This window comes from Alligator mississippiensis, chromosome 7, assembly GCF_030867095.1.
Source record: "Alligator mississippiensis isolate rAllMis1 chromosome 7, rAllMis1, whole genome shotgun sequence".
NCBI classification, from domain to species: Eukaryota; Metazoa; Chordata; order Crocodylia; family Alligatoridae; genus Alligator; species Alligator mississippiensis.
This window is the reverse complement of record NC_081830.1, coordinates 58,513,462-58,585,550: the sequence shown is the minus strand read 5'-3', so window position 1 is coordinate 58,585,550 and position 72,089 is coordinate 58,513,462. Positions and strand designations below refer to the sequence as shown.

Sequence of the window (72,089 nt, the reverse complement as noted above, 5' to 3'; positions counted from 1 at the left end):
TTTAGTTTTAATCAGTTGCTGGAACCACATGTGAAACAAAGACAAATAATCTTAAAATGAAACTACTGTACTAGAGAGAGAGAGCTCAACCTCTATCTATATAGGGCCAGGTGTGGCCAGTTTAATACAGCTTTGTGACTGAAATAGTACAGGGGCACAGTGTAGCAACACAGGACTGAAAACAGCCACAGAGAGTCCCCCACTGTACTCTACGAGGTATAATGGTTAAGTACAGGCATACAAGAAGCCTGCAGCAGAAGTGCTCTAACTTTCAAGCTTTAAGAGCCCCCATTTAGTTTGGGAGGAAACAAAACATGTTAGCCCTTGTGCGGTGGTGGGGCTCGGAGCCTGTCTGCACAGCCAAAGTGCAATGGGTAGGGCTTTCACACACCAATGTGTCCTGTGGGCTCCCTGAGCTGCTGAAGACTTCCAAGTGGAACTGAACAGCTGAGCTGCCCCTGATCGACTGGCAGGGACATTATGCCCACACACCTGGACTTCACGCAGCAGCAACTTGTCATGGCATGTGCCACCCACATGCCCACTCAGCTTGCCTTGCACCTGCCGTGTGTGTGTGTGTGTGTGTGTGTGTGTGTGTGTGTGTGTGAGAGATGCCTGGGTTCTGTGTTTATGTCTGATCTATGTCTGCATGTGTGCATCTCAGACACCTGGGTTCTATGTGTAAGTGCACCATACACACACACACACACACACACACACACACACACAACGCAGGCATCCTGGACACTCACACACATGCAGACACACATACACAGAACCCAGGCATCAGGGCCTGACTGTGCCACCTACTTTTACATGGCCAATGACGATGATGCCTGCCTCTTGTGCAACTCTACATTTTTGGGGTGATGGAGAGCAGGCACTATGCTCCTGAGGTCCCTGATTTCAGTACTGGTGATTGCCATTGCCCCCACCCAATCCTTGTTGGGGGGCCTGGCCTACCCACTCCTGCCCTGGCTCATAAAGCCCTATGGGGGGCAGCTAGAGCACTGAAAGGAGCACTTCTTATATGGACTGGGCCTAACACCATAAGCACATGTGGTGCAAGCAAGGGGAAGAGAGCCAGTCCCCCAACCCCATGATGTATGTGGCCCTGGCCCCACACCACAGCAGGTTGCCCATATCTGCAAAGGCCTGCCTGACTGCATCTCCATCCTTATGGACTGGGAGCCTTCCCTGGATGAGTAGGGCCAGAGGGCTTTGAGCATAGACAATGCATAGAGGGTGCACTCTTGGCTTAGGCAATGGGTGGGGGAGGGCCAGGTGGAGCACTGGTGCCCTGCCCCAGAGAAGTGCCACCTGCACTTCCAGGATCAGTGTTCAGCCATAGGGGGACCACCCCCATTCAGCGATCAGCCACAAGGGGACCCCCCCACCAACACTGCTGCAGGCACCTGCAGACAGTCCCCACTTGGCCCACCCTTGCTGCCAACACCTATGTCATTGCCTGTGGGAATCGCTGTGCCCCCCTCCCCCCAGCCTCAGGAGGCACACATCACCTATGGCTTTGAGAGCCCATGTCCTGCTGCTGGCTCATAGGTCTCCTGTTACAGGATCTTCTGGCCCTGCATATCAGGCACTGCTGCCCACACCCCAGGCTGCCCAGGCAATGTCCCTCTTCCCCTCCCCTTCCCAATCACCCCCAAGGGCACACACCAGGATGTGGCAGAATGCGGCCTGAAGAAGAAACGTGCCTCAGTTTAAAATGTGGTTGCAAAACTACTCCTGTTTTTACTAAAGTAAACCTGTTGAACATTGCTCATTTCTCAGCCTGGTTTCTTTTCCCAATTAACACAAAATAGCAAATCTTTGGTGGCAGTAGTGGGGTGGGACTTTGAGAATGAGGCAATAGAACCTGGAAGGGGCATTTGGGGTCAAGGGGAATACAACAAGGCCTGAACTCAAGCAACATCAAATCTTAGAGGGGAGGCATACGAAAAGGGGCTTTTGAGCTTGCAGCCTACTTTTAGGGGTGCAGTCAAGACCAGGGACTTTTCCATGTAGGAGATGGACAGCTGAATTATTTTGGACCCAATGTCTCTCTAAAGAGAGCTGTGGGTTAGGAGGCATTACCAAAGTGGGTGCTGAACACTTCTGGCTCTCCCACACATGGCCTCCAACCCCTTAGCTTTAGAAGCCTGGTCATATGATTATGGCAATGCTACACACTCTGCCCAGACTATAAAATTCAAGGGTCCATGGCCCACGTGGTGCCTGAGGATCACAGGGTTTTTCTCAGCTCACTCTGGCTTGGATGTTCAGTACCCCCTCTAACTGCATCCCCCCACATACAAAAATACCTAGTAGGTCATCTACTAGCTATCTGATCAGTGAACAACATGGGGAATCAATCTTCACTGAATGAGAATGAATGACATGGCAGGAGCTTTCCCTCCAAAGAAAAAAACGAAAAAAAAAGGGATGGCAAATATTTAGGGCTCAGTTCAGCCACCCTTACTTACACTCTTATAATATGGAGGTATTTAATGTTGTGGATTCTATTAGTGGCATGTTATGGATTTCAACCCCAACTAGTATTTGCCACATTTATTAAATTTCCATTTTTCACTTTCACCTGTTCTTTTCCCATCCTATAACTGGCACGGTATAAAGTCCTTGTTTTGAGGAAATTTCAATATAAAGATCAATGTTACAAGTGAGAAGCAGGAATCCTCTGTTTAAAAATTGCAAATTCTGTGATAAAAATCCCAAATTCTCTGATTAAAACCCCCCAAATACACATTTTTTTGTGATTAAAATGAAATGCTATTCTCTATACAGATATCAGTTTGACACAAAATTGCTAATTAGCAGGGATCCTGGTTTTCACTGATAAACACTGAAACACCACTAAAATGTAGAGAGATAGAGATAGACCACATATATATGTCATCTTACAGATGTTACAGACCCCCACACAAAGGGGAAGAAATAGATGCGGGGCTCCTGAGGCAACTCTCGGAGACCATAAAAGCTAAAGAGGCGGTAGTCATGGGGGACCTAAACTACCCGGACATCTGCTGGGAGACGCAGACAGCAAGGTCCCATCGCTCACACAGGTTTCTAACCTGTATACAGGACCTCTACCTGACACAGGAGGTGCATGGTCCCACTAGGGGGAATGCCATACTGGATCTGGTATTGGCAACAGGGGATGACATGATAGGGGACCTCCAGATCGGTAGCTATCTGGGAGACAGTGATCACCTTATAATAGAATTGAACATAAGACGGCGAGTGGGTAAGGTAACTAGTAGGGTAAAAGTGCTAGACTTTAGGAAAGCTGATCTCATTGCATTCAGGCGATTAGTCAAGGAAGCACTGCAGAGTAGGAGTTTTGATGGGATGGGTGCCCAAGAAGGGTGGCTGTGCCTAAAGGAAACGATCCTTTGGGCACAAAGCAAGACGATCCCCGAGCGAGGCAAAAGAGGGAAAGGGGCCAGGAGGCTTCCATGGCTGACCAGAGAAATCCAGGGCAGCCTAAGGGCCAAAAGGGGAGCACATAAAAAGTGGAAACAGGGTGAGATCACTAAAGATGAATATACCTCCTCTGCTCGTGCTTGTAGGGAGGCAGTTAGGCGGGCCAAAGCTACCATGGAGCTGAGGATGGCAACCGAAGTAAAGGACAACAAGAAATTGTTTTTTAGATATATAGGGAGTAAAAGGAAGGCCCAGGGAGGAATAGGACCCCTGCTAAGTGGGCAGAAGCAATTGGTGACAGACAGGGGGGACAAGGCTGAACTCCTCAACGAGTTCTTTGCCTCAGTGTTCCTAAGCGAGGGGCACGACAAGTCTCTCACTGGGGTTGTAGAGAGGCAGCAGCAAGGCGCCAGACTTCCATGCGTAGATCCTGAGGTGGTGCAGAGTCACTTGGAAGAACTGGATGCCTTTAAGTCGGCAGGCCTGGATGGGCTCCATCCGAGGGTGCTGAAGGCACTGGCTGACGTCATTGCAGAGCCACTGGCGGGAATATTCGAATGCTCGTGGCGCACAGGCCAAGTCCCGGAGGACTGGAAAAGGGCTAACGTGGTCCCCATTTTCAAAAAGGGGAGGAAGGAGGACCCGGGCAACTATAGGCCGGTCAGTCTCACCTCCATCCTTGGTAAAGTATTTGAAAAAATTATCAAGGCTCACATTTGTGAGAGCCCGGCAGGACAAATTATGCTGAGGGGAAACCAGCATGGGTTTGTGGTGGGCAGATCGTGCCTGACCAACCTAGTCTCTTTCTATGACCAGGTTACGAAACGCCTGCACACAGGAGGAGGGGTGGATGTCGTATACTTGGACTTCAGGAAGGCCTTCGATACGGTATCCCACCCCATACTGGTGAACAAGTTAAGAGGCTGTGATGTGGATGACTGCACAGTCCGGTGGGTGGCGAATTGGCTAGAGGGTCGCACCCAAAGAGTCGTGGTAGATGGGTCGGTCTCGACCTGGAAGGGTGTGGGCAGTGGGGTCCCGCAGGGTTCGGTCCTTGGACCGATACTCTTTAATGTCTTCATCAGCGACTTGGACGTGGGAGTGAAATGTACTCTGTCCAAGTTTGCAGATGACACAAAGCTATGGGGAGAAGTGGACACGCCGGAGGGCAGGGAACAGCTGCAGGCAGACCTGGATAGGCTGGACAAGTGGGCAGAAAACAACAGGATGCAGTTCAACAAGGAGAAATGCAAAGTGCTGCACCTAGGGAGGAAAAATGTCCAGCACACCTACAGCCTAGGGAATGACCTGCTGGGTGGCACAGAGGTGGAAAGGGATCTTGGAGTCCTAGTGGACTCCAAGTTGAACATGAGCCGGCAGTGTGACGAAGCCATCAGAAAAGCCAATGGCACTTTATCGTGCATCAGCAGATGCATGACAAATAGGTCCAGGAAGGTGATACTTCCCCTCTATAGGGCGTTGGTCAGACCGCAGTTGGAGTACTGCGTGCAATTCTGGGCGCCACACTTCAAGAAGGATGCGGATAACCTGGAGAGGGTACAGCGAAGGGCAACTCGTATGGTCAAGGGCCTGCAGACCAAGCCCTACGAGGAGAGACTAGAGAAACTGGACCTTTTCAGCCTCCGCAAAAGAAGGTTGAGAGGCGACCTTGTAGCTGCCTATAAGTTCATCACGGGGGCACAGAAGGGAATTGGTGAGGATTTATTCACCAAGGCGCCCCCGGGGGTTACAAGAAACAATGGCCACAAGCTAGTAGAGAGCAGATTTAGACTGGACATAAGGAAGAACTTCTTCACAGTTCGAGTGGCCAAGGTCTGGAACGGGCTCCCAAGGGAGGTGGTGCTCTCCCCTACTCTAGGGGTCTTCAAGAGGAGGTTAGACGAGTATCTAGCTGGGGTCATATAGACCCAGCACTCTTTCCTGCTTATGCAGGGGGTCGGACTTGATGATCTATTGAGGTCCCTTCCGACCCTAACATCTATGAATCTATGAATCTATGAATCTCTCTCTAAGTGGTCTACCTCTATCTCTAGTGGCGTTTCAGTTTTCAGTTACTTTTTTAAATCTGAAAATCAGGGATTTTTCTTTTTAATCAGAGAAAACCAGGATCCCTGCTAATTAGGCTACTACAAAGCAAAGAACTGATGGAATATCAATACAGTGCCAAGTACCTGGTGATCCTAAGTCATTCTTTCTGGGGCATGAGCCAGCAACTGGGACTGTTGAGCCCCAGCTCAAGTCTGGGATTGTGCCCAGTATGCAAAGGCCAATAAAGATACCAGGGGTGAAAGTATAAAGAAGGTTTATTGCTAGCAATAAAAGGTGCGAGCGGAATAATTTCATGTAACAAGCACACTAGATTACTTTTTCTAAGCATCTTTTATACAGGAGTTTTTGAACCTTCATAAGCATCCTTGTTTGCTGATTGGTTATAAAGGAGTGACGCAAGGAGTTCTTTACTGAGCATGTCTCTGTACCTGTGTTTTAGCCATGTATCTCATTTACATACATGTATGTTTCATTAGCATACTTTTTCCCCACCTAGGGGCGTGATTTTTAGTATTTTAACGAGCTCTTTAACCCAGTACTCTGATTCTGCTTTTGTTTTCAAGCCCCCTTTATCTAGGACTGTCTCCTCTTTATCATCGCAGATGGGCATTCGTCTCATAACATTCTCTTTTGCTTTGTCTCCGAGTAGTGGTTTCTAGGTCACTCCTTACAGGACAGCCTGAATGCTTCCGCTCATTAGGACTTCTGGAGAGTGCCCCTGGTCATCTGGTGGCTTCCAAAATTCTGTACAGATTCTGGGTTCAGAACAGGGTATGGGGTGGGGTGTGGAGTCAAATAACTGCTTCTTTTGCAAGTGGAAGATTGAGAAGGCAGGGAAACAGTTTCCTCTCCTCCCACTGAAGAATATGAGTTTTTTATTAAGGGGATCATCATAGATACTGTATCCCAGAGGGTTTTTTGTGGGGTTTTTTGGGGGGGGGCAAGGAAAGTGTGGGGTTGCTCTACGAAGGGTAGACTACATTAAGGTTAGAAAGCCAATTGGATATTACTATTCATATTCAAATGACACAATTCAGAACAATCCCGGCCAGGTCATGAGTGATTACAGGGCTCTGGGGGCTGGGCTGAAGGGTCTGGGGACACAGATATTTTTTTCCTCCATCCTCCTGGTTACAGTTCATGGGCATTGGAGGGCAAGGTGCATCAAGGAAGACCCTGGTGATAGTGCCATCATGAGGGGTTCAGCTTCCTTGACCACGGTCCACATTTCATGGATGGAAGCAGGAGTTTGTTGGGAAGGGATGGCCTCCATCTCACCCTGAAAGGAAAGAAGCTCTTCTCTGCCAGAATGGCTGGCCTACTTGACAGGGCTTTCAACTAAGATTGCTGGGGGATGGGCTGTCAACTAACAGTTCAAGCCCAAGTCACACCAACCATAGTATTAACAGATTAGGTAGCCCAAAAGAATCTACTCTGATGACAGCCCAAGGAAAGGTCATGTCCTAGCATGCAGGGAAGCCCAGGGTTCAGCTGCCTGTACACAAATGCCAGGAGTTTGGAAAACAAGCAAGAAAAACTGGCCCTTCTGAGTGACAAAGATTGTGATCTCATAGGGATAACGGAGACCTGCTGGGACTCCACCTGTGACTGGTCCATAGGTATAGAAGGCTATACCTTGTACAGGAGAAACTGTGTTGCAAAGCAGGGTGGGGGTGTAACTCTCTATGTAAAGGAGCAATACGCTTCCCTTCAAACTGAGTTCAGCAACCAAGGAAGGAGTCTTGAGATCCTCTGGGTTAAAATATGGGGAGAACATGGGGAAGGGGATATAACTATAGGAGTCTATTACAGACCTCCCAACCAAGAGGTAGAGCTGGATTTCAAATTCAATAGGGAACTAGCTGAGGCTGCACGCTCCCGATGCAGCCTGTCTACCAGCACGTACAAACTCCATTGCCCTTCAGTCAGTATATTTTACCTGAATTTCATAGAATCAGGTGTACCCCAAAACAGGAATCAACAATTTTCCACAGTTTTGTGTACTCTAGAATATTCAGAGGATCCTGGGACACAATGCATCAGTACAAGAAGCTGTGTAGGTATGCACAAGTTATTTTGTTCAGTCAGCACTTTTCTGATAGAGCTTCCTAGGATGCAGCCAAAATTTCACTCTGGGCACAGGGAAGGTTCACTCAGCAAGAATGCATTTCCTCTTGAATTGAGTCACTTATCACCTACCAGATGAGTTAAGGCTCTGATTCAGCAAATCACACAAACATATTTATTTTCAAGTAATTCTTGCAGAATTTAGCTGCTCTGTTTCAGCATTGGAAGAGAAATTACTACTGTCACAAGTAATAGTAAAGGAGAAATCTTATCTCCTGAACCAGTTGAAAAATCAAACTTGCTCTAGCTAGTCTATCACTCCAGGTTGACCAGAACAAGTTGACAATCTTTGTCTATTATTCATTTTATCTGTTTTTATTTTTTATAGGTTACCCACCATTAAAACTTCTTAGGTTCATAAACTTAAAAAAGGATACATACATTTAAAAGAGTAAACAAACTAAAGCAATGTTTTTACTAAACTCTCCAGAGGCAGTTGCAACACGTAACTGATTCTTGGGCAAAGTATGAAAGACATGTATAGGGACAGGTGTACTGAAGAAAAAAAGTATATGCACTTGTGTTATTGTCATTAATAATTTTTTTTTTTACATTTGTCTCTGGAGGTTAGAACCCTTCTATCCATTTCACAGTTGTTTTAATGATTAAATATTGCAATAAATCAAGATTATTCATGTCTGTGGTCTATTCATATCTCAGTGCTGCTGTTTTGAAGTGGAATGACTGACAATGTCTAGCTTCTGTTTTAAAACAAACCATCTGCTTTATTTTTCTTGATTTTTGCCTGTCTGTTGAGATTCTTTCCCTTTCGTAATTCAGGTGCTTGGCATGCTCCCCAGTGACTAAAATAAGGGAATATACATTTGAGTACTTTGAAGATTTCACGTATTTCTTGTCTCTTCTGGGAATACAAAGTTTGCCTCTCTTGGTTCATCATTCTAGCAGTGAAGGAGCAAAGGTGTCACATTGTTGCTGCCTTTAAAACCAGAGCATTTCAACAGCAACTCCAAGAATCTCAGTTTTTTCCATAATACCACCAATAAAAATAGATGCTTATTTACAGTATTGTACAACGTGTATTTACAAAATGTATCTAAAAATCCATATGGCATGTACAGAAGGAGACGTAAATAAGACATCAATTTACAACAAACAAAACAGAATGTTTAACAATTAATAAATGGAAACAAATGTTACAGCAATAGACTTTTTTATATTTCAGAATGACTCTCTCAGTATTGCTCAGATTCAGAATTGCATTTTAGATGTATAAGGAATAGTTACTTGAGAAATATCACTTTCCAATTAACCACACAACCAGCACAAAAAATCTAGCACAGTATCCCCTGCAACTGAAGCCATTTAACTGATCTTGTGAATGAGGTGGAAGCAACACAGAGGATAGGTTTCAGGGAGACCACTCCAAAGCATTTGGAAATTCCAGACAGCACAACATATGGCCACCATGTTACTGAGAAATATATAGTGCAACCACTGTCGCATATTCCACAACTGCCCTGACTTCCTGGATTTCTGTTGAATTTTAAGGTGTTACATTAAATCTTTGGAGTCCTAATAGAGCCCTTCCAACTGTCAAGAGTTTTCCTATTCAATATCACACCCACTTCTGTACTTCATGTTATGACTTGTGTTTCAATTCTAAGTTAAACTTGAGGAGCTGGTAGGAAAGTGTCCTCAATGAACAGGGCCTTTGGTATGAAACAGATCACCTAAGGCTAAGTATAGACTTTTGAGGAGGGGAAGGGTTAGAGGGAGGTCAGATTAAATTAAAAATGGCCACCCAATCTCACTTAGGGTGCCCAGGTGTGGACTTGAGACTTGGATCCCTAGTTAGGTAAATTTAAATGTGAATTGCACAGAAGTTCCAGGAAGGTTAAATCTGTCTAAAAATGGCTGACCTGATCTAAGCTAACTCTACTCTGAGGTAGTCTATCTTGGCCAATGTTAGACTCATCTAACTTTCCCAAACTTTTGTACAGTTCCCAGCACAGTCCCAGGGTAGAGAAAGCTCAGCTACTGGCCCTAGTCCCAAGGCTGTGTTTTTCCTACCCAGCCCCTTGACCCTGGGCTATTTTTAGCTCCTTGAATCCCTGCTCCACCCCCCTCAGACCAGCCAGCCCCAGCCCTGCCCCCTGAGCCCACCGTTCTGCAAGGTGCTCCCAATGCTGGTTTCATCAGTGTTGACTGATGCAGAGGAAGTAAATCCCAGTGGAGGGAGGGATGGGAGGGAACGGGTGTATATGTTCAACAGGAGGGGTCCATGGACTAAAAACAGCCCCTGGTCCCCCACTGCTTGTACCCGTAATTCCCAGATACCATCTACCCCCCTAATCCCTCCATGGCTCCCTCCTGCTAGTTGGATGGCTATTTTTAACTTGATCTGACCTCCTGCTGATGTCCCCAAATATCTGTTCCTAACCCAAGAGGTATTTTATCTTCTTTAATCCAGAGGCAATTTGGAAGGCTAGTTGTGATAAAAAAATCAGTCAAAAGATCAAATAGATGGTGCAATTATGAATGAATTGCAACAATGAACTACAGACTGTTGAACAACAGATTTCTCTTTAACATTTTAACTAAGTCAGGAAAGAACAACAGAAAAAGCCAGAGATTTTGCCACTAGACCAGGGATGGGAAATTATTTCAGCTGGAGGGCTGCTTTATGACTTTTGGTGAGCAGTCACAGGCTGCAAGGGTATCCCCACACCTTGACAGGTGCTCTGCCACCTGGTCACCATCTTGGAAGTAGAAGTCCCAGCTCTGATCCCTGACCTTTGCCACTGGAAGTCCCTCCCTGGAAATATTTCTTGGGGGGTGGGGGGGCACTGCCATCTTGAAACTGGAAAAAACTCCAAAGCATATACTTAAAAAAAAAATCAATTGTTATGTTTTTATATTTTTATTTTAAAAATATTTTTCTCCTAATTTGTGTGTTCAAGTAGTGTATATAGAAGTAAATTCATAGTAGTTCAAAATAAAGTCTTACTCTTGTATGTTGTAAGTGTGTGTGTAGGGAGGGCTGTGAGGTGTGTGGCTGTATGTATGTGTGGGCGGTGTGTGAAAATTAAAGCCAAGAAATTACATAGAGCAAAACCTAGTGGTACTGATTTTGGACTTGCGCCTAACACCAGGAACCAAAGAAAGTGCTAAGAGTTTGTGAAGACTTTCAAACTCAGCATGTTTGGGAAGTCACTATCAAAGGCAGAAGAGAAAATTTGGGAAAGTTTTAAGAACCGCGATCTAAGAAACAGCTAAAGCTACATTTGGGGAAGAGAAACCATCCAATGTGGACTGATTTGAGAAAAATACGGAATAACTCTTATCAACATCAAGATCACAGCCCCAGGTCCCAAAATGGCTGCCCTAATCAGGAACCTAGCAGCTGCCAGCTCCAGGACCTTAAAGGGGCAGGCACAACCAGTGCCCTGCCACAGAGCTATTCTAACAAGAAAGAAACATCACCAGCAAATCAATGGACCAAATACCAACTCTACAGGTCATGCCAGAGTTAGATGTGGAGACCACTATAGAAGAGTCAAGCAAGGCCACTGATTCATTATCAAATGGCAAGATTCCTGGAAAAGATGGCATCCCAGGGAAAATTCTCCAGTGCAGAAAAGAAAGCCTATTACTATATCTTCATCAGCTGCTACTCAAATGCTGGAAAGTCGGTGAGGTACAACAAAACATGGGTGATAGGGATGTGAAAAATGGGCCATATTCGATTTGGACTGAATTGGGGATAGCGATTCGATTAGTTGATTTGGATCACTGTCCCTAATTTGATTTGGCTGAATCCGAATCTGAAGATTCAATGCTGATTTGGAGAATCAGCGATTCAGCCATAGACACAGCTTTAAATGTTTTTTTATACATACCTTGAGGTAGTAGGTGTGGCTCATGAACGCTGTAATGCTGGGACCAATGGAGTATCCCACAGAAGCATGGGGTGGGGGGGGGGAAGGGGTACGTGCTTGGCGGCGAACCTGGAAGCGAACTGGAAGTACTTCTGGTCCACTTCTGGGTCCACTGGAGAGTGCCCCCCACAACTCCCAGATCAGCAATTGGCCATGGGGGGACCCCAGGTGCCCCCCCCCCAGACCCAGAAGTCACCAGTATCTGAGCCAGGGAGGTGTGGGGGAACCCCCCAGTGCACTCCCAAGTGGACACAAAAATGGACCGAAAGTGTTTCTGGTCCACTTCCAGGTCGGCTGCTGAGCATGCTAGGAAGCCCCCCATGCTCCTGTGGAATGCTTCATCCGCCCCAGCATCTCAGCATTCATCAGTCGCCTGGTACCTTGAGGTATGTAGAAAAAACTTTTAAAGCTATGTCTATGGCCAATGTCAAATCTCTCCAAATTGATCCGGAGGGTTCCTATTAGATTCAGAGAGATTAAAGGGTCTCTGCACTCGATTCAAATTTGGAGATTTGGCCACCAAATCAGGTCGAATCTCCACTGAATTGAGTCAGGGACTGAAGCTTCGCACAGCCCTAATAGGTGATACAAGTATCATCGTTCTGTAAAAAAAAAATAAAGGAGATAAGGACAACTGCAACAATTACAGAGGTATTTTGCTACTAAGTACAGCAAGAAAAGCTTTTGCAAAGGTCATCTTGGTACATCTACAACAGCTGGCAAATTGTGTCTGCCCTGGCTGGAAAAATCAACCATAGAAATGATATTTTCCCTGTGGCAACTTCAAAAAAAACTGCAGAGAGCAAAAACAACCATTGTATATTGCCTTTGCTAATCAAGGTATCCATGTTGTAGCCATATTGATTGAGAGGAAAAAGCAATCATGGCTCATGGACAGAGGTGATATCTTTTATTAGACCAACAATATTTTTGAAAAAAAAAAATTCTTTAATTGCAAGCTTTCGGGCACAAACACCCTTCATCAAGCATCAGAGATAAGATTGTAAAAGTTCTCCTGCATAGAAATGAAAGTACATATTTCATAGGATTTCACTGAGGGGTCAATAAATAGAAAGATTTCATTTCAAAATGAAATGTTTGTGGTTGTTTTGGGGTGTTTGTGCCTTGAAATTATTTTTTTTTCCCAAAAATATTGTTGGTCTAATAAAAGATATCACCTCTGTGGAGGCATGAAGCCAGCCTGGCCCACCCTAGCGCAATGTCACACTGCTCCTCACTGGAGTGCCAGGAGCCATGCACCACTGGGTTTGGCAAGCTCCAGGCCACCATGTGGAGCTCCCGGCACTCCAGTGGGGAACTGCACATGAAAGAACAGAGCTTGCCTGGCCAGATGGTACACAGCTCTCACAAGTTCTGGTGGGAGTGTCAAATGATGTCACAGAGCCAGCTCGGCCTGGCCCAAACGTCACACAACTCCCAGCTGGAATGTCAGGAGCTGCATGTGATGTCACAGAGCTGACCCAGCCTGATGGCTCCCAGCACTCCAGCAGGGAGCTAGGGGGACCTGCATGCCATTGGTTTGGGCTGGCTCCATGCCTCCATGTGGGGCTCATGGCTCCAGTGCCCCCTAACTTGGGACTGGGGCCAGGGTGGGTCAAGCCAGACTGGTGTGGGTTTTATTGCTTAGCAGTCAGAGCCTGAGCTGCTGCTGCTGCTGCCGCCAGCACCTCCTGCTGCAGCCAGCACCTCTGAAAGCCCACACCTCCTGCTGGCTTTCAGAGAGGTAGCCACAGGGCTATAACATTGTTTTTTGAAGGGGCCCCATGGGCCGGATAGAATAGCCTGGTGGCCTGTACTGGCCTGCAGGATGTATTTTTTCCTACCCCCACACTAGGCCAATAGGACAAGAGCTTGTGGCTCAGAAAAACCTTTGCACTTCGTAATCATGGATTTCCTCCAGAAGAAATCTGAGGAACCAGGATAAGATAACACAATGATTGGTTGAATCCAGGCGTAGATTCGTCTTTGAGCGAGGAGGAAAGGAAAATTCTCTTGAGTGCTTGTAATAACAGCCAGGGGGAATACTTTGAGATCTTTTGATCTGTGATCTTACAAGTTCTTATCCAATTTTCACACTTAAGCATTATATATTCAGTCCAACTCAGTGATAAATTGCTTTGTAGTAACAAAGCAGAAATGAGGGAGTCACATAAGAGAAGGTGAAACCAGCTAGTTACTTACCCCTTTTCCTCTTGAATTTTCAGGCAGGGTTGCATATCAGTGAAATCTAGATGCTTAAACTGAGAAATCTTTCACATGTGCAAAGACATTACTACCATTATCATTGAAAGCAGATAAACAATTTGATAAGATGGTGGGTTTAAAGGCCTTGAAAGTCACAAGCTGAAAAAGCTTTTGATCCAGGAAATAAAAACATTCCAAATGTAGAATAACTATTTGTTTTTCTTTTAAAAATCTTAAAGGAAACAAGGAAAGTCCACATAATATTAAAGATGAGGAATCTGTATATGAATAAGTGAAGTGCATTCTTCATGCATTGACTCAACACAGAAAGGAAGAAGAAAAGAAATGAGCATGGCATAATTGAGGGTGTGCATAAAGAATGCAAGGATTACCTGCTATAAAGCAACTCAGTCAAGGTGGGGGAAGGGAAAGCATGCAAAAACATAATGACAAAGTACATATTGCTAGGAAGAGAACACGGGTAGATCTTCAAAGGCCTGTATGACAGCAAAGTACATAAATTACACTGAAATTCTATTAGAGTAAGGCCCCTTAAGAATTTGTATTTATTTATTTTTTTACTTAGAATCTCCCTGTATTCATGAACAAAGTAACAGGACATTGCAGGAAGAAAAAACTAATGGTATCCAGAAGACTGGGTTCTTATGGAGAAGGCAGGTATATAGTGCTCTTAATATGAGATGTTCAGGCTTCATATTGCATAAGGTTTGCAATATGCATACAGTGTAAGCCTCTTCCCATTCTTGCAGTGGAGAAAAAAATTTTGGTCAGTTTAACCTCGCAGTTCATAATGAAGCTTCATTCATAGTGATGCTTTTCTTTGAAAAAACCAGTGATGGACAAACATTAATAATCTTCTTGAACTGTATACTGTGATTCATCTTTAGGGGAAGTTGGTCAGAGACTTCTTCCAAAGTGTGAAATGGATTCCTCCGACAATAAAGCTAAAAACAAAACAAAACATTTTTTTCTTCCTATATAGCAATTTCTGTATTAAACTTCCATGCACAAGCTCTTCCAGCTCCTGACTGCAAAGTAACATGCAGTCTGAAGAAGCTAACCATTGAGTAAGATGTTGAATTTCTGTCAGTAACTTGCATCATCTTCCAGGGAACTAATAAGATGAAGATTATCTGGCCAATTTGAAGATGCATTTCAGAAAACTAAACAATGTTGCTGCTCTCTCAAAAGTCTAGCATATTCTATGTACTTCTTTCATTTAGGTTCTTGAGATATATATGATCTTTTAAGTGTATTTTGTTCACTCAGCTAAAATACACCCTTCTTTCTTAATAAAGCACAAAGAAACAAAGATAAGAGTTGTAAGTTGCATTAAACCACAGGACTGCCAACCCCAAGCATAAAAAATCATGAATCAAGCCATTCAAAACACATAATCGGTTCTGAAACCCTCCAAGAAGGTTTTCTTCTTTGCTTTTTTAACTTTAAGGGCTTGCTATTTTCAAATTCTTCTCCACAACACTGAGAAAAAAAACTTTATTTTTAAAATAAAGATTCTCAAAATAAGATGATTCTGGGAGTTGGGACTTAAAGACTTCCTGACTTATCCTTCTGGAAAAAATTATATACAATGAATTGAAAGTTATTTCCCAACCATAGAACACAACAGAAATATATAGCATTCTCTTTGTTTCCATACAGCCAAATTCCATTTCTACTGGAGCTAAGCAGACTTAATTGTTAAAAGCTTAATTGTTAAAAGCCTTTTCCAGAATGGTGCAAATGCTAATCATCAGCACAAGCCTTATTAGAGAGTGCATTGGGATTGTAGGAGGTATTCTACGAGATTCCATTTTGTGAGAGGAAACGGTGTAACTATGTGATGGTGCTTGCCACTTATTTATAAAAGCAAGCCAGTTGCAAACATGGTTAGAAAGTAAAAGGTCCAACTAACTCTAGTGATGGATTAGACTATCTTTTGCTAATGCATTGCAGTTTTCAAAGAGAGCAGTACACAAGAGCATGGCTAGCTACCCCAGCCCAAATGTCCATTACACAAGTACATGGTAAGTTGACTGCAGGGTGGCCTTTGGCACAAGTCTGGAACAAGATTCAAACTTACAACTGTGGTATCTTAAAAAAATGCCCTAACCCCTCAGCAACTGAACCCCACAACTGGTTAACACACTCCATATTGAAAACAAAAGGTTTAGAGTCCAGTCTTTTTCCCATTTAAAATGTACATGTGTTCCTCCTTTTACTTCAGTGGAAGCAAGAGCAGGAGTCAACGTTCCTAGACAAAATAGTTCAGTTTGTGGGGAGGACCTCTTTTTTCTGTTAATTTTTGCTACAGTATGACTGACCTGTTAGCATACTCACCATTATGTTCAGAAACAGAAATGAGACCATAAGAAATGTTATTCATGCTGAGATAAAAACCGGGGCCCCAATTCTTTGAGGAATATACAAAGAATAAAACAGCACTAAAATATGGCATGTGTAACAGGATGTGTGGAAAAGGCTTTCACAAAGCTTTCTGAAAGAACATAAGACCATGGATAGGGCACAAGATGAAGAAGGTCCATCAGTAGCTCTTAGCATTATTCAAACTTATAATGGATTCTTTGTGACAAGGATACAGATGCTTATGAGATAATTGACTGTGTCTGTGTTTGAAAGAGGGAAAATTAAGTGGAATCCAAGTCTGCAAGGTCAGTTTCATGCACTAGAGGCCCTAGCTTAAAACATAAGACCAGTCCTACTGAACTCTGTCAAACCTGTTATGCTTAGAGGACTTGATTCTGTCTGGAGCAAGACACTTTACCTTAAATTTAAACCAAGTGCTATTTCTCCTTCCCACACTTTTATTTAGTGATTATAACAGAATTAATGCTAACTAGACTTGTTTGAGGATTTCTTTCCCCCATATTCTTTTTTCATTAACCCTCACTTCCTTTTTTTTTAATCTCTTGTAACTTTCCAAAATTCCTCCAATATTAGAAAAAGTACAGAATCACAATGGGGGGAAAGAGTAAATTATAAAGCCAGCACTCTAGTTTCAAATTATGCTCAGTTTTCTATAAAAATGTTTTATGTTTTGAAACAAACACTTCCATTAAAAAAGAAATAAAATGCCTTTCATTTTGTTTTGAAGCTTCCCATAAACATTGAAATATGTACTAAGCATTGAAGTAATGACATTTCCCTGCAACAACTGTTGTAGATGAAGCCTTGTCTGGCACCCCCAGCTGGCGCTGTATTTTCCCGCCTCTGGCTTTCCTGCCACAACTTGATGGAATTGTAACTGAAAGGAGGGGTTCAGTGGTGTTCCTTTGGTGCGGGGGTGTAGGTCTCTATGTCAAGGAAAGCTATGCATCCCTGCAAGCCAACATGGGTGCCCAGAGTGGACGACTGGAGACCCTCTGGGTTAAAATTCATGGGGAACACGGCACAGGGGACACAATGGTGGAAATCTACTACAGACCTCCTACCCAGGATCAAGAGCTTGACCAGGAGTTCACCAGGGAATTGGCCAAGGCTGCACGCTCCCAGTCTATGGTTGTCATGGAAGACTTCATCTACCTGGACATCTCATGGGAAGAGCGCTCAGCCAAATCTGAATGATTGCAAAGCTTTTTCACGTACGTGGATGAATCCTACCTGATGCAAGAAGTCTACGGGCCAATGAGAGGCAAAGCACTGCCCCACCTGGTACTGGCAATGGGGGACAACCTTATCAGCAACCTAATGATCGAAGGGAAGCTGGGCGACAGTGACCACAAGCTGATCACCTTCACCATCTGCCGTAAAGCTTGCAAGTCAGTCAGCAATACAGAGGTCATTGGCTTCAGGAAAACTGACTTTGACAAGCTCAGGAAGCTCATCAGTGAGGCCCTAAGGGACCATGACCCAAAGGGGAGGGGAGTTCAGGAAGAGTGGTTGCTCCTCAAGGGAGAGATCCTGGATGCATAAGCAAAGTCTATCCCATCTCAGAGGAAAGGCAGAAAAAGGGCACAGCAGCCCCCTCTACAGGGAACTAATGGACCTCCTGCATCTAAAAAGAAAGGTCTATAAAAGATGGAGGACAAGATCCACCTCCAAGGAGGAATATTCTGCACTGGTCTGAAACTGCAGAGAGTGAACCAAGAAAACCAAGGCTGTGACTGAACTCCAACTGGCTACTAGTATCAAGGACAATAAAAAGTCCTTTTTTAGATATGTGGGGAGCTGGAGGAAAAGCAAGGGCAACACTGGACCCCTGCTAAACCAGATGGGACAACTGACAACTGACACCCAGGAAAAAGCCAACTTACTAAATGGGTACTTTGCATCAGTTTTTCACCAGTCTCAAGGGACATCCCTGCCTATTAAAGGATGGAAAGGCCTGGGTGAGGGAGATTCCTTACCTCCCATCAGTGCTGACCTTGTGAAGGAACACCTTGACGGGCTGGATACCTTCAAGTCAGCTGGTGCTGACAGCTTACACCCCAGGGTAGTTAAGGAGCTGGCCTGCATCATAGCCCAGCCCCTGTCATGGATCTTTGAGAACTCCTGGCACTCTGGTGAAGTGCCTGAAGACTGGAAGAAGGCCAATGTGGTGCCTATCTTCAAGAAAGGGAAGAAAGTGGATCCAGCAAACTACAGGCCCATCAGCCTGACCTCTATCCTGGGGAAGATCCTGGAAAAAAATGATCAAAAAGACCATTCTCAACAGACTGGTCGATGGCAAAATCTTGAGGGATAGCCAGCATGGGTTTGTAGTGGGAAGGTCTTGCTTGACTAGGTGACCTATCACCTGGACAAGGGGGAAGAAATTGATGTTATATATCTTGACTTTAAAAAAGCCTTCGATCTGGTATCTCATGATCACCTCTTAGCAAATCTGGCCAAATGCAGCCTTGGCTTCACCATGATCCATTGGCAGGGGAATTGGCTCTGTGTTCGGACCCAGAGGGTGCTGGTTGATGGAAGTTAATCATCATCGTGCACTGTGACTAGTGGTGTCCCTCAAGGCTCTGTCCTTGGACCCATACTATTCAACATCTTCATTAATTATGTGAACATTGGTGTCAGAAGTGAACTGGCCAAGTTCACCGATGACACCAAACTATGGGGTAAAGCATCCACACCTGAGGACAGGAGGGTGATCCAGGCTGGCCTTGACAGGCTCAAGAATGGGGCGGATGAGAACCTGATGGTGTTTAACACCAAAAAATGCAAGGTTCTCCACGTTGGGAAGAAAAACCTGCATCATGCTTATAGGTTCGGCAGTGCTACGCTGGCTAGCACTATGGACGAAAGGGATTTGGGGGTCATCATTGACCACAAGATGAACATGAGCCATCAGTGTGATGCTGCAGCTAGTAAAGCAAGCAAAACACTGGATTGCATCCATACATGCTTCTCAAGCAAATCCCAGGATGTCATTTGCCCATTGTCCTCGGCCTTCGTGGGGCCGCAGCTGGAGTACTGAGTCCATTTTTGGGCTCCACAATTCAAAAAAGATGTGGAGAAGCTTGAGAGAGTCCAGAGGAGAGCCACACATGTGATCAGAGGTCAGGAAAACAGACCATATAATGAGAGGCTGAGAGCTATGGGACTTTTCTGCCTGGAAAAGTGCCGGCTCAAGGGTGATCTGGTGGCCACCTATAAGTGTATCAGGGGTGCTCACCAGGATCTGGGGAAACAGCTGTTCACCAGAGCACCCCAAGAGATGACAAGATCGAATGGTCACAAACTCCTCCATGAACATTTCAGGCTGGACATAAGGAAGAACTTCTTTACTCTCTGAGTCCCCAAGGTTTGGAATAGACTGCCGCCGGAAGTGGTTCAAGCACCTACTTTGAACATCTTCAAGAGACATTTGGATGTTTATCTTGATGAGATCCTATGACCCCTGCTGACTTCCTACCCTTGGGGCAGGGGGCTGGTCTCAAAGATCTTCCAAGGTCCTTGCTGCCCTAATGTCTATGGAAGCCATGAAATCCTTCCCTAACCCAGAGACAGGAATGCTCACTGGCTCACCACGCTTGCTCCTGGGGCTCTGCCTCCCCTACACCCCTTATAATTGTCAACCATGAGGAGCGTAGTGCCGTCACACCAACTCCTGGCTTCAGCTCATCAAATGCCCCCAATGAGTCTCTGTCTCCTTGGCCACTGCTGGTAGTGCAGGCTTGGAATTTCTGCCTGCCCCCCTCCCCCCTCCCTCCTTGGCCAGACTTTGTCCCTACACTGCCCCTGGGTCTAAGGTGCCTACTGCAGGTCTGGAGTGGATTATGCCTGTCACATCCCCTATGAGGGCCAGTTTGCCACGAGCCTCCACCACCGGGGGTTAAGAGTTGTGAAGCCTCAGCTGGCTTTCTACTCTTGCCATCACTTGTTTACAGTGGGGCAGACTAGTGGGGGTTGTCTGCTTCAGTGAGCAACTCCACAGCATGCCCAGCATCCCACCTCCTGTCTTCCCCCCCATACCTGGCTTCTGCAGGGGGTTTTATATTTCCCATGGCAGTGGTCACAGCTGTCATCAGCTGGTCACCGCCCAGCTTGACAGCTGCTTAAAGAGCCAACCCAGTATCAGCTTGCACGGCTCCTTCCCCATCCTGGCCTGCCTCCTGGGTAAGTCTTCTGTGGTGCCGGGGTCCCTGAGCCCTCCTCTGGGAGCATCAGGGTCTGTCCCCAGTGCTTCCAGCCCCTGAGAGCGTACGCCACCACCACACTTTCCTTTTTGGGAAAAACTCTATTGCCATAACATATACCTGCGCTGGGGCTGCACTAATCTTCCCAATTCCTCTATGAATAAGGCAGTTAAGCATTGTTATGAATATTATTAGTAATGACTTTTTCCTATAGCAGATCCTTGTGTGTCAAGGGACTACTAATACTACTAATCTTAGGCTTCATTTGAATCAGATTATGCCTGTCTTTGATTATCTTCAAACTAGGAGCCTTTAGACTCAATTTCCTATTTAATCATCTATATATGGACAAAATTAATATGTTCATATACAGTAAGTCACAAAGTCAGAGAAAGGTAGTTCTGGATGGGACCTCATGCAGTCATTCAGTCCAGCCATCTGTTCAAGGCAAGATCATCTCTTTCTAAATCATCCTAGACAAGTGTTTCTCTAACCATCTCTTAAAAATCTGTGAAAACAAACTCTCATACAAACCCCCAACACTGTGGACAGACAACCCTCCTCAGCAGACCCTCCTCCTCCCCCAAGGCCTGGCTTACTTGCATTGAACTCCCAGCATGGGTCCCAGCATTGACAAGCGTATGCATAAGATGGAAACTGATCTATGATGCTATTTAAAGCAAGCCAGGCAATCATACAGGAGGCCCTACAAACATTTGCATGTGTCCATTGTACCTGCCTGTAACACACCGACAAGTGCCAAACAGTTCAGGACTGTGTTAACCAGGCTGATGTTAAAATCAGGAATGGCCTATAATCAATCCTCTGGACCACACTGGTCCTCAGTGGGTCATCAGGCACTCTTAATCTAGCTGTGCCCTAATCTAGAGGAAAACAGCCCTTCTGGCCGTGTGCCTTCCTAATAATTCTGCCTACAAAGTGTTGAACCTATCCTTGGCACTTCTTAGCCAGTTCAATCAAAAGACAAAAATAAAAATAAAAATGAGGAAACAAAGAAAAGGCCAAAAGAAAACAAAAAAAGAGGCTGCAAAGCTCAGCCTCACTCCTGCATCCCTCTAGTTGTGTCCAAGTATTGGGAACCTACATCCTTCTCCTGCTGGGCAGTCCCAACACTAGGAAGATGGAGATACCTCCAGGTATTCTTCTGTGAAACTGGCTGAGTGCTTTGTCAGTCGCACTGAACGGTAGCTCGTGGCAGCAGTGCTGTTTCCATGCTCTTCCAGCATGCTGCTCTGTGCAGGCTTTTGTAGCCGGTTCCTCGTGTGGGCACCTGATGTCATGCCTCTGCACCTCTCCAGCTTTAATAAGCATGTACTTAAGAACTGCATGGGCAGTGCCACTCACCGCTCTGTGACTTCTGTTGCTGCACCTATATTAGGTAAGTATTCCCCAGTTCCAACCCTTACCAGACATTTCATCCAGATGTTGTGCGTCCTTCCAACACCACTCAAACCCCTCCCCTGGGGGTTCCAGTCCCTGGAATGAGTCACACCATGACACCCACAGAGTATTTGGTGTCTACAAGCACGTAGGGATAAGCCATATCTAATTTTGTTATTGGTTTGTTTGCATGGGTTATTATGGATGTAGTTCTATACCCTTGTATGATAGATAGAGGGCAGATGAGACTTCAGGAGCGACAAAGGCTATTCACACTTAGAGGATCATAACCCAAATGGTTAGGAGAAATAAACATTGAGATTTACATTTGAATAGTTATGCATGTTGGATTCTGAGATGAGGCACCAAGGCCTGACCCTGGCAGGGAAAGTACTTTTTAAGGAATATAATCTTTTACTCTAGTAGCATTTGATTAGAACTAAAAGTCTGGACTGCTAATCTACTTCTGAAATCATGTAAACATTCCTCCAGTCACAAGTGGGTCAGTAAAGATCTCTGACTGGTCAAATGGATGTATGTTAAATGAACAGGAGGTTATATGCACAATAGTTGATTTTCAAGACTTCTATAGAAGAATAGAATTGGCCAGATAAGGACAGGCACTTCAGCCTGACCATGGGAGCCAGTGTTTGTCTAAAGCTTCAGGTATTTTGTTCCCTTAGCTAGTGGGATAAGAGTATGTATTCCTAGATTTAAGATGCAGGGTAAAATCAGATTATTGTTCTAATATTTTCTTTTGTTAAATTATTTTTATATCTCAGTCTGAACCTAAAATATAGTTACTGGTTTCTTGTTTTCAAAATAAAGCTTTTGTTAGGGTTTTGCCCACTTATTGTCAGAGATTACTGTGATTCCAGAGCATTTGTGCATACAAGTAGGCTTCATGCACAAAACAGGATTAATCTTTTCTGAACACATGACTGAACAAAGGTGTGAATCTTCTAACTGGCGAAATCTCTTTTGCTAGGAGTCAGCAAGACCTGGGTAAAACTGGTAAAGCTGAGGCTTCAGAGGTCAGGGAGGTGACCTTTGGAGCATCTCAGTCTGTTCTCAGTGGTTAAGCAGCAGAGTGGCTTGAAGCAAAAGGATATTGCTAGAGGTATCAGATCATCCCAGAAGTGTCTCTAAAAGGCATTCCTGGCAATATCTAGGTTCAGAAAATGTCACAGTAAATCAATGGACAAGCAGCAAACCAGCATATGGAGAGACTGCTAAGGTCAAGATGAGGCATTGCTGGAATAAAACAGATCCCATTGCTATCAAAAGAGAAAATAATAAGCTACTAGAGCAAAGTCTCCAAAAGCCACCTTGTTCATAAATCATCCACATACATCATTCCTTCCTAACCAATTATTTACTGAATCATTTTCTACCATTTACAGCAATACACTTCGTGGCCAAGATTTCAAAGCCACCAGTCCTTTAAATGGTTTTGAAGATCTAAGCCTAAACCTTTTTATTTACTTGCAATGCATTTGCTGAGGAAGAGGCTTTTTCATTCTAGAAGGCAGCTTATGCAAATTACTCTTAAATATCAAATACACAGCCCAGATTTTAGGTTGGGTGTGTGCATGCCCAGCACACTAGGTATTTTAAAAACTAGTATTTAGTTGGCAGGTCTGGTGGGCAGAATTGGAGGTCATTTGTTTTACAAACCACAGACTACTGGCCTTTAGTGCATAAATAAATTATACCATTTTTCAAGTATTTTGACAAAATGGTATTAGGAAAACCAGTTCTTGAAGACAGCCATTTTAGATTTAATGCAACTAGGCCAGCACAAATATTACATTCATATTAAATGGAGCAGCCAGCACAAATATTATTTAGAGCATATGTTACCTAACTGTTGGAACAGTTTCTATTGTCTTAGTGACAATGAACTATGTAGAAATCAGTATTCCAGTTATCTCCTCTATTCAGCTTCTTATGGAATTATTATAAATATGATATAATTCTAATCTAAAAAAATAACACCCATAAGAATTGTTTTCTTGTAATTCATACAACTAAACATTCACACATGAATTAATAAGAGCATCTGGCATATTCTAAAATTAACTAAAATAAATGTTAACTAATTTTAAATACTGGGTGTGGACAGGGTGTGGGGGTGTCTTCTTTAAGTATTTTATTTTCTTTAAGTCCTAGAATACTGGTTCCCATTGAAAATGGGTGCCTCAATTAACATATGGGATGCAGACAGAAGTGACCATTTTCACCTGATCTGGCCACAGAAAGACATTTATAGCTGTGACCAAACACAAATGCATGGCTGCAAACAGCTTCCAAAATGGCCAACTGAGTGAAAGTCTGACCCCTCATTGCATGAGGTATCAAATAAAGATGTTACAAAATGTAGCCTCTTTTGTAACTTGTGTCTGTGGAGCTCCCAGCTTGTCTCTGTTTTCAGAATGGGAGAGGGGAAAGGGAGCAGAGAGTTCAGTCTGTGGGTTTGTCAGCCTGAGGTGAGGGAGCTGCAATTCACCCACCCCACCCTTCAGCACCAGCTGGGGAGCCCCAAGAACCAGCTCCCTCTGCTGCCTTCCCCCTCTCCCATTCTGAAAAGAGCAGCCCTGGCAGAGAGCCTAGCCATTGCTATGGGAACCTGGCTGCAGGCTCCCAGGGGCAGCTAGATTCATCACCCCCTTGGAACCAACAGTGAACTTCTCTTTGGTCTGGGGTAACGTTGTAACTCAGAACACTTTCCAGAAATTGTTCCGAGATACAGCTGGGAGCTGCACTTCTGTCTGCACCATTCATTTAATCAAAAAACTAATGTGTCCATCCTTGAAGTAGCTTTTCAGCCTAAAATATGAATTGGTTTCAAAAGAAAAGGCAATTTTTTCCTTTCTGTTCCTGACAAACAGAATTTTCTACTTCCCTGAATGAAGCGGTAGCTGGAAGCACATCTTTTGCTTTTTGCAAGGTGTGTTGGGGGGGGGGGGGAGGGGATCCTCTGAAATATCAGGAACATACTATCTTAACTATATTTTTCCCTCTTACTATGATTTTAATGAGCAACATTATTAAACATGGAATTTATTTATTACTTTGGTCAAGGATGTATATTTATAAAGAATCTAATGGAAATGTGATGATGCTATTGGCTTCCTTCATCTACAATTTGATCTAAAGGTGACTTTTTCTTAAACTAAGTTTTGAAACTCATGCAGACACACAAATGCCCTTTAAGCAGACAGTTTTATTATCTAGCAAAACAAATCTCTCCCTTCTTTTAACTTGGTTCTCACAGTGCAATATGCTCAGTTTATATTCTTGCCTTTCTAACACAGAACCTTATAATTTGACTTTTGTTTTATCCCTGAAAACCACTAAATTAACATACTAATAATAGCTTAGAGGGTATATCCTTATCATATTACATTATATCCAAACAGATAAATATAAGAAAATAAACAAAGCCCATGCCCAGATCTAATTCAAAATACAGAGCCAATAATATACACCATCAGCTTCAGTGTATAGGAAACTATCCAAGTCTTTTATTTAAATAGACATCCACATGTGGATGTGTATGTTCTGATAGTTGGTGAGTAGTAGTATGTATAGTTTCATGCTAATACAGATGCCTCTAAAAAGCAGGCAAATTAGGTTGAAGTACATTAAGAAACAATTTATTTATGCCAATATCAGCTAATGAAAACATGAGCAATTTCAAGTGACTATTAAAAGCCTCAACATGACCATTTTCAGTTTTCTAAGGCAAGCAAGGCAATTTAGAAAGGCTTGCATTTTTGTATTAACTTCACTGCCCCAAAAAAGGAATTAATATTCTTATTTTTTGAGCTTTGTACTATAGTTAAATGTAGGGATCTTTCACAGAGTTGTTCATTTACATTTTGTTTCTGAAATTCTATCAGTCCTTATGCTCAGAGATAGCTTGAAATTCCTATGCAGATAATTAAAAACAGAATTTTGTTTCTGCATCCCTAACCACCAGGCCGTGGCCTATTCTAAGCAGAAGCAGTCCCTGTCCCTCTAATAGAAGCTCTGACACTGTTCAGAAAAGAATGTCAGATGAACTTGGTCAGAGGGATATAGCTCAAGAGAATGCAGGTCTTTGCAGCCTAGTGATTAGGGCATTCATGAAGGAAGAGAAGTCCTGGGATTTGGACACTGCTCTCAGGTCTGCATTTTTCATTACAGTCACTTGGCATATCTACAAATGCTTATTAGAGTGATGCAATAAACTCTGATGCTTATCTTGCTGGAGTTTATTGCTTATGGACACCATACTTACACATGCATCAGTTTGCCAGCCCAGGCACTGTTATGTCATGGCCCAACGTGCTGGAGAGGGGCTGTCTGGGGTGCTCCAGTGTGGCAGGAAGACCCTGCACTGAAGAACGCTTGTGCCCCAGCCAGCTGGGGCAGCACCTACACATGTTGCTATGGAGTAAAGAAACTCCACAGCAGGATAGTACTTGTACTTACTTGAAAGTACTACCCTGCTGCTGAGTTTATTCCAGCCTAATAGGACTTCACGTGTCCGTGCAAAATGTTTACCACAGAGCCAATTATTTTACTCTGCAGTAAACATCTTGTATATAATCACGCCCACTAGCCCTCCCCTCCCCTTAAGAAACATCCTTGGAGGAAAGGCTATCTTAAAAATGTGCGTATTGGCTTTTCAACACCAAAACATAAACCTGCTAAACAATTTCATTTATACTTAGAGTAATGTTTTAATAGATGAATCCAAGTTGTGACTATACATCAATTACTATAGTGCTATATTTTGAAAACCAACTAGTGTAATTCTTCATTTGGTAGTGCTATTGATGTCTTACTTTTAATTTGCTCTCTTTTCTGTTGTTTGTTTCGGTCTATCACAAAAATAAAGAAATCTGGTTAGTGACATCAGGGCTGATAAGGGGTTTTGTAGGTGCAGCTTCTGCAAACACTTCAGTATTATTCTTGAGAGAGAGACTTTCAAGAAGCCTAAGGAAGATGCTACTCATTGTCATTATTGCTCAGAGCAGTGTATGGAGATAGATATAAATCATCTCATCACTTAGACCCTTTAATACTGGTCTGAATAGCCAGTGGGAAAATGTGACCTGACAGGATGGCTGGCTAGATCGTAATTCTTTTCCCCCTACATTCTGTGATAACCCATAATGGGGAAATAAGGAGGCTGGAGGTTATTCTTAAATATTATGTACTTTATTCATGAAGCAAGCCTACAAGCGATATACAGTAGTTGAGGTACTTTGTCAGTTTTTCTTCTACTGTCATCTTCCATTTTACACTTGTGTACATTAGTTTAAAGAGGTAATCTGGAACCTTATTTTGCACTACCAAATCAAACTCCGAGCCTGTAGTACTGCAGAGAAAGTTGGGGGGCGGGGGTGGGAATCTTCTGTCCTGATAAAAATGCAGCAAATGCCATCTCAGAGTTCAGCAGGAAGTCTCAAGTCTCCATGGCTAGGGATAGAAGTTGCACATAAACTGGTTTAAGTGATCAGAAACTGGTTTAAACCTGTAACAGAGCAGAAGTTCAGTGCACATGAACCAGTTTCAAAATGGCTGAAACTTGTTTAAGACAAGCCTCATTTAATGCAGTATCAGACTTAACTGATTTAGATTAAACTGGTTTATGAAACTTCTGTTCCAGACCCCTTCCTGCTTCGAGTTAAATCCGAGTCCCTTAGCATCCTGCATGCTTTGCAGCCCTGGGCTGGGCTGTGCTGTATGCTTCAGAGAGGAGGGTTGGCTCCTCCCTTTTGGCCCCTAGCCAGAGCAGTGATGGCTGGCTGATGAGGAGGTAAGGGTAGGGGTGGGAATCCTGGCTGGGGACCAGAGCCAGGTCTGTCTGGGGGAAGAGGGGAACAGCCTTTTCTAGACTTTTCCCTACTGGAGGGAGTGGAGGCATGAGTGGGGTGTGGGGAGAAGCCTAGGCGGGACTGCCCCCAGGTAAACTCCAGCTGACCGCCTGCTATCCATTTATTCTTTTCTATAGGGATCACCACTTTGGCCAATGTAGACAACAGGGGGATAGTGTAAGCATGGAGAATCTAACCCTATCTTTCTCACTCTTCTCAGTAAATTCCTTTTTTTTCATAGAATGTGAAGCTAGAAGGAACCTCAGAAGATCATAGGGTTCAGCACGCTGCACCAGGCAGAAAAAAATAAATGAAATGCTTCGTGAATTTGCATGTCATCCTTGTACAGGGGCCATGCTAATCTTTTATGTATCATTCCAGTTTTAGTATGTGTGCTGCTGAAACAAGCAGCACAGCTTTCTGAGGATAAATCTTCATGCAAGTTGCATCAGGATTAATCTCAGGACATTTTTTTCCAACAGTGGTTAGAGGTTTGTTTGTTTTTCTCACCACAAAAGGCAACATACTAATTAGAAATTCAGCTGGGTCCTTCTGACTACATAAGACTTGAAAGGGCTAGTTTATTAAACCCTAACCAGTAAGTTTATTACTTACAAGTTAAATGGAAGACAGTCAAAGTTCCTTGTGAAACCCAAGGGAAGAGTTGGGTCCGCCAGCTTATCTAGCTAGGCGAGGGGGTGGGGGGTGTATGTGTGCACCTGGCTGGGGGCAAGGATGGCAGTGGTGACCCAAAAGCAGCAGAGAGAAGAAGTGAGCCCTGTGCTTGGTCAGCAGCATGAGGAACTTGCATCCTGTCTATGAAACAGCTCCAAGGTGAGACTGAAGAGGCAGAGCAAGGAACATGCCCCAAAGGTCCCAGGCTGGCCCTGGCATGCACAGGGGGCAGCTGGCAAGGCAATGGCACAGAGGCAACACCACTGCAGCCGTGGGCAGACACCTTGGTGATAAGACTGGCTGCATAGGATGAGCCCTTCATGCCTGTCCAGGCCAGCTTGGAGTAGCCAGCAGACCCAGCGTCCAGTAGCTGCCCACTGCAGGGGATCATGTGCTTGCCACTGCCACTGCTGCCACCGCTGTGCCCCACAGATGAGCAGTCACTATGCAGGGGGTGCAGCAGTGGTGGCTTGAGGAACACGAGTCCTCGTGGCAGGCAGCTGGCAGGCTCTGGGCCCACTGATGCCTCTGAGCTAGCCAGGGAGCTGCAGGCATGAAGGGTTCATCCTGCACAACTAGTCTGGCTGCCAAGATGCCCACCTGCAGCTGTAGTGCTGTTGCTTCTGCACTACTGCCTGGCCAGTCACCTCCCCATGCATGCGGGGGGTCCACAAGACATATACCTTGCTCTGCCTCTTCAGCCATACCATGGAGCTGCTTCACATGCAGGCTGCCCCATGTTGCCTCCCCCATCATCTGCAGGTTCTTCATGCTGCCAGCCAGATGCAGGGCTCACTCCCACTCCCTGCTGCTCTCAGGTTGCCACTGCCACCCCCACCCCCAGCCAGGCACACACATATACCTCCCCCCAACCTGGGTAGATGAGCAGGCAGACCTGGCTCTTTCCCTGGGTTTCAAGAGAAACTTTGACTGTCTTCTGTTTAACTTGTAAGTAAAATTCACTGGTCTGGGTGTAATAAACTAGCCCTTTCAAGTCTCATGTAGTCACAAGGACCCAGCTGCATTTCTAATTAGTCTGTAGTGTGCTACTGCGAGAAAAAATATCTAACTGCTGTTGAAAAAATGACCTGAAATAAGTCTGTTTGTAGTTTGCATTAGGATTATACCTCAGAAAGGAATTTACCATAGAGAACAGTGGGAAAGATAGGGTTAGATTCTCCCTGCTTACACTGTCCCTCTGCTTTCTACACTGGTCAAAATGGGGATCCCTATGGGAAAGAATAAATGGATAGCAAGCTGTCAGCTGGAGTTTACCTGGGGGCAGTCCCTCCCAGGCTTCTCCCCACACCCCACTCATGCCTCCACTTCCTCCAGCTGGAGTTTTCCTGGAGGAGTTTGCCTCCCTCCCATGCATACCCCTCTCCCACATCCCCCCTCACCTAATAAGTCACAGGCAGCTGAGCATTCCCCACAGCCCATCTTCCCCTGCCTCCTTTCTACTCCCCCACCTCCCCCCAATGCTTCACTTCAAAGGAGAAAGTGAAGTGGTCCAAGCAGCTGCCCTCCCCCTTCCCAGGAAGGTTTGCCAGCTTGCCCAGGCTTTGCTGGCTGCCCCTGCAGGAGATCGGTGCACCCTGTTCCTCTCATCTTTGCCAGCCTCAAGCCTCCCTAGAAAACCAGAGACTTTGGGTGCAAGATTTAGCACTGCAGTGGCTAGCAGCAGTCATTCACTTGGGGGAGAATAGGGGAAAACAGAAGTGGTGGATTGAGCGTGCAGAGGGGCAGCTAATGCTTTTTCAGCTGATGCTTTGGGACTGAGGCTGGGGTCTTATGCAGGTCACAGTGGGGGTTTAAAGTGCCCCCCACCCCCCCGGTCTCAACTCTATTAGTCTTGGGCTGGGCCATGCCTTCTGTGCTTGAGCAGGGAAGAGAGAAAAGTCTTGGAGCTTCAGTGCCTTTGTGCCTTCCCTTTGGCAGTGGCTGGCATGCTACGAGGTATGGTCTAGTGCCTCCCTCCCTCCCACCCCCGGGCTTCAGCCCAGAGCCACTGCAGGCATGTGGCTGCATTCCCTGAATCAAAAGTGAATGTCTGTTCACTTGCTTCTCAGTTTAATCTCTGCAGCTTAGACTAACATGCAAAGACCGAATCGATATACTGTTGGGCTTTTTCAGTGTCTATACTTAGCCCATTATCCTAGGATCTTTTGAAAACATAATGGATTATTTTGATCAGCAAATGCAACCATGTGCTTGGCAAATAAGTATTCCCAAACTCAGGATCCATTCCTTGCAGCATATTCCCACAGCATGAAAGGCCATTAAATAATGAACATTTGTTTGCTAATAAGTTGACCAATAATAAAGCAGTAGGTCAATAAAGAAGGTGACCTAGGAATAAATTAGACACAAGTGTCTCGTCTATTTTATATTTATGCGAGTAGCTGGCATTGATCTTAGCATATATAAAAAGTAGTTTCAGCTCTTTCTCCCTCTGCTTTTTCAGCAGAAATTATTCAGTCTTAAACATTCTATCATGCTGTATAGCACAATGACATTTCCATTAGAAGGTAAATAAAACTCAAATGAATATAAATGTCACTGCACCTCACAATTCTTGTCAGAGACACTAAAATATCAATCTAATATGCTTATATTTAAGTATCAGTAACCTTTTTATTATAATTCACAGAGCCAAATTATTATAAAGGAAGATATATATTCATAAAGGGATAAATTAGATATTAATAGAGAAAAAGACTGGGACAAGATGTCTTCTTTACATACTATTCTATAATATCTTTTATTACAAAAAAAAAAGTAGGTTGCACAAAATATAAATCTGAAATGAAGTTTAAGGGGGGGGGGGGGGGAATCAATCTTATAAGAATTGGAAGTCCTAATTTCTACCAGACCAAACCTAAGAAATCGATGATGCATCACAGAAATTATATCTGGAAGACTGATTAGGTTATCTAGGGCAGAAATGCTCCTCATGTTGGTTTATTGAGAATTTATTTATTTATTGAGGTCCCATATTAAATAATTTAATGACTGGGTTCTCACCAAATTTACCTTCATCTCAGTGCTTTTGCCCATGTGTTTTCATTTTGAGTATTACCGACAGGCTCCAACAGCTTTTATCCAGGGTCCTAAGTGGTGGTGTATAAAGCAAAGAGTAAAGGAGAACAATACCTTATATTGCTTGTTTCCTTATGGCTTAAGGACTTTTTTCCCCCTCTATGTCCTTCCTGACCTATTCACCTCAAGATGGGCTTGTTAATAAGGTACACATATTAAAATCCTTTACACACTTTTTTATTTGCCCCATTGAATACACTTGCTTCGTTATTTTGATTTGTACATACCTATCGGCTAGGGACAGACATTTAAAAGTTGGAGCCTGAATTGATTAAATCTTTGCAGGTTAGTCTAACCTGCCTAGACTGAACAAGTTTGTGAGTGAATAGACCTTCACTGTTAACTCCAGAAATGCAGGCACATGCCAGCAGTCACTCAGGCCAGAAGCCAGGGGACACTAGAGCTGCCCTTGGCTACAGGGAAGCTGTGCTGTTATGCTGCCAGGCCCCAGCAGTAGCCTGGAGTGAACTGGCCAGGGAGGGGGTTTAATTCCCCTCTCCCTGTTCCACCATCATGGACCTGAGCAGGGGTCCAACTGGTGCTCCCTTCTCACTGCTACAGTGGTGGGGACAGGGACAGGGCCAGCCAGCATGACCCCCTACAGCAGAGGGGGTGTTATTTCCCCTCTCTCCCCCAGGAACTGTAGCTGGGGTTTGCCTGCCCTGACCACCACCACCACTTGCTCACTGTGCAGGGTGAGTAGAGAAATAAACCCCCTTCTGCTCCCTCTGTCAGACACCAGAGGAAGGGGGAAATAACCTGCTCTCCCTGCCCTGTAAACTAAGAGGCCATGCCAGATCGCCTCTGGCTGTGCTCCCACCCTGCCACTGGAATGGTGAGGAGGAAGGACCCTTGGTGGGGGCAGCACCCCCTGTCCTTGTGTCCCAGAGCATGAACCTTTTCCCAGCAGGAGAGGCTACAAGTGTGGGGGGGGGGGGTCAGAGCTGCTGCGGACTACATGGGGTGAGCAGCGGCTCTGGGGCTCACCCCAACCCCTCCCCTGAGCGCTGCCACCACTCACCCCACGCAGTCTGTGGCAGCCTTCCCCGCCCTGCCCCTACCCGCAGCATGGCCCCCACACTGGGAAGAGGCTTGTGCTCCAGGAAACCATGACAGGGGCTGCATCTCCCATCAAAGTCACTCCCTACTTTCTGCTCCCACAGGGCAGAGGCGCAGCCAGAGGCCAGCCAGGAGGGGGAGGGGGGGGGGCAGCGAGGGGGGTTATTCTCCTCCCTTCGGCATCTGACAGAGGGGCAGGAAGGGGCTTATCTCACTGCAGAATCCCTAGTCATTATGAACAGAAATACCTAGATGGGTGCTAAATAAAGACCTGAATCACAGCTCTCTCTCTCTCTCATCTGTTATAGGGATATTTTTGGCATAAGCAAGATAATGCACCTCAGGATGTATCTCTGCACATAAAGCTGACCACTCCTTGTTCCATCAGAGTACTGCCCTTTACACAGGCCAATATATTTTCTGCTTGATTTTGTGGGTATGGAGAGGTGGGATTGTCACATAGTATAGACTTGGTAATATAAAGTTTATGTGCCAATAGAATGCAGGTCACCTAGAAAAAGTTCTGCAACTATTTTTAATTTACTTCTATACTAGCCTCACCCAATGCCCGGCGGAGGAAATGGTGATCTTTCCCTTGATTTCACTGGCCACTGAATTGAATCTATAGACAACTCAGACTTCTGAATTCATAGAAAAGAGACTGAAAAATCACTGTACTTAATTTCTTCACTTTTTAAGACCCTGTGCAGATCATACATGTTAACTGAACTAATACAACATAATATCATACCATACCTTACCATGATAGAAATAGTAGTGTAAGTGCTAGGGAAACTGACTCCATGTAACATTGATCCAGTTTCAGGACTCTTAATGTTGTATACACAAATTGTGAAGTACTTGGCCTCCATATATGATTGCAGTACATGGCATGTGAGCCAAAAACTGTTTGTACCATTTAAGAAATACATGTTTAATAAAAGACAAAGTAATTGCAAGCTAATGATCCCCACAGACTATCAGAACTACTATATCACTACTAAAGTATGAGCATCTGAATAGTATTGTATAATATTGACACTAGAAAAGAAAAATCAAGTGTGAAAAGGAATAAATTTATTCTGAAAGCCATTACCAAACAATATCTTTAGCATTTTGTTTCTAGAGTTTAGCACCATGCTAAATTAATACCATTATGTTGTATTGTTCAGCAGATACCCTTAAAGTATTTCATAGAAGATTAAGTAGTGCATTACAATAACATTAAAGATCCAATTGAAACTCAAAATCAAGGATTTGCCATTATGCCTTGAAATCAGTGCTTTGTGTTTTAATTTCTACTGCAAATTGTTTGCATTAACGTTTCATTGATTAATATACATTTAACCCATACAGCAATACAGGATGTTTTTAAAGTTATACCAGTGTGTGAAAACAAATATGGATAACTATGTAAATGACAGACAAAGGGCTCTGGCCTTACAGAGACATCAAGGGAAGATTTGTCAGTGATGCAGGTGCTATATGTGCACCCTTGGAATTTTTGGCAAGATGACTTGGCACTGTGCCAGAGGGAGAAGGTTTTTACTGGATATCACTCCTTTCTGTCCATTGTGGGTGATGCCCAGGAGTTGCACATATTGGGATTATTAAACCCTCTGGGTGTTAGGAGGAGAGAGTCCATTAGGAATTGCAAGGATAAAAATGTCTCACTGGGTAAGTTCTGGATCTCAGTAAACACTAGAATCCATGTTTCTGGATTCTAATTCAGATGATACAGAAACTGCCAGTGTGGTTAACTTCTGGAAAGGCCTTGCAGGGGACCATCCTTCCTGCCGCTGAGCCTATAACCTTCTTTAGCTTCTCCTGTTGACCTTGAACAGCAGGCAGGACATTTTTCTTTGTCTTGTTACAATTGCTAGACAAGGGGATTTTTTTTTTCTTACTTCCTGCACCACAAAATTGGAAGCTATGAACCGTTGTTGGAGAGTGTGAGACGAAGGAAGCTGCAATGGTTTGGAAACATCATGAGAAGGCTGGACACCCTTTTCAACACCACAATGCAGGGCACAGTGAAGAGAAAGGGAAAAATAGCTAGACCCAAGAAGAGCTGGGGAAGCAATATTAAGGACTGGAAGGGTTTTCAACTGACAGAGTCACAAAGCTAGTCAAACAAAGGGCAAAGTGGAGGTGGGTTGTTACACTATCTAAGGTGCCCCAATAGTCACAGCAGCCTTGGGACTGACTTGACCTGCCCTCACCACATATCATAAAAGGTCAATATCAACTAACAATAGATGTAGGGGTTTTTTCTCCATGAACACAGAGATCCACTTTCCTTTACTAAAGCTCTCTCTCTCAATGGTCACTTCTCTTTGTTCTATGATTCTGATTTTTCCCCCATCCTTTTCTTTTATTTATTTGATAGAAAAGGTTACTTTTTAGAGATATTTCACCTAAATGTCCACTGTTCCCTGACACTGAGAAGCAATCTTTAAATCAAAGTTACTCTAAACAATTATGCAGGGGAAATTTGTCATGCCAGTGGATGGTAGCACTTGAAAGAACAAAAATATCCAACAATCAGAACACTTAACAAGGCAATGTTATTCAAAATAACTGCTTTTGAGACAGTACATCTTGCCTAGGAGGTTAAAATACTGTCTTTAGAAGAGTCAAAAGGAATTTGGTGATATTGTGATAAGGCAGTGCATAGATCCTAAGGCCAGAAGCGTCCGTTATTTAAATCTTGTCTGACATCCTGCATAACACAAGCCATTGAAACTCATCCAACAATTACCACAAAATCCATAGCTTTTCATAGGTTCATACATGTTAGGGTCTGGAAGGAACCTCATGAGATCATCAGGTCCAGCCCCCCTGTACTTAGGCAGGAAAGACTGCTGTGGTCAGATGACCCAGCAAGGTGACTGTCCAGATTTTTTTTTTAAGATTTCTAGAGTTAGGCAATTGTATTATCTCTGGGTACCATTGGGAAGTTATAGTACCTCTGGGTACCATACTATAAAGAAGTTTTTCCTTATGTCCAATCTAAAGAGATCTTCTAGGAGTTTATGACTGTTATTCCTTGTCTTTCCCTGGGGGCCTTGGTGAATAGTTGTTCTCCCAGACCCTGATGTGTGCCCCTTAGATACTTATAGGCTGCCACCAAGTCCCCTCTAAGTCTTCTCTTCTCCAGGTTCAACAATCTCATGTCTTTCAGCCTCTCCTCATATAGTCTGTTCTTCAGATCCCTGATCATATGCATAGCACTCCTTTGGACTCTTTCAAGCGTTTTTACATCCTTCTTGAAGTGAGGCAACCAGAACTGGATGCAGTACTCCAGTTGCAGCCTTACCAAAGCTAAATAGAGCAGAAGGGTGACATCCTTTGTCTTGCTTGAGATGCATCGGTAGATGCATGCCAGTATCTTACTTGCTTTGCCAGCTATGGCATCGCATTGGTGGCTCATGTGAATTCTGTGGTTGATTATGACCCCCAGGTCCCTTTTAGCTGTGGTGCTAGCAAGTGCAGCGTCACTGAGCCTGTAAATGGTTACAGATTGTTTCTCCCCAGATGGAGCACTTTACATTTCTCAGTGTTAAAGGTCATCTGTGTTAAAGGTCAGCCTGTATCCCTAGCCTATCCTCCTGTGTGACTGCACTCTCCCATAATTTGGTGTTGTTCATGAACTTAGCCAGTATGCTTTTAACACCTGAATCCAAATCACTAATGAATAAGTTGAAAAGCACTGTTCTGAGTACTGAACCCTAAGGGATGCCTCTGGTCATCATGCACCATGTTGATTCAGCTCCATCTACTAACACTCTCTAGGTCCTGCCTTAGAGCCAGTTTCCTAGCCAGTGGACCATTAAATTGTTGGGGCTGCAGTTCCCCAATTTTACCATGAGGACATTGTGAGAAACCAAGTCAAAGGCCTTTTTGAAATCCAAGTATATGACTTCAACCTCATCTCCCTTATCCAGGCAGTGTGTCACCTGATCATAAGAAAATGAGATTTGTTAGGCATGACCTACCCACAACGAAGCCGTGTTGGCTATCTTTTAGAATGCTACCTTCAGTTAGCCTATCACTAATGGATTTTTTGATAATTTTTTCCAGGATTTTTACAGGGATTGAGGTCAAACTGATTGGCCTGTAATTCTCTGGGTCCTCCTTACTTCCTTTTTTAAAGATAGGTACTAGGGCTGTGCAAAATTTCTCTGGCTGTTTTATTTTGACACTGTTTTGACTCATTTTGAGGTCAAAACAGCAAAATCGAACCAACACAAAGGGTATTGAAACAGCCTTGAAACAAAATGAAGGTAGTCAAAACATTTCGGAAGTTGAAACATTTTGATCATAGTACTGGGGATGGGAAGTCAGTCCAGCTGGGCTGACTTTCCATCCCCAGCACAAGATCTGGCAGGGGAGGGGGAGTCAGCCCAACTGGCCTGCCTCCCCATCCCCTGTGCTAGATCATGCTGGGGGGTGGGGAGTCAGCTGATCTAACGCAGGAGATGGGGTTGGGAACTCAGCCCAGCTGGGCTGAGTTCCTTTCCCCAGCGTGATGGTCAGGAGAAACATTGAAACAACAGTGTTCTCAAATAGCTTTGCCATTGCTAGTGCATTGACTTCCACCAGTTCTTCCAGCACTCTTGAGTGTAGTTCATCCAGTCCTGCTGACTTGCAGATATCCAGACTCTCCAGATGTTCCCTCATGCAATCTTCATCAACTATTGGTGGGTGTGCACCTGCACCTTGATCATCTTGTATCCTGTCAGGCAGGTTAACTCCCTTGGACTGGTGGAATACCAACATGAATTATTAGTTTAGGGGCTTGGTTTTGTTTCTGTTCACATACTTTTTAGAACAGGAGTATCAAACTCATCAGGCTCCATAGGCCAGAATGGCATGGGGCCAACCTAGATCCAGTGTGGGAGGCTGGTCCCACCATGGGCTTCAGTGCCCTGGACCAGCCCTGCATACCATGGGGGCAGCTTGTGCCAGAACAACCCCACACACCATATGTAATGCATGGGGACAGAGCTGGTACACTGCATGCAAATCCACTCTGGGGCATGCCACATGCTGCATGCAAGTCCAGTCCAAGAGCTATAGGCAGCACTGGGGCCAGACAATAGGGATCTATGGGCTGGATCTTTGACACCCCTGTTTTAGAAAGATATCTGGGTCTTGACTTCAATATCTCCACTGACCGTAATTTGCATCGCTTAAGTGATTATCCTTCTTCTTTCCAAATCCTAAGGATTATTTCCTTGCACTTCCTTGTATTTAACAATCAATAACTCCCAGAAAAGAACTGTTTTCTGATTCTCTTAAATTATAGCTGTTAGCTGAATCAGCTTGTCTTCTTTTTTGAAATACTGTTAGTATTCTTGGTTTTCCTTATGTTGGAAGAACTATGTAAAGGCTTTAAAAAATATATCATTTACTATGCAGAACCTACTTGATTAGTGACACAAATAATTGCTTTTAGTAAAACAATGCTTAATCATTTGCCTTCATTCAAAGGCAAAACGTTTGCGTGAAAATGAACTCAACTCTTCAGTAGTACTGAGTGCCTCAGCTTGAAGCCTCTCATTTTGGGACTGTCCACAAAAGAAAAATAAGATTTCAGTCAAATTTAAACTAGTGGACAAAATAATTGAGGTTCTTTTATTGTTTATGCAGTTCCTTAAATCATTCTCAATTCCCTTCTTAAGCCCCAGTTCTCCATCTGACATCATTTCCTCTAAATATATTTCCTTTTTCTGAATATTCGTGATACTTTCATTTGGCTTACTGAAAGTGCCAAATATTTTTGTTTAATGGTTTGTCTTGACTTTTATTTGTTTTCTTTGTCATTTTTATGGAGATAACTAAAAGATTATTTCTTTCACCTCATTTACTGAACAGTTGAGAAAACAGATGTTACAAATGTGTGCTTGTTTAACGTTAATAATTCTCATAAACCACTTTTTCAAGGTCTAAAAATGTACTGGAAATTCATAATAAGCTAGGAGATCTCAGGTAATCCAAGTGCAAATTAACAAAAATAAGTCTAAGGTTATTGGGAATACCTTTCATTTTTTCTTTCTTATTTGGACAGGTTTCCAATTTTAGGAAGGGGGGAAGAAATTTCAGTCTTAAAAATTAACTAGTTTAAGCCATTTCTCAGCACAGTGACTCAGCACATAAACAGGTGGCTTTATCTTGAAATGCGTCAAAATTGGTGCTGCTCTTTAACTAAGAAATCTGTACAATTGAACTATGAGAACAATTTTAAGTTTTGTGTTTAGATTAAAATTTTGAAGATGGAGCTAATTAGGGATAAACACCCTGCTTGAATGAATTTTGCTGCACTGATTTCAGAAGGATTACTCAGGATCTGACATGGGCGTAAGTTTCTGGAGAACTAAAAACCTTCAGTTTTGTCAGTCTAATGGTATTTGGGGGGGGAGGGGGGGAAAGAGGGGAAAGGAAAAAAAAGCAATTTCCAAAGGGCACAGACCGTAGAAAAAAAATGGAACAAAACAAACCAATAAACCACAAAACCCCAAAACCCACCACCTAAACTAGTTCACCATTGATCATTTTGCAACTTGTTCATTTTTTGATATATTTTTGTTTAACACTTCTGGTCATTCTAGAAACATATTAGAACCAAGCAAATCATGTGCGAGTGTGAATGTGAATGTACTAGATATACATTAATGCTTTGTACAGTCAAGTGTACTGAATAGTCCAAATTAAACAAAAATTTCTTCAGCAGAAAACATTTGGTCAACCAATTATTCTCCAGTTCAACATTTCATTGCAAGCTTTCTAAGGTTCCAGTCATACAAAGCCTTTCCGCATTTGAGTAACCCTAAAGAGTAGAATGTTTTGTAAATTACCTTGTATACAAGAGTTCTCTGTGCTGACAAGGACTAAACAACAGATGCAAAAGCTGGCAACATATTTCCACTGCTACAACAATCAACACCTTCATCATAATCCATGGATCTTTTGTCTTTCCCAAAATGTGTTATCTTTCATCCAGGGTGCATCTACATGTGATGCTACATCACCGTACCAACATGCTACAGCAATTTAACATCCACAGGCAAACTGTGATGCCACAGGTATGTCGCTGTAATGATGTGCTCCCTCAGTATAGCACATCGCTATGATGATGTAGCAGTTAAAAATAAACATGGCTGTTATTGTGTCATCATTTAGTACTTCCAAATGCCTTCATGGAAACCACGTGGGTGAAGCTAGACTAAAACTATGCACCAGAATGAATGATTACAGAAAGAGAGATTAAAGAACAGAGATACACAAACATATAGAACACTTTCACAAAACAACCACTTATTTTCTGACCTTACTATCCTTGTACTCAGAGGAACTTTACAAAACATTTATAAGCTGGCTGGACACTTAAGAGCCATAGACTGAACATTGAAACTGACCTTCATGGCATCCTATAATCTACCTGACCCCTGATAATCTTTCTACACACTACAGGCGATAACTACCCTCTTACCTTTTAAAAGGTCTTGATCTTCCACTTCCACAATTTGCTCATCTGCTGCCCCTGGGAATTTCTCTCTTCTCCAACTCATAGCTCTGCAGACTGTTTTTAACCTTTACTGTGCCTAGTTTTTCCTCAGCCCTGAAGAATAGGTTGCATTCAAAAGCTTGCCTAAGTGTATTCCAATATGCAGGTGGCCCAATGAAAGATATCACCTATCAAAATCCTTCCTTCTTGCATTACTTTTGGTATGTTGCTCATCACTCTATCTTTCAAAACTAAAAAGTTCAAATTATTTCTATTTTTTATGAAGCTCTTAATAGTTAAGCTTGGCACAATTTTCTCACTAGTTGATTGTCCTGCTCTGGTCTTTTCAAGTATAACAATTATCCTTTTGTGGTTATATATGAAGACCTCTACTAAGGTGAAAAATATAGTACCTTAAAACTAACATCCATAATTATAAAAACACCATTCCTCTTAAACCTTTAAATTTCCCTGTAGTAAACTTATGTTTAATTTGGATTTAAACCAGGCTTTAAAATGGAAACAGAATAGCTGCTTTTTTTGGTCGAGAGATACACATTGTTTTATTTAATTTCCTGATTGCATTTGTTTTCTTTCTGATGCACTGTTTTTATATTTGTTATTTGCACACCTAATTACATGACCATACTTGAAATAACATACATTTCTTAAGGAGTCTGATTATTTCAATGAACTTCTTATCAAGCTAAACAGTAAATAGCTGGGCTCAGAAGAACCTAAGGGGCCTGCTTCTTGCTAGCCTTTCAAATTAAACTTAAACTCATCTAGGCTCAGAAAGAAAAAAAAATGCTTCAATTATTGCCATGAATTCCTCTTTTATTTGTAGAAAGATGCCTTTCCAACCCCAACTAAGGGAAAAAGACATTGAGTTAATTGACACTACCATATTGTAAATAGGTGGCTTTTTGATTTGGAAGTTAAGTTCTTCCCTATTTTATGAACAGCCATGTTCAACACACCACTGCAACTTTTATATTACAGACTACATTGTAGTGTAAAGATGCCAAGCTTAGCCTGAGTACTTGAAGTAGCAGAGCTCAGATAAAGTTAATTTACTCTGTTGAATTAAAAAATAAAATAAAATAAAATATGGTACCTCAAGAAATGAAGGCAACTACTACTAGATCACTAAGAGTTAGCAGGATAAACAGTTGAGTTAGCAGGAAAAAAGGTAATGGCTCATTTGGGGAAAAAAAAAAAAATTACAAGCTACTTTCCTGAGAAACAAGTTGAACCTGTAGCTGCTATAACTAGATTCCTTCTGTGTTAGACTCTTTGGGTGGCTATAGACACGCTCCGATGTGTTCTAATTAGAATGTGTCAGAGCAGACTGCCTCCCTGTTGCATGTACTAAATGGCCTGCATTTCAAAATGGCCACAGGGGCACTTTAAATAAAATTTGTCAAATGAGTTTTAAAGTTCCCCCACAGCCATTTTGAAATGCAGGACACTTAATGGTTGTGACAGTGAGGCTTTTTAATTAGAGCGACTTTCCAGGAACTACGCTAATTAAAACACCCCCACCCTACTCTCGAGCATGTGTATAGGCACTTTTTAACTCTAGCTTTAGTGTTCTCTACCCTTCACTGTTGCAAGTGTCACAAACCAATGATTTTAGTGCCTCACGATGGAATTTTCCCGCCACATGAGGGTCTCTTGTACAGCAAAAGTTTTCTGCTGCAACAGAAAACTCCGGTGCAAGAGAGTTCCCGCCATTCGCACGCAAATTTGTGTCCCGGTATTGGCCAGTTCTAAATTATTCCTACGTGGAGGCTAGTGATTGGCTTGCTGGCCGTATAAAATTTTGTGCGACTTCTGCCCAAGTCAGAGAACGAGCACGCTGCAGAGTGCCTCTAAAGATATCTGACTTGCGGCTGAGCTGATCAATAGCCTGATCACCTATCGATTCTTCTCCCTGTCGCCGAGCACAATCCTTTGACGTACCCTTTCCCTGCTGGCTTAATTTGTGGACAGATTAGCTGGCCTGAGCCTTGCCAGCTGGAGCAACTCGTGGAGTTGTTTAAGTGACCGGACCACCTGCGTCGTGGCTACTAGCGGCATAAGTAAAGTTTTTGCAACCAATACGCTTTTGTCTGCCTCTCCGTTCACCAGCCCGCCCAAACGACCGAGCAGTTTGTATATCACCTCGAGTCGGCTCCGGCCGCCCGAGACATGGAGGCGAGGATGGGATACAAGGGCACGGTGATGGAGATGAGTCTAATTGGGTGCTGCCCTTGGCGCATCAGGATTCACCGCGTAGAGAATGCAAACGATCTATGGGCGCATATCGCTTACCACCAGGCGGTAGAAGGGGATGAATGAAGTATTGATGGCTACTTCTCCGTAAAGAAAGAAGAAGCAATCATAAAAGAATGGAGAACTAAGCTATCCCTTGGGGAGTTCGGATGCATAATGGGGAGAGACCGGGTCTATTATTGACCCCCAGAGGAAACATCAACCATATCCCTAGCCGGGGTGAAGGCACGGAAGGCAGAAAAGCTGACCCCCGCTCAGGAGTTCACTCAATGCACCCGATACTTAAGGGAAGGAGGGGAATCCACCCCCACGGACTGGTTCAACTGTCCGGATTTGGTGCCTGGGTCACGGGGCCATGAGCACCTCGTTCAGCTCTGGGAGGACCTAGAGACCAAGGGCCGTCACGTGCCCAAATGGGGTTTAACTAAATGGAAGAAGGGAAAGATGATGAATGTGTTGTTCCGTACAGTAGTGGGTCTACTAAGGGAATACGCAAATTTGGAGGCTCAGCTGCATACAGGAGGTAAAGAGTCGCTGGAGCTGACGGCAAAAAGCTCTGGAGCGACGCTTATCAATAGCGCCGGCCGCATGATGCCGCTGACAGAAAATGGGAACCCGGAAAAGAGAGGTGGAGCTTCGGAAGACCCAGCGGGGATCCGCTTAGCGACTCCGCCCCCTGAGGTGATGTCGTTCCCAACGGCCCCGCCTCCTTGCCACAGGGAGGGGGCAATGGGAGGAGGGATGTACCCAACGCTCCCACATGAAGAATTTAACTCTCTCTCTGCCGCAGCTCACCCGATAGCTGTGATGAAGCGTGTTGCAGATGAAGAAGGTACTATGTGTACCACTGTTACCTCTCGCACACACACTCAACCAGAAATTCAGGAACTTTGCAGAGAATCTAAAATAAAATCAGAAGAAACTTTGGCCATGTGGTTGGGACGATTAATAGTGGAGTTTGGATCTGACACTTAAGATCGGGAAGAAGCGAGTGCTCTGACCCGACAAGCGGCGTGGAGCGGAGGGCGTGCTATTGATTTGAATGTGGTCACGGACAGTGCACACCGGCCCATCCCGCTCCTGGCACTTGTAGTGGGACAGGTAACCCACAAATTTCACACCTGGCATGAGGGTTGCCCACAGAAGGTCACTGCGGAGCAACTCCTCCTAGCCATAATCGGAGTATCATACCTTTCATGGAGCCTGAGAGCGAATCCAATGGGGCTAACAGCAGCCCAATGCAAAGAGAGATGGGCTCATCACCACCTATCGGACCCCAGGGCAATTCCAACGCCCCTGGAAGCTATAGACGCCTGTGTAGACGTATACGGAGGAGCAAATGCTGTTACGCTCCGACTCTTTTTGAACCCGATGGCGGGTCAGCCAGTGTGAAATCTCTTAGGCCATCACTCACGACTGCAGGTGCTCATAAAACAAAGTGAAGGAACTTCTGATGATATAAGAGACCGATCTTCAGGATACCCAGTCATAACACCGAAACCAAGACGTCAAGAGTTTACCCCCCGGCGAGAGTCATGGTGGTCACCTCCAAGAACCTTGAAGGAAAAAAATATGTTCAGGTTTCTTCTCGCCCGCTCCGGACTTACAAAGTATCAGTTGCGCATTTTGGGAGAAAGGACCCAATGTCATCTGGCTGAAGCATTAGGATTCAAATTCAAAGACCCACCAAAAAACAAATAATGGGCGTCGGCTCTGTCAGCGGCCTTCTCCATCTCAAACCTGACCCCACTGACCCTCGTCCTTATGCCGAACTCACTGTTTACAACCCTACTGATCCAGATGACCAACAACAAGTATTCTTCCTTCTCGATACTAGAGCTCAAGTCAATGTGATTACCTCAATGATACCTCACCAGAAGACCACCAAAATGATCAAGGTACAAGGGCTTAACGCTATTGCAGTCACCACAGAAGTCAAATTCTCAGTCCAAGGCCACCGATACCCCCTAGAGGCTGTCCTAGGGGGCATCAACATGCTAGGAATCCCGGGGATAAGAGCGCTTGACCTTAAAGAACAAGTGCTACAAGCCTTACCCATTATTATCCCAGAGCAGGATTGGCATCGACCAACGCTTCGTAACACCTCCACCTGGCGATATCGCCCAATTCCAACCAAGGGTCCCCTAAAAAAGTCCCTTACTGACCTCCTGCGGCGACTCGAGCAACGAGGTTGTATCAAAACCGTAACTGCTAGCACCTACTTGTCACCAGGATGGGGAGTTGCGAAACCTGGAAAGCCCAATGAAGCCCGGCTAGTCATAGACTATAGAGAGGTCAACAAAAGATGTCAAGTACTTCAACAACCTAATCCTTCTACTCTGCCGCAATGCATGTTCAAGATGACACAATTCCAGCAAAGTAAGTGGGTCGGAGTCACGCTGGATTTGAAAAACATGTTCTTTTCCATCCCGATAACTGACCCAGAAGGAATACTAAATATGTGCATTGATGTCACTATGTACAGGTGGACGGTTTGTCTGCAGGGATATCGCAACGCTCCGTCGTTGGCTACTGGTGCCATGAATAATACCCTGAAGAATTTTCAAGCCTCACATTCTCTTCCTCCAGAGGAGGAATTAAGAATCTGGAGTTATGTTGACGACATTGCCATCATGGGTCATGATAGTTCCGTAGTTACTAGTATAGTCAACCAACTAGTCGCTCACCTTCAAAGTGAGGGATGGACGATCAACGAGGAAAAGTCATGCCTACATCCTGTAGATGACATCACGTTCCTTGGCACCCGATACATCAGTTCCATCCACCACGGAATCTCACATGATGGTCCTAACATCGATCCATTAAAAACATTCCTCCCTGTTACTAAGAAACACTTCCAACAGCTCTTAGGTCATCTGAACTGGTACCGGCATTATGTTGAACCCAGTGATTTGGCGCTCCTAACTAAGTTGCAGTGACAGATCCGTGACAAATCCCGAAAATCCACGTCCTGGACGAAAGGAGATCAGCGAAACCTGCTTCGCCTTCTAGCCATGGTTAAAAAACACACAGCTCCATGCCATCAATCTGGGTGAGTCATTAACCGTAACCCTTAGGTTCACCACAAACCACGTATGGGCTGTTGTGCACAACCCTCGCGATGAGCTAGTATATACTGACCATAAGATGCTTCAAGCAGCACAACATCGATATGGAGCTGTAGGAAAAATCCTCCTAGCTGAACAGTTAGTGGAGCCATTAGCAAGGGGGCATGGAACACTACGCACTCCCGGTGCCACATTGTTACCCTTGCTGAATGAGGAAGAAGTCGACCCGCATTTTCAGGGGGAGCCTAAAACGTGGAATACGCTGGTGCTTACCCACCATTACAACTAGCACTGCTGGAAGTTAGAAGATACGACGCCTAATCCCAGCCCAGAAGATGAGGAAAAGGTCCCTACACTGTATGGAACTTCTGCCCTGGCATGGATGGCCTCAGATGGAACCTCCCGACATGGCGGAGGCTATGGGTACTACTGCAAGGCTTGTCACGATAAGGAAATATTTCAAGCCTACCCAAATGACAACTCAGCCCAAAAATGTGAATTGTTAGGATTCTTCAAGGTACTGGAGCATTGTCTGACACATCATGACGGTACGCTCCCAGTTCCAATTATCGCCATCGACTCACAGTACATTTACAAGATTCTTACTGGTACAGCCCTTCCCACTGAAAATTTGGATGATTGGCAAGACATCTGGAAAACGTTAACTAAATTTGCACGGCTCCCGTTGGTTAAACACACTAAGTCACACCGTCCGGATACTGATCCAGTACATGAGGTCATCGATAAGCTCTTAGAAGACCCACTCTGGATTGACATAGTCTTGCCTATCACATCTACCTCCGGTCCTGAAGTAAATCCATTCCTCACGTGGCTTCATGAAAATTGGGGTCACCCGAGACCACAAGCTTGCCATCAACGTTGGTGCCGTACCATTACGGAGCCGGCCTCATACGGAGTTCGGCGCGATTGGGAGAAGGTAGCTCAGGCATGTGAGATATGTGCTAAGGAGAAGTGCCATAGAACCAAACATCAGCTCGGAGCTTTCGACTCTTCACAGTTCCAAGCAGGAAAAGTCTGGCAGGTAGATCTGCTAGGACCCCTCCCAGGGTCTAAGCCACCAAATAAAGGATTAGTTGTCGATGTGGGAACGAGACAGTTACAAGTCATTCCCTTACGGGAAAGCAATGCCACTGCTGTTATTTCTGCCCTAACTGCTGTATTTGCCACCTGGCAACCTCCTCATGAGATTCAGTCTGATGGGGGACCCCCGTTTAACTCTAACGCTCTAGACAAATTTGCTCGTCTTCACAATGTAGCATGGCATCTCCATCTGCCGTACCACCCGCAGTCCAACGGCATTGTAGAAAGACATAGGCCTGTACAAAGAACAACTTCGTCTCAGAGGAGGAGGGACGTTTAAAAACTGGACTACATTCAACCATGATGTTCTCATCTCACTGAACACTGCAAAACCATTATGGGACGAAGCTAAAGTCAAGAAACCTCTGCCTTGGGAACCTAAGTTCCAACCAGATGAGTTAGTGTGGATCTCGGTACCGCACCCCCACCAGTCTCATCTGCAAGTTCACAAGGGAACAGTTCAACGGTCGGGACAATATCCTAATACCTATTCTGTCCAATTAGAGGAAAAGCCCGATCGTCCCCCTATTATCATTCATCACAACTGGATGACTCGTCGTTCTGACATTCACCTAGTATCCTTATAGTAAATTCAAATACGATTCTCTTTTGTTTTGTTCTGTTGTTGTTTCTTTCTTTACAGGCCCAACTTCAACAAAGCAGTAATCCACAGCCGCTTGATTGTGAGATCCGTCGAGCACCCAACTGCGGTTCCCTTAAGTCAACGTAATAACGGCTATGGAGGGGGCACTGAGGCAGCGAATGTCCATCGGCCCAGAACTTGCTATGGCACTGCTCCTCTCTCATTTTGTTAAGTATTTTAATCGGCATTGTCTGTTATGGGAGAAGACGGACGTCCCGCGGTGATTATTTCATTGTGCACTGACTAATAAATGAGGGGAGTCCCAAACAGATGTTCTCCAATCAGACGATAACTAATAGTTGTTGTTATATGTTTAAGTTATTGTATTTTATAGTTTGTTAAAAAGACCGGTCTGTAAAATTGTTTGTTTATATATATGTATATATGTTGGTTGCTTAAGCTCCATCAGGCCAGTGAATCCTGAAACAAAAATTCTCTATAACGTGCTCATGTGTCTAAAATTCCAGTTGTGCCGTCAGCAAGTGGGCATGTCACAACCCAATGATTTTAGTGCTTCAGCACGATGGAATTTTCCCGCCACATGAGGGTCTCTTGTACAGCAAAAGTTTTCTGCTGCAACAGAAAACTCCGGTGCAAGAGAGTTCCCGCCATTCGCATGCAAATTTGTGTCCCGGTATTGGCCAGTTCTAAATTATTCCTACGTGGTGGCTAGTAATTGGCTTGCTGGCCATATAAAATTTTGTGCGACTTCTGCCCAAGTCGGAGAAATTTGAGCACGCTGCAGAGTGCCTCTAAAGATATCCGACTTGCAGCTGAGCTGATCGATAGCCTGATCACCTATCGATTCTTCTCCCCGTCGCCGAGCGCAATCCTTCGACGTACCCTTTCCCTGCCGGCTTAATTTGTGGACAGATTAGCTGGCCTGAGCCTTGCCAGCTGGAGCAACTTGTGGAGTTGTTTAAGTGACTGGACCACCTGCGTCGTGGCTACTAGCGGCGTAAGTAAAGTTTTTGCAACCAATACGCTTTGTCTGCCTCTCCATTCACCAGCCCGCCCAAACGACCGAGCAGTTTGTATATCACCTCGAGTTGGCTCCGGCCATCTGAGACAGCAAGCAGAATGAACAGACTCTGAGATTATAAATAAGATGATTAATTAGAGAATGGCATGATAAAAACAAGATACAATACTTGGACATGATAGTTGGATGGAGATAAGACATCCATAGAAGCATCATCAGCAGGAATCCATTTTAGTAAAAGGATCTCTCTAGGAAATCCTCAAGTAATTGACAAGGGAAACACATTGTACTCTCAGACCAGTAAATCCACGCCCCACCCACCCCAAGAATTTCACAGCTCCTTTGCTACCTGTTATCACAAGAAGCATTTGATTGGATGAGAATAATGAGTCAGAATCATCTAATACCTTCCATTCTGCCCTATGCAAGCACTGGCAGGGCCTGCAAGAAATGAGAGGATCAGGTTTACAATAAGAGCCACCATCCTGCTCTGCACTAACTGTGCTCACAATGAAGCTCATCTTAATCTACATAAATTTAACACATGCAGGGCACGTCTATATGAGACATTATGGCACTGTAATGACTAGCTGCAGTGACGTAGGATCAGTAGGCACTAACCATGACGCTGCCGCTACTGCACAGTAGCTTACTGCTACTGCATGGTAGGGTTAAAAACAACCCATGCACTGCCAGGACTGCACAGTACTACTGTCAGGGGCACATGTAGACATGCCCACAGAGGAGAAAATATCTGCACATTGATAATCATGGGCAAAAGTCAGTTACATGATCAAACAAAACAAAAACAAAGAGCAAAGGCACTGGCAAATTGGCAAGGGATAATAATTCTTGGAAATAACAAGAAACTTTAACATAAATGTTTAAATTCATACACACAGTAATTTATTTTCCCCCTCAAAAAAACAAAAGTTATCAGGGTAACTTAATGATGTCTCCCTAAACTGCTTGAAGAACTCAGTTAATAATGACTCTCATGAAAACAGAGAAATTCCATTACAGGCTGCTCTTTCCAAAAGACTAACCATGTGATAACAGAAGGCTAGGCCATTTGTAGCCTTAACCTATTTAACCCAGATATTATCAGGGGCGATACTTTTATAAGGAGAATTTTATTTTTATTAACATTAAAACAAAACATTTTTATTAGGAGTATCTACAATAAAGGTGGTAATAGTGCTGCCATTAATCACGAATCTATACTGTATTGGAGAACACTGTTAGGAAGCAGCACTGAGAAAACACTGCACCAGCTTGCTCTCCTTGGCTAGTGACAGAAATAACATATAAACCAGTATAAGTGATTGGAAACTGGTTCAAAATTGTAACTTGACAGAATTTCAGTGCACATAAACTGCTTTCAAAATGGCTGAAACCAATTTAAGATAAAACTAGATGTGTGTAGTTTTAGATTTAACAGATTTAGGTTAAATTAGTTTATTTAACTTCTGTCTCAGATCCCCACCAGATTTAAGTTAACACACAGTCCTTCAGCATTGCAGGATGCTTTGCACCTCCCCTGAACACCCCCTCCCCCCTCCCCCACAAAGTGGGCAGGCTAGCCTTGGCCCAAGCTGCCTCCCCCAGCTGAACAGGGAAGCATGCCCTAGCACCCCCTGGCCTGGGCCACTGTAGGCATGTGACTGCATTTCTGGAAACAAAAGTGAATGTCTGTTCACTTACAAACAGTCAAAAAGCTTGAGGCTAAATTGATTCAATCTTCATTTGTTAGTCTAAACTGCATAGATTGAATCAATAAGTATTAGCCCTTCTTTGTACATGTTGCATGCCAAAAAAGTGCCATGAATGTACTTCTTGGAGCATACCTACAGCATATCTAGCACTATGCTTAGGCTCTCAGTTTCGGAACTGCTTGTGAGAACAGTGCTGGATGTGTCCAGCAGCAGTCTAATGACAGCTTTGTGATATTTTTTTAAGCATGAGGAGTGGACCTGAGTGGGTGGAGCATGCTTTCATGGCAGCACTCCCTATGCTGTCTGGTATGGCACTGACTCACCCACAGACTCTTGACCTAGTCTCACTGTAGTAGGGTGAGAGAAGGAGGAGGGGGGAATAATCTACTTGTGCCCTTCTTTGCACCTTGTTTGAACTGAGTCATAGCCCCTGGTAACTCTGGGCATTGCCAACCCACCTCCCCAAGCTCCAATACCAGCTCTACTGCCACATGTGGACAGTAGCAGGGAGAAGCTGTGCATCTCTCCCAGCCTGAGACATTCCCAGTAAGGATTCCTGAAACCACTGGCCACTTTCCCAAGACGTGGGAACCCAAACTCCCAGCAACGATAAGTGTACATAACACTAGCAAATGGGACTCACCTGCAAGAGACAGGGATGTTACATGGGTAGCTGAAGCTGCCACTGACTGGCCAAGTCCCTGAGAAACTGCAACAAAAAGGGAGAGGAAGTGAAAGAAGGGAGCAGACAAATGGCCCTGGAGCACTGAGAAGCAGACACCAACAAATGGAGAGAGGCTGGAACTTTGCCTGGATTTTCTACATTATTTTTGTTTTTCATATGGGTATGGACTTAAGGAATTCTGGACAGTGAGCCCAAAACCCTGTTGTTTGTTGGGACATTTTACAGAAGAGACTTAAGTGAACGGTGACCAGAGTTTCTCCTGGAGAGGTGCCCCGCATGGAGTCCATTGTGTAATAGATACCAGAGAATAGTGGCAGGTGTGTAGGGGTAGAGGAGCTCCCGGCAGATTCCTCTCACTTGAGGACTGCAAGCCAGTGGAGGGTCCAGCACTTTAAAGTAATGGCCTCAATGCCAGCAAACCATACCCAGTTGATAAAAATCAGAGCTTTCCAATGCTGATTTTTGGAAGAAGGGGACACTGTGAACCTCAATAGAAATAATTTGGGCAAGGCAGCAGTCCCCACTTGGAGTAATCTACCATTTAACAGCAATTCATGGTGAGTGAAGCTTAAAGAAGGAAAAATTCCTTGACTGATAAAGGTAATGGGTGAGCCAATAGAGCAACAGCTCCCAGGCTGTCACATATACAAGAGAAATCCTATTGATGTTAAAGGAATGAAAAATAATTAAGAGAAAAGGGGTTGCTAATAATTATATATGGACTAAAATTATTACTTTGTTAACAAAAATAGAGGATTAAAGAAGAACTAACAATTAATAATTGGTGGAAGCTCTTTAAACAGTGCCATTAAATTATAGGTAATATTGTTATCTGAACAATAGGCAGGGGAAAAAAAACAGTGCAAAATTGAATCCTTTAAACCCTCCTACAAAAAAGAATAAAGCAAATTATTGTGAGAGGGATTTAAGTGTCCTCACAATCCAAAAATTTAAGTGGATAATGCAGGTATAACACATTGATTTTCCTACATTGCATGACCTGGAAATGATGTAGGAAAGCATAAAAAAAAAAAAAAAAAAAAAAAAAAAAAAAAAAAAGGTTGCAGACCTGTAATTGTTTCAGATCAAATAACTCTGTTTTCCAGGCTTATGTATGGTGAAGCTTCTCTTTATGGCAACATTACAGAAATGCACTTGAGCTTGCAGTACTGATGTACACAAGTAACTCCAGCCATGTGATTCTCAACTGGACCTATAGGGTGTGTTTAAACTGTACAGCATGTTACAGCAAGGTAGCAATCACTTGGGTCTACACATGATCGTCAGCTCCTTCTCCGTACCACCACACTCCCCCATTGTAGCATACTGCAGCGGCGACATCACAGTGAAATCTACCACAGCGCAGTAGGGGCAATTTGTGTCGTGTGCTTAGTTCTTCCAAAAGGCTTCCAAAGCATGGCACCATAGCAATGTCATCACATGGCGACGTGTAGATGCACCCGTACAAGACTACTGCATACCTTAAAATATTTCCAGATTTGTACCCAGTAACATCCCTGCCTTCCTGCTGGAAATACCCATTAAGACTTAAACGCCACAAAAGAAATCTAGCCAAGTAGCAAAGACGTTAAAAAGGAACCATTGTCATATTTTTTAATGCAGTGACAGATTTGAATAATTTTTAATGACAGTTCCCTATTATTCAAGTATCCTTTAATGTTCTGAATGATTTTGCTAAATGTCCATGAATGGTACTAAATAAATCACTTAGAACACCAGAGCACATTTGCTGAATTTGTGTCACAGAATTAACTGCCAACAAAGAGCTCTAGATATTTTTCTTTAGTAAAATAGACAGATGGTTAGATAATCTTAGGTCTTTACAAATTGAAAGGGGGAATATTACTAAAGAATAAAATAAATGTTCCAATAATTTTCAAAGTCTGCTTTAGTTTGAAACCCATAAATACATATTAATTAAAATTTATCCTAGTATTCCTTCTATCAGTGGCAGCACTGATGAATATAGCATGTTATGGAAAAATTCCCAGACAAAAATGATATTAAGCTAAAGTTAAACTACTCATGTCCCAGATATCTGCCAAGTAAGGTTGGGTTTTTGTTTTTTTTTTAGAATGAGTTTTTCCTTCTCCCTAAGGAAATCTTTTATAAAAGAATCCAAGAAAATATCCAAATTAAAGTGGCCACTGAATATTTTTGTTTACCAAAAGTGGATTTCAGGGAATGAAAATGTTCATAGTCCTTTTGGTGTTTTCAATACCATTTTAAAGGAAATGAAAGACGAGTTCATTTCATGCACTTCAAAAATCAAAATATGCTATAAAAATGTATTTTTTTTCTTTCTTTTTCTGAGTTTCCCCATTGAATGAAAAGTTTTGCCCAGCAGATTTTCATAAATTTAAGTAGATCCCAAAACCAATGCCAATTTGCTCTAGGCCTGGTGATCTCACTGCTTGTACACACTATAAGCCAGGCAAGTATAAATTAAACCAATAATAAAACCTCTCTTCACAGCATCCTTGGAGACCTGTGCTTCAGCATCTGAGGACCAGTGCAAAACTTGACGTACGCCAACAGCACACAAAAATGTCAGCAACAAAGGAGCTACCAAAAAGTCAGGCATTTGAGCTGCCCAGAAAAAGTTTTGGGAAGGAAAAACACTGCCAGAATCTGAAGGTGATCAGATCTTCCAAACAGGAGTCCAATTACAACAGCAAGGAGAAGCCAGAACACCTGTTGTGACACTAGCATTTTTATGTACATTTTTTCTATACACAAAACACATTTTATATAAAAAAATACATATATAATTTCGCACTGGTCCTCATATGTTGAGTCACAGGTCTCCAAGGATGCTGTGAAGAGAGGGATTATTGGTTTTATTTATGCTTGCCTGGTTCATAGTGTATACAAGCAGTGAGATCACCAGGCCTATATATCTATATCTACATATAGCTATAGATATATATTTGTGCTTGTGTGTGTGTGTGTGTGTATATAAGTGAGTTTTCTAATGCCTCTCATGAATGTTTAAATAATAATAAATAAATACAGCATTGAGATGATACACACACACACAGTATAGTATGGTATATGAAGTAATACAATATTATTTGCAAAGTGAATACAGTAGACATGGGAACCCCTCTTTTCTCTCTCTCTGAGCATTATGAATTGGTCAGAAAATGCCAACTTGAAAAGCACAACCCTTCTGTTTTTGATCCCAACTATAACTCAGAAGTATACTTTTTTAAACAAAAGTTAAAATATTCAGCAATAATTTCCAAAATCTTAATTAACTTTTGATTTGACATCACCACATGGTCCATACAAGATTCAGAATTTTTTTTTTTTTAAAGGCCAAACCAGTTTCACCATTGGTAGTAAATTATAATGGTGAGTGACCTGTTCATTCCATCCCATCCTTTTCAGGAAAATATACCAAGAAAGGTTTCTGAAGAGCTCTCGTGTTGGCAAACATTTTCACATTTGGGCAGCTAAATCAAAATTGGATTTCAGGAGCTCTCAAACAAGTTTGAAGATAGGAAACATCTGCACAGTAAAGATAAACACAATGCATGTTTGTCCTTCTATCTTGTTCAACATTATCAGAAATCTCCTCACTAAGTAGGCCCTAACACTGCTACTATCAGAGCGTACATTTTTATAATCATTTTTTTATTGGACTCTGACAGTGGTAGGTGTTACACCACCATGACAGCACCTGAGGCCATGTTGTCAAAATCAAATATAGGTTTAAAATTATTCATAGGTTCATCTGACAGCACCATTAAGATGACACAGCTGGCATTATATACAGTTCCATTATATATGTCATTAAGATGACACAGCTAGTTTTACATATGAATATAATTACAGCCATATCATCACTGTCCTGAACCTTTTTTCTCACATTACTTCCTGTTGTAGTAGGAAACTCAAATCAGTTGCATCAGTCAGTACTGATATACTTGCTGGGCTCACAATCAGAACAATATAAATCAACAAAATCCTGCTCATTTAAAGAGCTGGCTAAACCTTTGAGCCCAGTATTTCATGGACTTAATCCAATCCCTAATATTGAACTGGAAGTTATAAATTAATTAAAAAGAATATGTTAATTATTAAGAAGAACAGATGTACAAAGCCAGAAAAATTACTTAACTGTCTAATCTGAGTGTTTATAGGTTTTTAGAATAAGAAAACCTACATGTGAAATCTTGGGCACATAAAACTTGCACTAAATTGCTGCAGCAATTTTTAAGAGGCTGGCCTTGGACATCTGTCCCTTAAATATTATCAGTCAGAAAGTGAGATGAGACTCCCAAATGATTTGATGCAGGCAAAAGGGTCTGTGCAAGGTCATCTTATCACAGGATCAGGGTCCAATTCAGAAGAAAACAAAAAAAACCCAAAAAAACCTTCTGTAACTGCACCTGAAAAACAATTTTGTATAACTTATACCTTCTCAATCCAAAGCTGTTCATGCTATATCTATTCAGAATTATTACAGCTAACTTGCAGTCACCTGCAAATACACTATTACCAGAACTCTAATTATGTTCCCACCAATCAGTTACCATTGTATAAACCCACAGAAAAAAAAAAGGTGTCATTAAGAATACAAGGTTATGGTAGGAACTCCTCTCATCTCTCTCACACCCAGGCTAAATTTGTAGAAGTAGTACAATGTTATTTGCAAAGTGAATATAGTACACATGGGGACCTCTATTGATACATCTTCAGTTGCCTTCACTAGGACCAGTGTGTTAGGCCAATGTCAAACACTTGAAATTCCAGCCACTATGTATAAAGTGAATGTCTTTACTGTATATAAAGTAACTCTGAAATTTACTGCAGAGGGATACATTGAGCTACTAATATTTTAGACTGCTTGCACATATCTACTTAGCATGTTTGAGGTTTCGGCTAGTTTGAATACTGATAGGTTTTTTTAAAAGCCAAAGGAATTCTGGGCATACTATTAAAGAGAGTACCTTCCATTTGTCATGCATGCAAGACCACCCTAAGTCAGTGTTCTCTTCCAAATCAGCTAGCAGCAAGACCAAGTCATAAACTCAGCTCTTAGAATCAAAAGAGACAAATTAACAAAGCCTCTTAACTGTCAAGAGGATGAAGAGGTCCAGGAGGCAGTGTAAAAAACAAGTATGAGTGACAGCTAACTAAGAAATACAGGAATGAAGCAAAGTAAAGTGGTATGTTTTACTGAACTTATCCCACTTGTGACACATCAAAAAGTTGACACCAAACTGCATAATGACTGACCTGTTGTCTTTGTTGTTATGCCTATCTCTTCACTGATCAACGTGTATATTTAACGCAGAATTCAATATAGTGTTTAAAATGTTATAGGCTTATTAAAATGAATATTAGGGGGTTATGTCTACCATTCTGTTTGTTTAGTTCCCTGTCCCACAATCCAGTTCTCACTCTTGAACTAATGTTCCAATAGGTAGAGGTAGCCAAGAGACACGTCATTGTTAAATAGTGTGTTTCTAGTTGTGGATATATGAATTGTGAGTGTAATTGTGCAGTTTGGAACATGAGAGAAGGTAGTTTGTGAAGTAGTCTGGATGGACTTTATAGTATTCTTGAGGGGAGGGTGGTGGAGATGTAGGCAAGGCTGACTGCCAAGACAGAGGAAATTACATAGTCAGTTAATGGACCTTACTTTTGCTAGGTTTCCATTTCAGTGGGTGGAAAAAAAAACAAAAAAAAAACCAACCTAACAAAAAACAACTACTTCCAAAAAGTATGCTGTGGGTGAAGAAGTCTGAAACCAGAACAGAGCCACTGGGCAACTGGGGAAGCCTGGATCTGGCAGAAGCCTAAATGAAACCTCAAGCTAGAAATGGTGAGGTCCAGAGTTCCTGGATTAGAATCTAGGAAATCTGATGTTGAAGAAAGTCCCAGAGCTGGGCTTTTTTGGCAATCTGAATATTCTGAGAATGAACTGCTATAAACTGCTATGGGGAGAAAGAAACAATGTGTTCCCTTCTGTTGCTGAAAGAAGATTGGAGAGGGAGAGAGAGAAGTGGAAATGAGCAATAGATGCAACGTTTGCTGGGGTGTAAAATGAACATGAGAAAGCTTCTTTGAGAGACAAGATGAGAAACAGAAGGCTAAAGTAGATATATCTCACTAGTCATTAGGACAGCTATAAACAAATGTTTACAAAAAGGAGAGTGCCAAGGGGAGAGAGTCTGACCTATAGACACACTGCACAGATTTCCCAGCTGCTTAAGGTAAGGCATTGGTCAAAGTAGTGATAGAGGTCAACTCTCAGTGTACCTAAGCCACCACATGAAAGAAATGCTGACAGTCTTATCTGGCAGTAGTCTCCAAAGGGGAAGAAACCAAGTATTAACAGTTTCTGCACAGATGCTGAATTTCTATAATTATGCACACAATCTCTTTCATATTCTACATCTACTGCTGGCTAAGGTACTTAATATTCAACTGGCAATAGTTATAGTAATGTGTTTATCACAGAATGTTACAATTCAGCGGGATTTGCATATCAAGCAAAAGAGGTGGAGTACTTTAATCACTTGCTCAGTCAAGCAAGAGATTTAATATTAATTATAGTATTCCAAGTACCATTTAGCTTCTCAGCTTTCCTAGTGCTGATTACTTGCAGAATTTCTGTGCAAAGCTCTGTTTTATATTTACTTAGTGTACAAAATTCAGGAAACATATCTTGTGTGAATAAGTCACAGGCAAGATGAAGTGGTGCGTAAAACAGGACTGCATTTTACTTACAGCCAAAATATGCCAGTTAATATTTAGCTCCAATAAAGACTTACTTTGATTTAAGCTGTTGTACAAAATAGGCAACATATGCAATTAACAAGTGATTAATTGAAATGTAGCAAACAAAATGCTATTTGCACATCCTAAGTAAAAAATAAATAAATAAATAAATAAAATAAAAATCAGCTAAATGGGCTGAAGATTCAAACAATAAAAACATACTATTTATGTAAGCACTTAACATAGCATTACCCAGATTTCTAAAATCAAAAGTCATATGGAATATTTTGTCCAGCTTGTCAATCAGATAAATACCATTGGTTTGTCTGAAAAAGGTTATTCTATCAGGAATCAGAAAAGATTAAATGAACAAAAGTCATTATTTTCACCTTCCCTTCTTGGCCTCTATAGCAGTACATAAAGTTATGTCCAATAAAATGTCAAGGACAATGGCATTCTTCCAAACTGGACCTTTATTTTCTGAATTCCAGTACTTCTAGCTTTGATTTTGCCTCTGGTCACAGAGAATGACTAGTGAGAACACATGAATTCAGTTTCACCCACTCTTAAGCTCTGAATGATGTTCTGCTGTAGCCCTTCTGTCGGGTACCAGCAGCAGTAAGAGGTGCCAAGTTCAAATGTAGGACACCAGCTTTTCAAATTTAGCTTGAGCCCCACCCAGAAGCCCAGGAAAATAAATTTTAAGTGAGTAGTGTAATGTAAAGAAACTTCCCTACTTCAAAAGCAAAGGTGAAACTAACACAGGATTTATTACAAGGGAAAGGGGGGAAAACATATACTTTCAGAAAAAAAAAATTCTCTTAAACCTTAACTATAACTCAAAACAGATCATAGTCATAGTCACCAGTAAACCAACCTGGAGACCAACAACACAGCCCAGTCAACTCAGAAGGGAGATTCACCCAGGGCTTCTATTTGGAGATTACCAGCTACATTAGCTAAAATGACCACGGCTGGGAAGGGAGACCCACCCGAAAGGCCCTGTTGCTGCTCCTTGCTTACACTGCTCTGGGGGCCTTACATTTACACCAGGTGAAATACCAAGTGTTGGGTAGAAATGCCCACACCAAAGTTGCTGCTACTGTGATGCTAGGAAATGTGGCTAGAATGCAATGCTAGGGAGCACTGTTCTAGTCACTAGAGCATTGCTCTGGCCTCCACTTCCCAGGGTTGGTACTGCTCTTCACATTGCCAAAGTCTCAACTGCTCCTCCTCTTGTTTGGACTCGGCTTGATGTCAGTGTTAGGTTCAGGGATTTTTTGAGCTCTACTAATTATAGGGTGTAGGTCTGCAAACTACCTTAGCAAAATACTTAGCATAAACAACATCATTTTGTGCCTTGACATAACTAACTAAACACCATTAACAGGAAAGCAAGTAGGTTACAGTTTAGGGTGGCCTTTTTAAGACCCATATCAGCAAAAAGTTAAAAAAAAGATGTGGTTTACTAGTCTAAGACAGTAAGATACAAATAGCAGCATGTCAAGAAGGTGACCACTGTGAAAGATGATTGGTGAATATTTATGACATAACCGTACCTGGGACATACAGAAGGGAGCTGTAAAAGAAAAAGGTAGGGGTGGGGATATAAAACTTGAGAAAGAAAAAACCTTAACATGGGGGAGTGACACACAGGAAAAGAAAGAACTATTGAACCCCAGTGCAGTGACGGATGCCTGGCCAGCTGAACTCACTGTATCCTTCAGAAGGCCCACATAAAAATATCTACACTGATTGGTAGGGCTTGCTTAAAGGTTAAGTACTGCATTTGAAGCCTTGCTCAAATATTAATATTGCTTATGTGTTCAATAAATTAGGATATGAGACCTCAACAATCTCACCAATTGTTTCATTTCCATTCATCCCACCCCTTAACTAAATTGAATACAATGAGGGAGTTTCAGACTTTAATCTAAACTTACTAAACATTCACACGATCAGAAGTCCTTTTATCTCAAGGCATTGACCAATACCACCCAGGGAGTGACTCCTGTCTACAATCTCGCCATTCCTCACCTCCTGCTTTGCCTAACACTGATGGCCACTCCATGCCAGACCTCTGCACAGCTCCAAGTGAGGGCTGCCCTTTCAGTGTCCTGTGTATAACTTTTCATTAACAACATTTATGTGCCTACACACTTCTCAAATTTGGAAGGGAGCACCAGTGGACACAATCTGATCAATCTGCCCTTTACAATTGCACAGAATAACTTCAAATAGTATAATCCAAGCCAACAAATAATGAAAACAAGGCCAAACAGCCTCTCAACCTGCATGCTAATGAGAGTACACAAGTGAAAAATACACAGTTACCATTACTATAGTCAAACATACAGAACAATTTAGGTTATACTACCACACCATCACCCAAAACTATGGAAAATTAAATGGCAAAATTTCTAGTTAGGACCATCAAGCATTTGTACCCTTATGACATAGATGTAAGTATCTAGGTGCTGATTAAAACCTCACCACTTGGAATGTAGTTGTGGTTTAGCCTATTATGTGACAAGGACTGACCATGAACTTCTGATCTGATGTTCAAACATGAGGTTTTAGGACACAAAACACTGTGGTTCTCCAAACCATCAATAAAGAACAGAGTAACATGGTTGCAGTGCCTATCACAGGGGGGACCTGGAGGGCTATTTGGCCTGGGCCTCATTCATGGAGGGTCTCAAATTTAGACTTTTGACATTATCTCCAAATGAAGTTGTACATACAGACACAGAGATACACTGATTGAAAGAAGAAAAAAGCTAGAAAAGCACTTGTTAAATAAAAAAGGAACATTTATTACAAATTATTGCATTGTATTTTGAGCCTCAAAAAAATGGAAGTGGCCTGGGCCTCTTGACCTCTGAGAGGGCCTGCATGGTTGTTTGCCAAACATAGCAACAAATATTGAGTTTACAGAAGGTTAAAAAAAAAAAAAAAAAAAAGAAGAAAGCATTCAGGAAAAAGACAACCACAGAAATACCTTCCATATAACAAGAAAAAAAAAAAAGAAAAAGAAAACTTAGAGGAAATGAATAAAAGGGGCTATGACAGAGACATACAAATTTTTAAAAAATCAAAGAGAAATTTAACTGGAAAAAAATCGAAATTCAGTTAATGTAATAGGAAAAAAAAACCAACTGTATTTTTATCTTGAAAAGAAAAAATGGAACAAAAACATCAGATATCCAAATGTCTGCCATTGGTGTTGGCTGAATTAAGGAATTAATCAATATCATGTACATTTAGAACTTTAAATGAATAAATGCTAAAATAGATTAAAATACAGGATCCAAAACAGTGTAACCTAAAGAGTTATTTTATGAGAGTAGCACTTTTAATTAAAAAAGGTGTAATACATACCAGGCGCATCTACACATACTCCCCATGATGCAATTGTTACTGCGCTGTCATTTAGTACTTGCTTTAGGAAGTACTAAATGACTGTGCAGTAAGAGCCATTACTGAGCCATCCTGGCAGCACATGGTGACAGGGTATAACAAGGTAGCTCGTTACTGTGGTGACAGTGTCGGCATCACAGTTAGTGCCTCCTGACACTGCGTTGCCATAGCAATGAGCTACGACACTATGGCGATATGGCATCTCATATAAACATGCTCAGTAAACAGTTAATTAAAACAAAATGGAACAGCTGATATAACAAATGAAAGACTAAAGAAGTTGCCTTTCAGACAGCTGAAATACCAGCAAGACAAGAGAGCAGCATAGAAGGAAAGCCACGGTATAATAAATGGGGACTGTAGCCTAAACCTAAAAGCCAGTGATGAATAAGGAACGCAAACCATTTTGTGAGACTTCACAAGTTGCAGTGCTGGAAAATAGAACAAATTCTATTTGTGAGATGAGTTACAAAACAGAACTATGAATTACTGGGTATAATCATTAAATTTGGCTCAGAACTCAAGCCAATTGCGTTGTAAGAAATGCAAAACTTGTTTAAAATCAGAGTAACAGGTAAGTTTTCTATTTTATTGAACAAAAATAAATATATAAAGTTTGGAAACTACATGGGGAAATGAAATATGAAGTACAAATCAGGAGTGTTACCCAGCATCAGTTTTTGCCCTATGTACTCCACATAAGTTTGGTTAAAAGCATCAATCCTTGGCTGTTTCTCTGAGAGAGAGCAGATTAGTTCTACAAAATGTATGGGTGGATTGTCAGCTATAGCATAGGAGAGATTTTCTTTTGTATCAGAATGGAATACATACTCAATGCTATGAAATACATACTTAATGCTATGGTCTCTCTGCCATCTTGTTTTGCAGTTAATACAAACAGAGTAAAATTACAGCAATCCACTCATTCAAAGTGCATAAGAGAAGATGCATAAGAAAAAACAAAATAATTTTATTTTACTGTTTGATTGATCCATATCATTTGCACAAAAATGACAAACTCTTTTGCTAGAAATAGCATTTTTTCCACATAGTTCTAACATGGATAGTAAAAATCCCACTTATTAAGCTAACATAATATTAAAGATAAAGTGTGTGAATTATTCAGACTGCTCAAGACAAAGCCACAAAAGCCCACTCAGTTGAATTGCTTTGTCAATATAAGGACCTAAAGCTACTGCCAGGCAAACATCTAGTCAGTGATGTTTTAAATGGTCTTGAAAGGGACTTGTTTACATTAAACCTAGGTCTAAGAACAACAGTTTTGTCAGCCTGACAGTTATAATTGCAAGGTCAGTACTTCATTCTAAGGCAGCTTCTAATTGTTTAATGTAAATGAGCACTAAACATGTCCATCATAAGCAGGCTGCATTGTCTGCTTAATTCTCTAATGCATTACACCAAATTCCACTGTACTGGTCTTTCATGATTGGATCACAATTGTGCTCGTCCTCATTCATAACATCACACCAGCATTTTTTAATCCCTACAGTGTCCAACTCTTGGGTGAAACAATTCTTTTCAATTTCACAGACCAAAGCTACAAAGCAGATAGCTCCGCCCACATGGAGTTTAATCACATAAATTATTGATATCATTTACATTTGCAGATGATGTGTGTGGCAGGGGAAGGATAAAGTGCAGATGTATCTTATGCTGATCAGAAGCATTTAATCCAATAGTTTTACTAATGACAGGTGGAAAGAGAAGGATGTTTCATAGATTTCATAGACGTTAGGGCTGGAAGGGACCTCATGAGATCCTCGGGTCCAGCCCCCTGCCCAAGGGGCAGGAAGTCAACTGGAGTCAGATGACCCCAGCAAGATAAGCATCCAAAACGTTTCTTAAAGTTATCCAGGGTAGGTGTTTACATTACTACTGGGTGAACAGTCGTTCTCCCAGATCCTGATGCACACCCCTTATATTCAGAAACCAGTCCTGACATCTATAGCTTATACAAGCATTGTACTGGCACCACCTGTATTCGTCTCCCCTGGGGTTGGTTGGTTCTCTATAGATAACTTCAGTGATTACCATTGTTTCATGTATTTTAATAAAAAATTCCCATTCAAGATAGTCCTTGAAAACAGTCCCTCAGCCCACCCCAATGCTGTGAACTAGATCAGAGACAGTATTAGGAATGAAGTTATTGATAATCAGATTTTTAGAACCCACATCTTCCTAAATCTACACATGCCGATATCTTTTTTCCCCCTCAACAACTATGGTACAAACTTATTCTATAAACTTGGTAGGTATTCCAAATCCAGCAGTAGATTGTGGGCAGAAGGAAACTGGCAGAGATGATTAATGTAACATTATGAAAAAAAATAATGCTTAATGGTTAGTCTTCTCTAAAGGAATAATTGCCCCGAAAGGGACAGGTATTAGTAATAGAGAAATGAGCTATCACTTTTTTGGCTAGCTTAATTCATTAGGAAAACAAACTTCTGGCATCTTAGATATATTAATAGAAAGATATTGCAAGAATATGTGCAGGTTGTTAATAAATCAGAAAGAAGCCCAAGGAGATGTAATAGTAGTGATCTATCAAGAGAGATTGTGTGTGCATGCATGTAATGTGTGTTTGTCTAAATCAGTAGACTAAACTGTCACGTGCTTATTTTTATGTAGGGAAGATTTTCCAAGCCAGGAATGTTTATTCACTTAAAAATTGAGAAGATGATCATATTAATTACTGATGATAATATGTCATTTGTGGAACTACAGGGTAACATGTTACAGTACTACTAGTGAGAATGTGAAGATCACCTGAAATACACATTTTTCCAAGGCCTGCTGATCATAATTTATAATTCAGTTATGGTTCACACTGTCAGAGCAGCACTGGGGAAAGACGTTACTGAAAATATTAAGTCTGTGGATGCCAGGAACATATATAATGTTTCTAAGTATCTATGTACCCTGAAAACACCCAACATACCTATGGTTTCATCTTCTACCCTGTGCAATCCATGTAGTCATAATTTGTAGTGGGACATTATCATCACAGCAATATGAGGAACTTGCCCAAAACATAAGACAGCAGTGACAGTACGTGCATAGGTAGTGAAGGAATACTAAGTAGCCCCCAAGATGAGGCTGTAGTGGACCAGAGAAAAATAATGGTTTCTGGGCTCTCTCCTCACAGCACATCCTTTTTAGAGTACCCTAAAGCATCTTAGTTTCTTTACATAAAAATCGAATCAGTGTATAGTTATGGAAAACTAGACTCAAAGTATCAGAAATAAATCATTTCCAATTAAATAGATACACACAGAAAAATGCCTGCCATGCAGTATGTGTGAATTCGTATTGGGTTGGGATCGGAATTGTAGATTCTTTAAGACCAGCATTTAAAGCCCATCACAATGAGTTTTACTCTTAACATGCATTAATTCTGAAATGAACTGAGTATATAAAATTACTACTTGGTGTAAAACACAAACAAATGGTCACTAAGCATTACTGAAAAGCTGCTTGTATAGTTACTTCACGGAGCTTTCCCTTTAAAATTTCTCTCTCTCTCTCATTGGAATAAGAATTCACAGGTTAGCATGTTTTTGTTTTTTTAAATATTTTGCAAATAATGAGTTCCTACATGGAGATGACTTTACATGGGAGTCCAGAAGTGACTTGTCCCACACTTATCTAATTAAAGAGAGAAACAATAGAACTTCAGATGCACAAACACCTTTTATAGCTGCTGTACCTCAAGGATATTTTAACATAGCTCTCTCTCCTAAAAGAACCTCCTCTTCTTAAATTATGTGCCTGTGTCACTCAGTCAGGATACTTGCATACAATGATGTTTGGCTGCACACAATAGCTGGGAAAGATGAAGACAAACTACATTCTTTCAAAGAACCTAAGAACAACTGTGGCTCCAAAATATCTCCACACTGTAGATATTTACACAGGGCCTTTTTATACCAAGAAACAATGCTGAAAAAAGGATTGCTCAGATACTGAAAACTGAATGCTCAAATGCTGAATACTGTTTCCCAGCTCTGTATCAACTTGTTCTTACCAATGTGGAGGCATCATTTGTTTTTGAAATGCTCTGGTTAATAAAAAAGTCTCCTGGCCATCTTCCAAGAATGGAAGTGAATGTTAAAACATGGCTGCACCTATAAAAAGTATACATTGTATTGTGGTATACTTTGATAGCCAATACAGGCACATACTACCAACCTGCCCTCACTTATCACACTGTGATTACTGTTATGTCATAAGAAGATCTCTCTAGCTCCATCCACGTTAACCTGTTCTAACAAGTCTATAACAAGCTAATGAGTCTCAGACCCCTCTCTACATGTTACAGGTGTTGTGTATTACAGGTAAATCAACTACACATGCGAAGGACATATTGCATGATAAACAGCTCCAACCAGCTAAAAAGTCACACCTAAAAAATGTGTAATAATTTTATAGCTGGCTGCTATTGAGCTTTTATTTGCATGTGTAAGAGGGTTACCCCTGCAGCTAGGAGCCCTGAGAGCTCCCAGGGCTCCCAGCCACAGGAGTATACCATGCCCAGCATGAAACCTCTGAGTCCTGGGGATCACAGTTGCTGCAATTCGCAAGGCTTGTGGGTGCGTGAAATGTGCAGCCAGGACTAAGTCTCATCAGGTGCACAACTCCTAGTCCCAGCTACGTGTAGTCCCCATGGATAGAAGCTCCCGCAGCAAAAGGGGGCTTTCAGACATGGGGGGCTGCTTTTTGCTGATGCAGGGTGAGCCCAGGATCGGGCTCCTCCTATGCTGGCAATAAGGTGCAATTGGATCTAATACATGATCCCACACTCGTGCCTTCTGCCATGCATGTGTGGCATAGCAGGAGGCATGATATGTGGATCATGCATTAGAACCAATCATGCTTTTACCTGCACATGTAGAGGGGGCCACAATGTGGTCTGTATTCTTACATTTATATTTCATAACTACACACTTTGGCTATGTACAGTCATTACACATACCGTGCATTAAGCAGGCAGAAACTGCTCTAAAGCCATAATAGAACAGATGTTCATGGCTCTTAGAGTGCTTTAAGAATGGTGAATCAAGCTCTAAGGGCATTTATACATGTGGCCCAGGAGTGGAGGGGGGGAGGAGAAGAACCGCTACTAGAACCACTCTAATTAAAGTACCTGGGCTGTTTTGTATATCACATGTACACGAGATACTGGAGGCTGATGGAGCGCAGCAATTACCACATTCAACGCGATTAATCAAGTCTGCTCTGACACACTGTAATTACAGCGTGTCAGAGCAGCCTGGCTGCTTGTGCACAAGCACCCCAAGTTAACCCTTGATGGATGTGTACTAACCTAAAGTGCTTTCTGTTAGAGTGCTTTATCAAATGTCTATGCCAGATCACATCAAGTGTGATCATCACTGCCATCCCAGGTAGCATTGCACAGGGCTGTCTTGGCCTCCAGCAGAACACTCAGCTCAGCCTCAGCACTGGGCCAGCCCTACATGCTCAGCTGTCTGACACCAGTCAGTGACAGCCTCTGATCCCAACCCAGTGCACAGCATGGGAAGTGGGGCCAGTGTGGGGAAAGGGGGGTTTCTGTTGGATATGGGAAGGGGAACTGTGGGGTGAGGAGTCTGGGGTCTCTCCTTCCCCCCTCCCCCCCACAGCAACTCCAGCCAGGCAGTGGCTCAGGGGGGCTGCAGGGAAGAGCTCCAGGGTTTCTACCCCCTGCAGCAGCCCTGCCCAGGCAGCAGCTTGGAGGGATGGCAAAGCTGAGGGGAAGCGTTCGCTGGGCAATCCCTACCTGCTCATCTCTCTCTGCCACTGCCCCTGGGAGGCCATGCCACAGCAGAGCCCAAGCAAGAGACTGTAGAGAGAAGTGGGGGTATAAGACCAGTGACCAGAGATGCATGTTATTTACTCCTAGATTCTTCCCTCTCACCCCAGGGTGGGTAGACCAGAACACAAAAGCAATGGCTGAGAATTATTTTTATGTCCCAAGATCAGATAAGAATCCCACCTCCCTGCCCCAACCCCTTCTCAAGACCTCTTCCTTCACACCTCTGTGTTCAACAGCACCTCCTTTACCCTCCTATTCCCCCTTCCTCACCCACCCTGCTGCTGGATCCAGCTGTCATGGGGGTGTTTCTGCTCCACTCCAGCTGGTTGGTACAGGGAGCCAGGCTCAGCTGGGGGCAGTGGCACCAACAACAGCTGGGTTCTCCCCTCTCTGAGCCTATTTCTTAGCTAGTAGAGAATGGGGGGGGGGAAGGGGGGCGGGAAAGGACCAGGCAGGGAGGAGGAACCTGCTCATTGCTGCTGTCATCACTTGAGTCCAGCTCCCTGTACCACCTAGCTGTATTGGGGAAGCAGCAGCTTTAGAGCATCCCCTGCCCCCAGGTCAGCTGCTAACAGTGGGGATATGCCACTGAACACAGGGAGGGAAGTGGGGGGGGGGTGGGATTTTTCTCAATTCAGGAACTTAGAAAAATAAAGTCCTTGGCTGCTGCTCTTTTTGGATGGTCTGAAAGGAGTGGTGCAACTGTGCCACTGTCCTGTCTCTGGAACACCCCTTGGGGAGGTGATGGATGAAGTCCCAGGGCACTTATTACTGTTATTAGTTGTTTAATGCAATCCCAGACCCAATCTCTGGTGTTGTTTATTCCTAAAACCATAAACTACTTGAATTTCTCCTTGTTAAGGCTAGGTATAGTACTTTAACTGAAATCACTGACTTAGACACACTCAGAATACAGTCTTGCAACAAAACAGATCACAGCAGGCGGAGCCATGCAGATGTCTTTTGTGGAAAAGGATGCCAGAGGTTGTAGAAAGGCTGGTATCTGTAGTAAAGAAAGGTGGGTTTGGCAGACTTGTGTGTCTCAACATACATGGCCTGGATTGCCCAAATTGGTGAGGGCAGGAGTAGATATACCTCTCCTGCCTGAGGGTCAAGTTGAAGGGCCAGAGGTAGGTAGCGGTAGAGAGACTGTGACAGGGGGGCCTCCTCGGGAGGATCTCCACGGCCCGCCCACCTGTCTCTGGGCAACCGCCCGCCTATCTCGCCCGCCACGCCTTTGATGATAATTGGTTCCATTAAGACCTCAATTAAACGGGAGGCTACCCATTGTAATGCCCCGATGCCAGGGGGCACTCTGCAGCTCCGACCTCCTCTAATACTGCAGCCCAAGCCTCGCAGATGGCATCATAGTGTTCAGCTCTTCCGGCCCCCACGCTGGGCCCCAGAATCTTCTAAACAGGACCCCTCTATGATCCCTCCTGATCAGGCGGCCTCTCCGCCTTCATCTGGGCTACTAGCCCCCCCGAAGCCATTTTCCCCTCTCGGGTGTGGTCCCCCAGGACCTTCGGCTAACTGGCCCTGGCCCACCTCCAGGCCAGTCGGGACCCCAGGCCCCTGGGTGTCCCTCGCAGTGGGCCCCTGGCCCTTTTGACCCTCTCTGGTCCTGGCCCCAGCATGGGCCAGTCGAGGGTACTATCTCATCGGGTCGGGTCTCTAGCCCCTCACTCTCTCTTTGGGCTCATTGCACTGCTACCTCCTTTCTCCTGGGGTTCACCACAGCATCACGCCCGGTAATCATTCCCTCTCTCGGGGTCTGCCCTCTGGGCCCTTTCACAAACATAGGGTTACCCACCCGGTGGTGGGAGCTAGGGGTTAAGGCGCCCCAACCCACCTTTCACCGGGGTGATAACTGGCCTGGCATTTCCTGGGGGCTCCCGCACCACTGAGAGCCCCACCAGACCACCCACTCCCAGCAGGCTGCAGTATCAGGTTATGCCCAGGACCAGGAGCCTCCTTGTCATCCCCTTGCAGCTCCCCCTTACCTCTGGGTCATTCACAGCAGCCCTTTGGCCAGGCAATGTTACTGCCTAGCCTCCAGCAGCCAAACTGCCCTGCTTATATAGGCAGCCCTGGTGTCTAAAATGGCTGCCCTAATCAGGCACCTGGAGGCTGCCAGCTCCAGGCCCTTAAAGTGGCAGGCACACAGTGCACTGCCACAGAGACCTTAGTTCTGAATGATCAATATTGCTTGGGTTCAAAGGTGCCCTTGATGGTGTTCCTGACCTGTACTGCAGATGTTAGCTTCTTTCTTGGCACTCTTAGAGGGACTAAAACAGATCTGAAATAGAGAATGAAATTCCCTCTTTTTCTCAACCCTTCAGTGCAGGCTTAAGTAATGTTGGTGGGGAATGTAGGAATACTCCATTATACTAAAATTGCAGCTGTTCAGCAGATAAGTGAAAGCCTTCATCTTCTCAATCTGTTGCCTGCTGCAAGCATTTAATTCACTAAGATATTAAAAATAAAATAATGAGTAGCTGACAAGTTATTAAAGTATAATTGCCCAGGGTTACTTATTATTTTCTCTGGCAAAACTGAGGAGAAAGCATAATTGTAGCTAAAGGGAAAAAGGCAGCCAAATTGAATAAGGCTGGTGATTTGAAAAGTTAGTACATTATATAGCTGTTAAATGTGAATTATTTTAATGCTCTTTTTTTTCTAATATTCCTGATGAATTTCAATGGAGAATGTCCCTGTATCTGTATCTATGAAAAAAATCTAGGACATTTAACACACAATAGAGTAATACAGATGTCACTTTAGAGGACTTCAGTGACCTTTAAGTAATAAAAACATTGCCTATTACTTTAATAAGCTCTGGTATTATTATAATTCTGTCCTGGTGAACCACAAATTGAAAGTTATTATAATAACATATTAAAACCAGGTCAGCTGTGCTAGGATAAGGATTTTAAAAACAACTAGAAAAAACTGTAGATTACACAAATCATGTTCAGTAGTTGATAGGCCTGAACTACAAATGAGAAGTATAAATGTAATGACTGTATTAAAGTCAAAGAGTAAAAAAGATTTGATTATTTTTTTCAAAACTCCATGAAATAAATTCCTCATCACTTAGGACTGCCAGATTAAGACACATCACATCACAAGTAAGATATTAAACTGGTAGTCTCCAGCCAGTCATCCTTGTACAACACTCTTCTGCACTGTGTTAAGAAGCATCTGCAAATGCATATGCTAAGGAAATCACAATCTTCAGCATATTAATGTGCTTTGCATGCTGCACAGGGAAGGCAAAAGTTCAACTCTCAGTCAGATCAAACACATTCTCGTTATTTACAGTTCCTGGAGATGCTGCTTGCTACAGGAAATGGCACACTTGCAAGTAGCCCTCCCAGTGATTAGAAAATTGAAAGCAACTTTTAATCTTGAATCCCACCATACCACCGCTTCTGTTAATAGTTTGCTGAGCTTAGCCTGCTGTGCAACATCACCACTGTTACTCTTCCAAATCCTGCTGCAGCTATCATACTGCAAAGGAATGTCAGGTGGTAGTGAAGGAAAAACAAGGATGTAACAAGGGCCCATCTGACACATGTGGTGCTTCTAAAAAGTAAATGACATCATGCTTACAGTTGCATTCTAGCATTTCTTTGAATGGGATTGTTGAGTGCAAGAAATCAGAATTTAGCCTGATTTTAATGAAGTGTATTTTGTTCTGTTTTTTAATAAATTGTATTTTGTTCAATTAATTTAACTCATTGAACATGTATAATGCTATACAATTCCCCTGAATCAAAAATTGCTGCGATCAAAAATGCTAATCAAATAAGTAGCCACTGTGGTGTGTGATGATCTAGGTACATTTTCAAATGCTAGCTGCTATGGAAATATTGGAACCATATTTATTTAAATCCATGTCAAGGTTTCATAGCCCTCTATTCAACATAGGGAAAAAAACTTTGTCTTAGATTGAGTATGGTTCTTGCACATGACTCCAGCTCTAGCAAGACTGCATGGTGCAAGTTGGGGTGGGTGTTGGAAAATGGAGAAGAACACACAATGGGGAGAGGGGATGTTGGAGCACAGAGCAAGTAACATGCTGAGGGGTGGGGCACAAGGGAGATCATGCAGTGGCAGGCAAGCTCTTGCAGCTCAAGCTCTGACTCCAACCCAGGGCTGGAGCCAACACTGATGCTGCTATATTATTGAGACCAGAGCCATGTATGCTCTGTGCCCCAGGCCCCGGCCAGAGCTGGAACCAGAGATGTCACTTCAGGTAAGAGACAGTGGGGGGCAGGGGGAAGGGAGTGGAAGGGGGAAGGCAAATGGCCTGGGATATAGGTAGTGGGAGGGGCAAGCAACCTGCTCCCTGCCCCTGCTTTCCCTGCTATAGTGGGTGGGGGCAGTAATTTAAAATCATCCTCCAATAATTAGATAGCATACATGGAAAATTATAACAAATTAATAATTTTTCATGTATAAAAGTCTAATTATTGTGGGTTGTCTTAAATTCAAAGTCATCTTGGATTCAGGTAAATACGGTATATTATAAAATGCCTCTATGTAAATACAAAATCCATCAATTTTTATAAAAAGACTGTAGCGTATTCCCATGACCAGTAGCAATAATCAGTTGATAACTCTTAAGGATCCTGTTATTGAGATAGAAGCACCCTTGGACAATGGGTAGGCTGAAACCAGTAAAGCCAATGTGTGTGGGCCGGGAGCAGTCTGAGGCCCTCCGGGGCGTGCAGCGGGCTGTGGCCAGCAGCCCTGGCACGCGGGTCGGGGAATGCAGGCCGGCGGACTAGAATTAGGCACGGACGCTTAGCGGTTGATTAAAGATTATTTTACTTACACCGAAGATGGTCACGGTGCAGGCAGGAAAACTTGCTTGAGTTGCAGTTACAGACAGAAAAGAAGAGAGGCAGACAAGAGTTCCTTCCACGCAAACCTCTAGCCCAATCCGGTTGAAGGCTCTAAACACGCGAGCCCGTCATGTCAACCAAAGAAAACAACTCGGAGAAAGAGCTCTGGATTCACTCACATGAAGTTTGCTAGGCTCCGTGGAACTCGAGCGCAGGGAAGGTGTTCGTCAAGGGATCATTTGGCGACGGGGAGAGGCCAGAGGTTGATCAGACCCCTATAGCCTTCTCAAGGTACACGCTGGGTCCGATAGGCTCCGCAGTGCTTAGAGATCTTCACAAGACGTGAAGTTCTCCTCCTCCAGATGGTTGTGGAGTCCTCCAACTTGGGTGGAAACCACTCAAGCCTCTTATATGGCTAGCAAGCCAATTGCTAGCCGCCACGTGGGAATAATTTAGAACTGGCCAATAGTGGGACACAAATTTGCATGTGGGTGGCGGGAACTCCTTTGCACCGTGCATTTCTCTTTGCAACTAAGAAATGCACCCTGCAAAGAAAGCTCCAAGAGGCGGGAAATAATTTAGCAGTGCCAAAGCACACAAAAACAAAATCACACCCTTGGGTTGTGACACAATGTTCTCTTGCTTTTCTGTAGGAGTAGAGGTTTGGAGACCAGGAAATCAGTAAATAGAAGAAAATCTAGTTCTTGGTAGTTGAACACATGTATAGGGAAAACAGAAGAGTTGCACAGGAAACTTTGGCCAGGGCAGAAAGAGATATGC

General features: G+C 43.1%; 1 long non-coding RNA gene and 1 other non-coding gene across 2 annotated transcripts; both read right to left on the bottom strand.

The window, feature by feature from the left end:
* Positions 1-26,975: 26,975 nt before the first annotated feature.
* Positions 26,976-68,503, bottom strand: LOC132251929 (uncharacterized). Its single transcript, XR_009463672.1, has 3 exons — positions 68,460-68,503; positions 50,403-50,468; positions 26,976-27,232 (listed from the first exon to the last, which is right to left on the bottom strand). It is a non-coding gene; the product is annotated as an uncharacterized LOC132251929 (long non-coding RNA).
* On the bottom strand, positions 27,935-28,044 carry LOC132252001 (U6 spliceosomal RNA). Its single transcript, XR_009463738.1, has one exon. It is a non-coding gene; the product is annotated as a U6 spliceosomal RNA (small nuclear RNA).
* Positions 68,504-72,089: the final 3,586 nt, after the last annotated feature.